The following is a 70,253-nucleotide window of genomic DNA, read 5'->3' on the forward strand; positions in this document are numbered from 1 at the left end:
ACAACTCAATACTATCGAGACACATAATCCAATTCAAAAATGGGCAAAAGACCTAAACAGATGTTTCTCCAAAGATGATGTATAGTATCTAATAACACTCACATGAGGAGACAGTCAACACCATTAGCTCTTTGGGAGATGGCAGCCAAATCCACGTCAACGGGGGTAGCTACAAAGGACAGAGCGCCAGGAGGAGACAGATAGGAGCCTTTGGGCTCCTCTAGTATTTGCATTCACCTCTGAAAATGTAAAGTGGTGCACTTCAGGAAATGTTGTGCCACGTCCTCCAAACATTCAACATGGAGTTATCTTATGCCCCACCAATCTCTCTATGGGTCCATGAAAACTGAAGGCATAATTTTGAATGCACACACACACATACTCAAAATGAATGCATGCAGCATTACTTATAGCATATTTGCAGTGAAACAATCCAACAAGTGAAGTATAGATGGACAAAAACGTGAGGCATCCATAGACAGGAGTGATATTTGGTCACAGAGAGGAACAAAGCACTTAAAGATACATGCTGCAATAAGAACGAACCTTGAGATCTGTATGCTACTGAAAGAAGCTGGGATTACCAAAAAGTCATGTGCAAACACCATTCTGTTGGCAGAAAATGTCCAGAGGGAGATGAAGACAGAAAGTGTCCATCTAGAGCTTTGAAAGTGGGGGGCTTTGAAAGCTTTGAAGTGCTAAGTTATGTGGAATCTAGTTCTCTCCCTTTCTCCCTCCCTCTCCCTCTTGTTCTCTCCAGTACTTCCTTTTCTCTTTCTTTTTGACACAAGTTCTCAGCATGAAGCAGAGGCTAGCCTCAAGTTCATGTGTCTCATGCCTCTGCTTCCTGAGCGTTGGTATTAGAGGCATGTGTTGCCGCACCTGACTTGGGGTATCTTTTGGAGGTGATGGCTGTTCTAAAAACTGTTCTGGTGTTTTTGTTGTTGTTTTTGTTTTTGTTGTTTGTTTTAGGTTTTTTGGGACTGGGTTTCTCTGTGTAGCCTTAGCTATCCTGGACTCGCTTTGTAGACCAGGCTGACCTCGAACTCAAGAGATCTACTTGCCTCTGCTTCCCCAATTGCTGGGACTACAGGCATGTGCCACAGTACCCAGCCTGTTGTGTTGGTTGTATACTGTGAATGTAATCAAATCCACTGAACTGTATAGTCCACATGGGTGTGCTGTATGGTATGCAAATCTTATATTTGCATATATTCTAATTATAACTTAATAAAGCTATTGAAAAACATCTGGTATGATGGCACCCGCCAAAACAAGGTGGATGGCTCTTGACGAATGACAGCAAGGATGGCCTCTAGTACATTCACACACACACACACACACACATACACACACACACACACACACACGATGGAAAGAAATCTAATTCTCCAAACTTATATGTTAATGATATTTGGAGCTGGAGCCCCTTTGGGAGCTAGTTAAGACTAGGTGAGGTCATGAGGGTGGGGCCGCTGTGGTAAGTGTCTTAGTGGCTTTATGAAGAAAGGAAGGGAACTGGAGCTGGCATGCGTGCTGTTTCACCATGTGGTGCCCTCTGTCCTCAAGGCCAGATGCCTAGCAGATGACACACCACCTGCTCTTTTATTTCCCAGCCTCCAGACCCATTAGTCAAATAAACACCTTTTCTTTATAAACTACTCAGTCTCAAGCACTTTGTTATAGCAACAGAAAACAGACTAAGACGAGTCTCTATGGCCCCTGTCCTCAGAAGGTGTTACAAATAAGTGGGGCTGGTAGATTCCCTTTATAGGAATGAACTACCATTGGTCTTGCTAATGTTTAGATAACATCTGAGAGATGGCTTAGAGCTTGCTGCCAAGCCTGACCTCAATTCCCAGAACCCAAATGGTAGCAGAGAACAGATTCTAGCAAGCTGTCCTCTGACCTTCATACACACCATTCGCACACGTGATCCTCCAATAAATGTTTACAAATCGAGTAACAATTCATAAAGTTTATTGGAGTGAGAGCCTCAGACAGGGAGGCAAGAGGGGCCTGGCAGCTGTGGGAAGCTACCCCGCCTCTATTCCACAGGAAGCCCAGGAATGGGATAAGAGGTAGCTGTCCATGTGTCAGCGACTCTTAAGCGCTTGGGCCTTAGCTGGAGTGGCAAGTAGGTTTTAGTTTACACTCTTGGGCCCTACTTTTCTGGGGCCTGAATAGGCAACTTCATTTAAAGCCTGACCAGGGACAGCCCTGTGTCTGGAGGTCTTAGTTATAAAATCAGTGAGTCCGTGCCAGGTCCCTGGTGATTGGAGATTAGAACGCTGAAGACATGAGGGCAGATTGCCGGACTATAGTGGTCTTGAAGGATCTCTAGCCAGCTCGTGCCTCGAAAGCATGGTTCTGGCAGGTGTGGCCCGTCTCCTCCATTTCTTCTGCTAAAAACCATTAGATTACATTCCTAAAGCTAGCCGCCAAAGTCTATTGCCTTATTTGGCCATTTCCTCTTCCTGAGGCTTACTACCAAGATCCAGCTATCAAAGTATTGAAGTCCAGCAGTCAAAAGTCCCCTTTGGCTCAACTAATTAACATGCCCAATTAAAATTGAACACCTCATCTTAACATGGGATTTTTTCTTTACTTTTATAAACCACCATTTTCCTATGGGCCACATCTGTCTCCTCTCTATCCAGAGGCAGTCCTTTGTCCCCCTCTCTGGGACAAGTACCCCTCCCTACTCCCCTTTGTTTCCTTCCCTTTACCCCTCATCCTCTGTCTCCTGTCTTTGTCTCTTATTCCCTGCCCTTTGTCCCTCTGTGGCAAATAAATCTCCTTTGTGCTGAGAACTTGGTCTTGGGGTGTCCTGAGCTGATACTTTAGGGCCCTCTAAGCCACATCTCTGGAGGTCCCAGGGAGCTTTCCTTAACCCCCCTCCAGCTCGCTCAATTATGTTCGTGTTTCCAGGGTGTTCTCCCTCAGAATCCCACTGTTTAACCCCCAAGGAAGATGTTTTCCTTTTCTACACAGAGGCTTCACATATGTTATTAAGACAATGGCATGTTGGGGATCAAACCTAGTTTGCCAAAGCCAGAAGTCTACATGCCCTGCCCCCATCCCTGGACCCCACCTCGTCATTTCTGTACCCCAGTGCTAGCTTCCCTGTAACTCAGGCTCCCTGAATATGACCCCTCTAAATCTGAGGCAGGGAGCTTCCGCTTCGGGAGAAAAGGAGAAAGAAGCATGGCTGTCCCTACTTCCAAGCTCTGAATCCGTCTCTCAGAATGCCTGTTGTTGCCAAGAAAGATGAAGCAGATGTCTTGGCAGTAGCTTCAAACACTTCCTGCCAAACCAGGGGAGAGCTTGTCTTCAGTCTTGCTGCAGCCAAGACAGACAAGCCCCAGCCCACATTAGTCACAGGAAATGCATGCACACACTGGAGAGCATCTCAAACCTGGGAGGCCTGCAGCTCCCGGCAGAAGCCTCTCTTTAGCAGGATTTCTCTGCCTAAGTTGCTTGGCAAAGCTGTGATAGGCTTCAAGTGTCGAGCCTCTATCCCTCTACCCAGCCCTTGGGCTTCCCAAGTCATCCCCTTCTTTCCCATGATGCTTTACTCTATGGTGTCCTGGCTTGGTGGGGAAGGACACCTGCCAGGGAAATGCTATGCTACTCTAACACTCTTGGTTGTTTCTTCTCCTTCTCCTTCTCCTTCTCCTTCTCCTTTTCCTTCTCCTTCTCCTTCTCCTTCTCCTCCTCCTCCTTCTCCTTCTCCTTCTCCTTCCTCTTCCTCTTCTTCCTCTTCCTCCTCCTCCTCCTCTTCTTCTTCTTGCTCCTTTTCCTCCTCCTCTTCTTCTTCAAGGGGATTTAGAAACTGCACATAACACAAAATTTACCATTCTAATTGTTTCCAAGTGTCTAGTTCAGTGGTATTTAGTACACTCACTGTGTGGTGGAACCATCCCACCACCCCTTTTGTAATTCATGTAAACAGTTTTCTATAGCATGTGGCCACTCTGAGTGGCTTCATTCACTCAGCTTAGAGTTCACTCATACCTTAGCTATACTTCATGTACTGTATGGCCGAATTAGTCTCTTGTAAGATATACAATACACATTGTCTTTATTCACCCACCAGTTGATGGACATTTGGGTTGTACTAATGAAGTGTTATGAAAATTTTTGTATATTCCATTTATTCAAACATCCATCTTCAGTTATCTTGCCTGTGTAACCTAGTCATGGGATTGCCTGGTCATATAATTTGTATTTTAAAATCCTGATAAATGTTTTAATAACTACCAAAACAAGCTAGGTTTAATCCCAGCACTCAGGAGGCAGAGACAGGTGGATCCTTGAGTTCAAGGCTAGGCTTGTCTACAGAGTAGGTTCCAGGACAGTCAGTGCTATACAGAGAAACCCTGTCTCAGAAAAAAATAAAAATTATCAGTTTCCTTTCTTTTTTTTTTGGGGGGGGGGGGAGGTTGTTTTCCATGCTCATGTTGATAAACTTTGATGCAAAAAGGTTTTGTGATTTGATCAAGTTATATCCCACCCCCCACCCCTTTGAGCTAATTGTGCCTAGCATGCACGAGGTCCTGGGTTCAATCCCCAGCACTGCATAAACCAGGCATGGTGGCTCACACCTATAACCTTAGCACTTAGAAGCGAGAGGGTCAGAAGTCTGAGGTCATGCTTGGGTACAAAGGAAGTCTGAGGCCAGCTTTTTCTGCCTCAAAAAGCTAGAAAAATAGAATCACGTTGCAGAGATGTACAAGTATCTATCTGAATTCTCAGTTCCATTCCATGCACTGCTTCTTCTCCTTCTTCTTCCTCTTCCTCTTCTTCCTCTTCCTCCTCCTCCTCTTCTTCTTCCTCTTCCTCTTCTTCCTCTTCCTCCTCCTCCTCCTCCTCCTCCTCTTCTTCTTCTTCTTCTTCTTGCTCCTTTTCCTCCTCCTCTTCTTCTTCAAGGGGATTTAGAAACTGCACATAACACAAAATTTACCATTCTAATTGTTTCCAAGTGTCTAGTTCAGTGGTATTTAGTACACTCACTGTGTGGTGGAACCATCCCACCACCCCTTTTGTAATTCATGTAAGCAGTTTTCTATAGCATGTGGCCACTCTAAGTGGCTTCATTCACTCAGCTTAGAGTTCACTCATACCTTAGCTATACTTCATGTACTGTATGGCCGAATTAGTCTATTGTAAGATATACCACATTGTCTTTATTGCCTGTGCCAATACCACACTGTTTTCGTTAGTCTAACTCTTAGTAAGTTTTGAAGTCAGGATCTATGATGTCTTTAATCAACTCTGTTTGTTTGTTTGTTTTTCAAGACTGCTGTGGCTGTTCAGAAATTTTCTATATATTTTATTCCTCTGCGACAAGATGTCACTCTATAGCCCAGAGTGGCCTATAACTCATGGAGTGACTCGTGCTTCAGCCTCCAAAATGCTGGGATTAGGCGTGAGGCATCGTGCCCATCTCCATATGCATTTTAAGGTTAGCTTTTCTGTTTCTGTTTTATTTTCTTTTTAAAGGCCACTGGGATTTAGATATGGATGACACTGTCCTTTATATCAAACTGAAGGTTACTACCTTCTAAGAAAATGAAGCCTTTTCAAATGAGACTTATTTATCTAATTGTTTTATGTGTATAATGTTTAGCCTGAATGTCTGTGTGTGCACCATGTGCAAGCAGTGCCCTCAGAGGCCGGGGAGGGCATCGGAGCACGTGGGTCTAGAGTTATAGATGGTTTGAGTTGCCATGCGGGTGCTGGGTCCTCTGCAAGAACAGTAATGCTCCTAACAGCTGTGCCAACCCTCTAGCCCCAACGTTAGTTAAGACTTTCAGCCCGTAACTATGTGTCTTTTCATTCCTTTGGGTCTCTATTTTCTTTTAACAGTGTTCTTTCTTCTTTTATGTGTATGTATATGTGTATATGCCGCACATGGATGTGTGTCTGTGTACGTGTGTGTGTGTGTGTGTGTGTGTGTGTGTGTGTGTGATGTGATGTGAAAAGTCCAAGGCTTATGCTGGGAATCTTTCTCAATTGTTCCCTATCTTACCCTTTTTGAATCAGAGTCTCACAATAAGATCCAGAACTCACCAATAACACTATTTCCCCCACCCCCATCCCCCTGCCCGCGCCACCAGCTTGACTGGGATCCCTTGGCTTTGCCTCCCAAGGCTGGGATTTCAGGTGGTCACCGCAGCCACAGAGCATTTATGTGGGTGCTTGGGATCTTAGCTCTGGCTTTAGCTACTGACTCATCATGTTCCTAATCCTGTCAGCGATGGTTTACGGTGATCAGTGGATAAGTCTTTAACTTTCTTGGTTATATCCACTTCCAGGTATTTTCTTGGTTAAATACACTTCCGGGTATATGGAATTGCTCTAACAATCTTTCCTCATTGTGTATAGTTATATGACTGATTTGTATGTTCCTGTTATATCCTTTGGCTCTATTGAGTTCATAAACTGTTAGCTATCATAGTTTTCTCTGTCTGAATGAGTACTTTTTATGTGTCTGTCTACAAGTAAAATCATGCCATCTACAAAAAACACTTTTACTGATCCTTTAGCTATGTGGGTGCCTTTGACCTTTTCTTGCCTAATTGCCCTGGCTAGAACATTTGGTCTTATTGCTGACCTGAGTGTGTGCCTGTGTGTGTGTGTGTGTGTGTGTATGTGTGTGTGTTATGGTTTCTATTGCTGCAATGAAACACCATGACCAAAACGCAAGTTGAGGAGAAAAGGGTTTTATTTGGCTTATACTTCCAGTTCATAGTCTATCATTGAAGGAAGTCAGGACAGAAACTCAAACAGGGTAGAAACCTGAAGGCAGGAGCTGATGAGGAGGCCATGGAGGAGTGCTGCTTACTGGCCTGAGCATCATGTTTGGTGAGCCTGCTTTCTTATGGACCACCAACCTGGGATGGCACCATCCACAATGGGTTGGGCCCTCTACAATCAATCACTGATCAACAAAATGCTTTAGAGCTGGATCTTATGGAAGCATTTTCTCAGTTAAGATTCTCTTCTTTCAGATAACTCTAATTTGTGTCATGTTGACACTCAAAAGCAGCTAGTACAGTGTGTGTGATCAGGAATTCACTAAATACTCTCCTGCCTCTCGCTGTCATCCTTCTGTGGTCTTCAGGGTGCTTCCCACTTCTACTCACTTATACTGCTAGTCCCATGTCTGCCCACCATTTTCTCAGAAAATACCCATGTTCACAACTAAGATTGCTTTGAAGGATTTCTGGGCCTTGGTTCCATCTAGTCAGTTGGCATGAGTTCTCCTGGGCCCTTCCCTATCACCCCGGGCATGCAGGAGTTAGGGAACATCAGAAGTGCTGGAGAGCATGCAGGAGCCTTCAGACTTTTCTTTAGAGGCTGGTTTGCTGAGAAGAGCTATGTCTTAATCTTCTTGGTACAGGAAAAAAAAAAATCCCCAAGCCCTCCGGCCTAATTTGGCAGAAGAACTGAGGGCAGTCAGAGTCACAGGTGTTCCTGGGCACCTGACCCATGGCAGGTGGCACCTGCTGACAAGCCATAGACATAAAAACAAAAACTCAAATCGTGTTCCTTTCAGCTGGAGGAGGCCAGAAGTGTCCTACCCCTGAGCCAAGCAATGGCTGAAGACCCATATGGCTAGGTTAGAGAACAAAGCCAGAAATGAGCCTGGGGCTCAGTATCTTCCTGTTTCCTGCTGGAGGCACATCACAGACCAATCCTCACGGAGGTCCCCAGCCCTGCTTTGGGACAAGGACAGAATCTGTCCTGCGGATCCTTAGAACTGGCACCAAATGACACCCAGAAGCACTTGACATAATCACCAGAGTAAGATATATTAACATTCTGTCTCAAAAATAATGAACCAAGGAATCAAGAATAAATAAGGATACAGAACCCTAGGAAATATAACCAATAAATTGGAAGCTATATATTCTCTCCAAACAAGGTATAATTCAATGAAACTTAAAATGAATTACAAAGGCAATGTGAAAGAGAGAACCTGGGAAACAAAAATAAACACTCAAAACGTTACCAGCATTTCAAATAGTACACCTCCAACCCCAGTACTGAGCAGGGTAGAGTAGCAATCAGAGAACCGGTGGAGCTCATTGGCCAGCCAGCCTCACCCAACTGATGAGTTTCAGGTTCTGTGAGAGACCCTGACTCAGATAATAAAGGTGGAGATCAAGGACAGACACTCAGTGTTGACCTCTGACCTCTATAAGCGTGTACACACACATGTGCACACACATATATTGACAAGTCCATATGACGCATGTACATTACTTACACACACACACACACACACACACACACACACACACACACACACACATACACACCTTTACAAACATTTAAAACAGAAAGTGCAATGGCATTTGTTTCTCATAGATACAAGTGCTAAAAGAAATATAAAAAAAACTGTAGATTGAAAACTGGATTGATAGCATGATGACAATTTTAAAGTTATGGGAGAAGAATGTGTAATTTCAAAATCTAAAGAAGAGGATGCTTGTCTAGAAAAATATAAAGAATGAGAGTTAATTGGGGAAGAACTAGAAAAAAACCATGAAGTTAGCATTCACAGAAGAAGCAGGTAAGCATTGAGCTGGCGCCGGTGAAGATGGGCGAACCCGGACAGCTTGGGTAGGGCCCTTGCCATAGGCTTGATATTTCTGCAAAGCTCTCTCTGCTCTCCTGATCCCTACATAAACCCGGGGACCCTGTCCTTGAACCCAGGCTCTCAGACTAGTTAGTTCCTTAAACTTAGGACCCTTGAGCCTTAGGTCTAAGGGGTGTCCTCAAGGCCAGCTCAAATGCCATGGGGGTAGGGGGCGGGGATGATTTCAGGCAGGGGCAACAGCAGGAGATGGCCTCTTATTTATTAGCAATGATAATGTCTCAGGCTGAAAGTAGGGGACAGGAAATGACTTGCTTAGCTTGTTCCTTGTAACCATGAGACGAAACAAAACAAAGTGAAGCACCCATTTCTTTTTGGTCACTGTCAGCATAAGAATGAGTACTGCCCTCGGAAGGGGGGAGGCCCCGGAACTCACCAGGCACCCCTCCCCCGCTGTTCTCATAGCAGTGAGCAGTCTGGAATGATGCAGTTATCATTCTTTGCTTCCTAAGCGGCAAACAGCAGCACTTCCTGGATGCTGACAAGCCCAACACTGTATGAACCAAAAGGCCTTCGTGGAAACCACCAGCAAGACTGGTGCTTTATAGCCTGTTCCAGGGGCCAGGGGGTATGGGTGTGGGAGAGAGGTGGATGAGGGCTTCACTCTCAGGATGGCCTGTCTCTTCAACAGTCATGTAGCCCAGGCTCCTGGGACTTCCTGAGGGCTTCAGGGAGAACCTTGGACATCTCTCTCTCACCTCTCCAACCCTTGCCTGTCCAGGATAACACAGGACAACCTCAGGAAGTGACAGAAAGCTAGAAGTCACACAGAGATAAAACCAGTTAGTGTTCTGGGCTTTCAGGCCTACTGGGGATTTTGTCCCCGTATTTCTCCAGGGGATTCTGGAGAGTTCTATTCTTCTACTGATGCTCCCCAGCTCCTTCCTTCCATGTACTTATCTGCTGGACAAGGATCCTGAGCACCATCAGGAAGATGTTTGCTCAGTCTTACCTAAATCCCAGATAAGGGACACCACAGGGGCGGGGTGTGGGGGAGGTGTAGGGATATAGGGAGACAGGGCTAACATCTAGGAGTGGCAAGTGTCTTCTGAGTCAAGAGACCTTCTGTTGGCAGGTCCTCTCTAGGTTTCTGTTCTCAGAAACCTAGATTGTGTGTATGCTCTATAGGTATATATACATGCAGGGGTGTGTGTGTGTGTGTGCGCGCGCGCGTGCGCACCCATTGTGAGCACAGATGCAGAGGTCAGAAGTGCTGGGTGTCCTCCTCAGTCATCTTCCATCCTACTTTTTGAGGCAGTGTCTCTCACTAAACCTAGGGCTCATGACTTTGGCTAAGAACCCCCCTGCTTCCCCCCCCTCCCCCGCCTGTGACTTCCAGGAACCTGCCTGGGCCTGCCTCTCCAGCGCTTGAGACTATAGGCACATTACAGCCACACCTGCTTCTCATTTGGGCTCAGGTGATCTGAATTTAAGCCTGTTGCCAACTGAACCACTTTTCCGGTCCGTTTTTTAGATAAATTGTATAGTTTAGAGTGGTTTTAGGTTCACAGAAAAATAACAGACAGTACAGAGTCCCCATAGTCCCCCGCCCGCACTCCTCCCCAAGCCCCACATGCACAGCTTCCCCACTGTGGGAACTCTGCTCCAAAGAATGACCAGTGACCCTATACAAAGTCTAGATCTTATTAGGCTCTTTTATTTATTTTTATTTTTTTGGTGAGCATTTTACATGTTTGGACAAATTTATGTGTGCATCCACTGTTGCATCATGCTGCGAAATTCCCCTGCCCTTGGCCCAATCATCCCTCCTTCCCCTTGAACCTTTGGCAAACTGTAATGTTTCACTGGCCCTGAGGTGTTGCCCTCTCTGTGCTACCGAATTGGCATGGCTTGGTTCTCTTTCAGATCGTCTCTCTCCCTTTGCAACATGTATGTAAGGCTCTCCCCTAACCTCTCAAGGCCTCCTTAGTGCATCTCTTTACAGTACTGAATATATTCCAGTGTCTGGGTACCAGACTTCACCCATTCACCCAGGGAAGGACAGTTTGATTGCTTCCATGTTTGAGCAATTAGGAGTAAAGCTGCTATTGTAAACAGTAGGTCAGTATTCGGACCCAAATATTTCAACTCCCCCGGAATGGGGCTGGCTTTGGACCGTGGTTCTCCTTTGAACAGCTCTACAGAAACAGGGCTTAAAAGCAGTAAAAGCTCCCCACTTAAAGTGAGCAGCTTAGAGAATCGGGGTGAATGTTTACAGGCATGCTTCACATTTAGGCCATTTCCCTCCACTGAAATGTAAATGCTTCCTCATGGCCGCTGTTGATTCTCTCCCCCGCTTCTCAGCTCCCCAACCAATACCATCTGTTTTCTGCCCACTCTACAGAGGTTCCCTTTCCAGAAAGCCACAGTGCATCGTGGGTCTGGCTTCTTTGACTTAGCATGTCATTGAGGTCCACTCTGCTATAGTCACTGGAAGCTCTTCCTCTCCATGCTGAATGGTGTTATACCATATATGGATATACCATAGTTTATTCACCCATTAACCTGTGGGTTATTTGGGTTGTCTCCTGTGGACGGGAAACTGCTGGAAATAGTACCGCCATGAACATCCGTGCCTAAGTATTTGTGTGTGGCCTCTGGAAAGAAATGGGATGTTAGCTCTGCTACCCAGTGGGAGCAAGGCTGGAGGAGAATCTTGGGGGAGAAGGGGGAAAACATGGAGGCAGCTGCCTCTGTCCCGAAAGCTTTTTTCCAGTGGCAACCAGCCTGAGGCTCTGAACAAAAGGTCAGGGGCTGGGAGGGAGAGGAAGATGTGTTTATTTCCTCATCTCCATGGTGCTGGGAAAACTCCCTTGTCTACTTTGGAGGGTGAGCTGGGATGAAGTCGCCACTCCCATCGCCCTGCTGTTGTTAGTGAGTCTCATCAGAATGGCTGTTTTCCAGCGTGTTCCATTTACACACGCTTCTTCCAGCATGTTCTTCCCACACGCTCCATGGCCCACACCCAAACAGCATGACCCTGGCCTCAGTGGGTCAGATGGTTCTGTGCTGCCATTTCCCAAGGTTTCTGAGCCACAGTAAGGCAAGGGACACATGCCATTACCCAACCCCGCAGACCAACTCAGGGAAGCCGGGTGACAGGTATAAAATGACACATCAAATGACATGTGACTGCCCTCTCATTCACATCTGTGCTTCACAGCACCCCACAGCTTCCCTTTCCATCCAATGGCTGGTTGTCCTTTTTAGGGATTTCACAGTCCAGGAGGCCTAGGTTCAAATCCTGGGCCAGCCAGACAACCAGAAAGAAGTTCACTGAAGTCGTCTACCAGCCTGAGGCAGGAAGTGAGGAGCTGTTGGGTGTCTGCTCAGCTTCTCTACAGCCTTGGTTGCTGGACAAGGAATCTGTTGTCCTACTTTCTAATCTAAAATCATGGCCCTCTGGGACCTACAGCACTTGTAAGGGGAAGTTATCGAAGTGGCTATTAAACAAAAAACAAAAAGAGACGCAAACATGGGGAGAGGCTAGGAGCCCGCGTGCTCTTCAGAGGCAGGAAACCAGAGTGGTCCTGAGAGAGTAGCACATGGCCCTTATGCTCTGGACGCCTTAGGCTTTAACCTCCATGGTTCCCTTAGAACCCTTTCTGACTTCCTCGGAGGCTGAGTGAAGGGATGAGTCGTGGATGGCTGGAGGGATGCTTGGAGCCAGCTGCCTGGGAAGGCTGAGCCTTGCGGAGCTGCATAAGGACTGAGTTCTTTCTGGACGGCAGGTAAGGCCCCCGAAGAGGTCTTCCCTGGCCTGTGCTGCCCTGTATGAAGGCAGGCAGGCATGCTGCTGTCTCCAGCAACCACAGAGACATCTTTATGAGTCTCTGAAGATCATTCGGGCAGGAGGCACGAAGAACAGATGCCAAGCTAGGGGCTCAGCACAGAACCTGACACAGTACCAGAACCCAGCTTTTCAGGGCAAGAGGGGCGGAGGTCTGCCTGAGGCCACTTGTAGATGCCAAATGCTCAGGGCAGGAGAAGGATATAATGGGTTGAAGAGGGTCACCCCAAGTTTCAAATCTACGAAGAATCTGACTGAGGCTTCTGTGATTAAGAGAGAATGAAGTGTACTATATACTAGATTAGCAACACCAGCCTCATGGCTAGAGGTCTTAGAGAAGGGAATTAGGGCACAGAGATGTGGGAGAGACCACAGACACACACAGGGCACCTGTCCCATGAAGCTGGAGGCAGAGACCAGAGTGATGAAGCTGTAAGCTGGGCCATTCCCAGGGTTGTTCAGCAGTCTGCAGGAGCCAGGGAGAGATAGGGAAGTGATCCTTGGAGACTATGAACACTGGAGCATTATGTATCTGACTTCCAGAACTGTTAAGGGAGATTTTGTTTGATAGGTAGGCTCTCAGACGTCCAGGCAGGGGCCAAATATCGAGGCCAGGTTGCACCTAACAAACTGTATGTGCTGGCAAGTGGCAGAGAGAAAAAAACATTTTAGTGGGGTCTGATGTTTGGGCAGGAGCCTAAAGAGTAGAACTGAAGCTAGACGGCTTCTGGGAGGATCAACTTTAATGACTCATTTTCCATCCACAGGTCCATTTCCATGCCTGGAGCAGGCCCTGCAGATAGTAGGTCAACAGGAATGTTCACTGTCTATACAGCCTCTTCTTTCTTGTGTCCTTTGAGATCCAGAGCTTTACAAGGCATACCGCTGCCTCTGTCTCCTCTGTTCACACTGTGTATGCTCTGTACCACTGTCTTGTTCCCGATGGCTTATGCTCTCTTTCCTAGGCTATTGCCACCGGCACGATGTGGTCCTCTATTCTACTGACTTCTCTTCTGTTTCCCTAGGACACCCAATGTCCTGTGGTTCACAGGACGTAGTTCTGCACACAGTAGGCACTCACTGAACAGTCTGGAGATGGGGAATTGGACATGACTGGCCAGCTTGGCTATAGGAATCTAATTCACTTTACTCAAAGAATTGGAGGCTGTTCTATAATACTGAGCTGGCAGAGAAGCATCAGGCCTCTGGAAGTTATCAACAGAGGGAAAGCCCACCCACTGAGGCATTTGCTGAGCCCTTCATCCCTGGGCTAGAGGCTGCAGCTTTATCTGAAGCATGACCTGAGGAGTGCAATCTCTAGCTCCTCACCAGCGGCCAGAGCCATGGAAACAAGAGCCAGGGGTCAGCAAGCAGGGCAGGGACCGATGTTTGCACACTCACTATGTTTGCTCCCTGCACAATGCCCAGCCTGTATTCAGTAGCCAGTCCTGAGGACAGGCTCACTGAGGTGAATGGCCAGGCCTCCGACCACCCCGCCTGACCACTGCCACTTACTTAGTAGGCAGCTTGCCTTGGGCAACAGTCCCTCTATGACCATCTCCTGAAGCTTCTTCAAGCACAGGTGAGACTCAGACAGTGGATAGCATCCTATTTAAGAATTGTGAGAGTTAATCTTTAAAAAGTATGTTATTGTGAGCACGTCTCTGAGTATGACACATGGCATGGGCGTGCACAGGTACACACAGAGGCAGGAAGAGGGTGACAGGTCCCTTGGATCTGGAGTTACAGGGAACTGGGAGCAACCCAACCATCATGGGTTAGAGGTGCTGGACTTTGATCCTTTAGGTCCATTAGAAAAGCAGCAAATGTCCATGGCCCCAACCTCACCAAGGTCTGTGAGTCACATGAGAATTGCCAGCTGTTCGTGTTGCTTCTCTGCCTGTCCCTGGCCACCTTTCCCCTCAAAGGTCCTTAGGGTACAGTCAAAGGTCCTTAGGGGTAGTGGTGGCTCCGAACAACAGTCTGCAATCCATGGGGCATCTAAGGCTGGCACTGAGAGCTTGGGTGCTCTGAGGTGCTTTGTGTATCATGTCTGCTCTGAGCAGCCCTCAGCCTGTGTGGAGATACAGCCTGGGGCAGTGAATGAGCTAGATTAAGCACAGCCTTCCACATCAGCTTGATACTGGGAATTAAATCCACAGTGGTTTGTGGACACAAAGCCCAGGTGACAGCTGGGGAGGAAGAGCACAGGTCCTGAAGAGCAGTGGGACTTGGCTGAGGTTAACCTCTGCTGCAAGGGCTCTAGCCTCAGGGCAGATCCTTTAGCACACAGGAATGCAGAGATGCAGAAACAGACCCTTTACTCGGTAGGTGGGCACTCTCTGGCAGTGTGCAGGCTGCCAGCCTGGCCAGAATTAGCCCCAGAACTGGGACTTTCCAGAACTGTCCCAAGCTCACGATGTTCTAAGCAGAACAATGATGGGAGGAAGGGAGCAGCGGATGCAGCCACTGGCAACACTTCCTGCCCACGGGGCCCATAATAGCCTTCAAAACAAATACACGCTGCTATCCAACCTTCAGTTTCTCTTGCATGGAGATATTTGAGCTGCAGGCTTGAGGAGTCAGTCCTCAGAACAAAAGAGCTGGATGGTTCCTCCTCAGGGACCTAGATTCCAATTCACTCTTGACCAAGGATTCAGACCAAAGTGCTGAGGGAAGAGATGTTCAGGGGTGGCTCGGACTGCTCCCTGGGAAGCTGCTTGCTCTGCAGTGGACAGCAGTCTCCAGGGCTGTATGCTGCAGATCCTACGACAAAGAGTGCTGGGGTACAAGGTCAGGCCTGTGAATGCTCATCAGGCAGGGCATGCCTGAAATCATGACAATTCCAGCCATGCCTGGTACCCAAGTAGAGGATCTGGAGAAGGGGGTCTTCCTTCCACACGGGGCTTGCCTGAGAGATTGCTGGCCAGGGACTCCCCTGGACTTCAGGGCCCTCTGCCTCATTTTATACAGTGGGAAAGACTAGATTCCTTCCTCTCTCCTGGCCCCAGCTAGGAGACAGCCTGGAGGGCTGGGGCAGAGTCAGACGACATGAGAGCACCTTCCCTGGTTAAAAAGGACCATCCCAGACCCCCACTATAGAGGATGGGGGGAGGGAGCAAGAGGGGAGAGAGACAGACAGAAATAGAAAGGCAGAGAGAGACAGAGGGCCACATACAGAGACAGAGATGGGTAGAGGGAGTCAGAGACACACACAGGACAGATACAGAGAGAGAGGAGAGAGAAGGGGGGCAGAGTGGGCAGACATAGACTACCTTCCCTGGTTACAAAGGACAATCCCCTACACACACCACCACCACCACCACCACTTTTCTCCCATCAGCCCAGGCATGGGAAAGAACAACACTGGAATTCTGGCTTTGTCGTACGCAGACTTTACTGGAGAGCTGGGAGACACAAGACTGGCTCCACAGGTCATAGATCTGTAATCAAAACAAGTCGTGATTGCAAAATCACTACCTGTGGGGCGAACACCCATGCCAGGGTGCCCCAAAGTTCCACACAGACAAGTCCCCACTGTGGGCAGAACCACACTAGAAGGTGCTGGGTCGGGTTTTGCTAGAGACCTCAGCCGGGGATGGGTCCACGGTCATTCAAGCCCTTATACACCCATAGTTCCTATGTCATCTATCACCTGGAACAGATGCAAGGTGTGTGTGTGTGTGTGTGTGTGTGTGTGTGTGTGTGTGTGTGTGTGAAAGAGAGGTAGAGAGCTGGTAGGCAAGGCACAGAGGAATGGATGCAGAGAGAAATGTCCAAAGATGCCCATGAACACATTTGTACAACAAGTCTAGGCCATGTGACCTCTCCCCACCTACTGAACCTTCCTTTGCAGTGAGTGAGGAAGGGGCTTGGGGATGGGGAGAGCTTCTGGGCACTGGGCTAGGTGCTAGGCACCAAGAGATGCAGGGGATGGAGACCTGCTAGTGATAGGGAAAGCGTTGGGGCAGGGGCTATCTAGTTATCTAGGCTCTGAGGAGACCCTCAACCTGGCAAGCGGAGGAGTGCTCTGGCCCTCTGCCTAGAACCACCTATTTACTCTTATTCAGCGTAGGCAGGTGGCCTGCTCTGAACTAGGCCCCTGACAAGGGATGTGGTAAGATGCAAGATGGGTCAGACCTGTTACTCCCAGCCTGATCCTGTAGGTCTTACTCCAAGAAAGAGCTGGGGACCCCACACTCTGACAGCAGCAAACGGTTGAACTGTGCCATTTGGGGAATCTTGGCAGTGGCTCTAGGACCCAACTGGGCCCTTCTAATGCCTCTGTGAAGCACAACTGAGCCAAGGAACAAAATGGGTGCATTTTGTTAAAAAATGGTATTTCATTAAAACAAGAACAAACTAGTTCCTGACACAAAGAATACACTCTAACATCCTTTGTTCCATGAAACACCATCTACTAGAAGGCACAGGATTGCCCTGGTACACAGCTCCTTCTCCCCTGGCAGGTGGCTCCACTGGAGAAAAGCTAATGAGCAAGTTCTGATCCTGAGGGCAGACAAAGACTTGGGAAAGAATCCTCAGAGTCTCATACTCCATGGGCCAAGCTCTGGGGAATACTAAGACCCACTTTGTTGACAGCTGCATGAAAGGGGCCATCGGCTGACCAGTCGCTTCCAGGGAAAAGCTGGGAAGACGTGGGGTCCTGGAAGACCTGCATGCCCTAGAAAGGCAAGGTTGGGTCCAAGTTTTCCTCTGAGCATTGGAAGCCAAAGGAGACTCAGAAGGGACTTGGGTCAGGGATGTCTGGATAACTGGGTTTTCTGCTCAGAACATGCCATGGGGTCCCAGCAGCCAGGCCAAGTAGAGACTCCAGAGCTGCCTGTCACAGGTACCTCTTTAACCCAGCCTAGGCTCAGGGTTAGCACTCCTTCCTTTGCTGAACTGGCAGAGCCAGTGGGTACAAGTATGCAGGTGTCCCTTCCTCTGGGTGACAAAGTCCTCTGATCTCCCCCCTTGAGGTCAGGCCCCTGCAGAGCAAAAGAAGCCCACAGGTACCCTCCTTTTCAGAGCCAGCTGGGTGGGGACCATCTGGCCTGGTTCCTTCCCCCTGGTTCATTCTGCCGAGAGTCCTTGTCTAGCCCATAGCCCAGGAGAAAAGGAAAAGGTATGGCACTGGGACTGGGGTCCAGGCCTCCACTTCCACTGGTGGTCCTTGCCGTGCAGCCAGGACCCACACATTCACAAACAGGCCTCCTCCCCAGGCACAGCATAGGCTGGGGTGGAGGTGGGGTCAGAAGAGGCTGGGGGAGGCTTGGGCAAGTGTGTCATGGTCCCGGATGTACTGCAAGATGTCCATTTCATCCATGGCTTGTATCTGTTGCTGCTTCTGTGGTCCAGCCCCGGTTTCTGACAGGCCCACGGAGGGGGGCACAGTCGGTTTCCTGGGCAATGCTGGCTTAGCTGGGACTAGAGGCTTGGGCTTAGTCTGGGGCTTCGGTTTAGGTTCAGATCCCAGGTTCAGAATCTGGTCCAGGTCCTCTTCAACTCTAGGGAACCAAAGAGAGCAGTCTTGGGGCATAACTATATCCACAAAAAGAGCAAGAGCCTGGAGCATCACCATTCTCCATAGAAGCCTTTGAGTAGCTACCAGGTTGCCTCAAGTCAAGACCTCACTCACTGCACCATCCAACCAACACTGAGAGGAAGCCCAAGGGCAGGTCTTTCTGACTCCCCACCCCCACAGCAACCAGGGTAGAGCCATTCCCCTGGTGGTGATGCCACTTCAAACCTGCTGGTATCTTTAGGGGACTTTGCTCCCAGCCCTTCAGAAATAACTGCCTGCTGCTTGGTGCCAGACAGCCAACCTTTGCTGTAGCACCTTAGAATCATTATCTCTCTTCCAAATCCCTGCTTTAGGGAAGGACATATACGTGTCTTACTTTGCAAGCAGGAAGCTACAGTCCAAGAGGCCGGGTGGCTCAATGAGAGGGCACTAGGTCATAGTCCTACCCGGATCACAACAAGGATATCTGACCTGGGAGGTATAACATGAAGCTAAATCAGCTCCACCCAGAGACACAGTTAAACACAGGATTCTGAGCTGCCATGGGATGGGGTCTGCTGGCCTCAGCATCTCTCTGACTCACTTGGGTTTTCTAGACAGAGTCCCATAAAGGCTGCTGTGGACTCAGCCAGCACTCATCAAGATTGGGTCACATGAGTCTGGAGCAATGACTCAGCAGCTAAGAGCACTGGCTGTTCTTCCAGAGAATGTTTAATCCTTAACATTTTCACAGAGGAGGCTCACCACTACCTGTAACTCCAGTACTAAGGAATCCAATCTCTCGTCTGGCCTCTGAGAGCACAAGACACATGGTGCACAGATACACAAGTAGGCAGAATAGTACTTTCACACTACGAAGTAATAAAATTAAAAAAAAAAAAGACCGGGTGATGATGCACAGTCCTTATTGTGCTGATGAGAGGGACTGAAGCTTTAGCAGTGATTGGCAAGGAGGAGAGCATGTCTGGTACTGCGGCCTGCTGCCCACCTGTTCTTAGCCTGGGGGAGCGTGTGTTGTGAGGACCTATCTCAGAACCAGACGTGTACCCATTCAGCCCTGTAGCAAGTACCACCAGCCAGGTACTTCCGCATTCTTGACTTTGTTTGATGCTCTCTAAATGCTGGGAGTAGATACGAATCCTGTTTGACAGAGGTGAGAACAGAACTATAGGGAAGTGAAGGGCTGTGCCATCTTGGTCTTCACGGTGATGGGGAGGATAAAACGCAGCTCACCCACAGGTGGCTGGCTCCCTAAAGGGTGCTCACCTTTCTGGGTACCCCTACACGGAGGTCCCTTCCCCAGCTTCAGGGAGGGGCTGTCCCTTGTGCTTGACAGCTACCTCCACAGACATCCTTCTGCCATGTCAGCCCAGCCCAGCCATGGAAAGCAGCCGACCTAAGGCCACCTAGCTTCTCCATGCTCCGTTCCTCGTCTTCAGGAAGGGAAGGTGAGCGTTAGTGTTGTACAGCAGCTGTGAGCAGGACTGGCTTCTACTTCTTAGCTCGCAAGCGGCCTCTGGCCACTCCACCTCTCTGGCTCCACTCTCTGTCTCTCTCTTCACCTCTCTGGCTCTCTCAGTCTCTGTTAAAGGATGGGTGGTTCCTGTTCCCCTAACCTCACAGGGATCCTTGTAAGGACTAAATAAAACAGCACACAGGAAGTGGTTCGCAAATCTAAGGGAATACTGCATATACTGACTTTTGACCTACAGCCATGTAATTTTAAGCAGAGCAGGCATTAGCTATAAAAGAGTCGTTGCCTCACTCCTCCCACAGGACACCCCAACCCAGCTGGCCAGAGAGGACTCGATAATGATAGGGGCCAAGAAGCAGTCACTAATGGCTGGGGAAGGGTGTGACTGGAAAGGGTTCCTAAGGAAAGAAATAAGGAAGATGGCCTTGGCATGTACTGGCAGGATCCGAGAGAGGGAAAGGACAGAACAAAGGGCAGTGAGAATGAAAAGCAAAAGGATTCAGGCCAGTGAGATGGAGGCTCTCTTCCCTGGGCAGTGTGTCCTTACAGCAGGAGCAAGAGTACCCTAGCAGGATTGGGATGGGGAGGGGCTAAGGGTCTAAACAATGCTCTCTGGTCCTCCGGGGCATGAAAGAGGCCTGGGTGAGCACAGAGCTTCGCAGTGCAGGCTCCCAGAGAACTGCCCACCAGAAAATGGCTCCTAGGGAGCTCTGGATTGTTCTGCCTGTTTTCTGGGATGACTGGGGCTTTCAGAGCCTGCTTGGGCGGCAAAGAGGTAAGCATAAAGGGGCCAGTTTCTAGAAAGACCAGCCTGTGTAGGGAGGTGCTGGGAGGTGTAATCAGCCATGGGAGAACTGCTCCTGCCCATCTCAGCCCCAGTGTGTCTCAGCTTTCTCCAGGCAGCCTTTGTTTCTTGACGCACTGGGTCCGGGCCTGGCTTTCTTTCCATACTCTGGAGGACCTCAAGGGGGCCCACGACAAGCTCAATGGAACAGAACTGTCATCAGAGTTCTTTAGGAGAGCCAAACAGCAGCTAAAGACCTCTGACCGATTTCAAGCACAGCTGTGACTCCTTGGACGGAGTCCCAGCCTTATCTGCTGAGGTTGGGAGGGATGTCAGCCCCATCATGGCCAGTGTCATCACATGCAGATGGTCACATGGGCTCCTCAGAACAGGCCTAACTAGCTCAAGGTCCAGCTCCTCTTTCTTCCAGGTAGTATGCTGTCAACCAGCAAAGGGTTGAAGTGGATGTCCTGAAGTGTTCTGTGCCCTGAGGAAATAGCTCTCTCCTCCTTCCTAAGCCCCCACAAAGAACAGAACTCCGACAATGCTGCCTCAGAACTGATGCCGAGGTAGAGGTAGGTGACTAACCTCTGATGGAGAGGTGAGGTAAAAGGCTGCTACCGAGAGGAAGTCCAATTACGGCCTGAACAGGAACAAGGTAGGCACAAAGAATAATACTTTCTGGCTCCTGCTCTCAAGAAGGCAGTTCTTCATCGCCAGATGCCTGCTAATGGAGGCAGGGACACAAAGCCCACATTCTTTAAGCCGTGATTCCCAGGGGCTGTGCAAGATAGGGAGGCACAATGAAAAAGGAAGGGTCCCGGGGACCAATAAAGCCATGAAATGCTGCATGGCAGTGTTTGCTTGTGCATGACAAGCCTGCTTAAAGCTGGTGTCAGCTGGCCAGGGAATCCTGTGAAAATTGCCTTGACACACCCACAGAACAGCGTTCCTCGGAATGTGGGATGCAAAGGAAAGGGTTTATAATATGGGATGCAGGAGAGGCCCCATGACATCTGTCCCATGAGCATACACCCTCTGTCAGACTTCGCTGTGCCTCAGTTTCCTCCCTAATGGAACAACAAACATCCTGGCTCCTCTCAGCCAGCAAGATGTCAGGAGCGAGGACACATGAAGAGAAAGTGAACAGATGCCAGGGGCCTCTGGGAGATGTAAATACAAGACACCATCGAGGTGACTCAGGCTTGGCGGGCACTTAGAGGGCTGTGTAATAGCCTGGGGCTGCTAACGAGGGGTGCGGATGACAGCCTGCAGGGACTGTAGGCCTCTGTGCCATATGAAGTATTCCTGGAGTGAGGCAGCTCCGCTTCATGCACACCACCAAACACACTCTGCATCCTGGGGGCTGTGGACAGGGAGGTAGAGACGCTGTAACGGAAGCAACCGGGAAGCAGGCTGCTGCCCAAGAAGTCAGGGAGAACCCGACAGGGTGAGGCAGGAAAGCAGGTAGGCCTCCCAGCCTCTTCTCCAAGGGCTCAGGGCTTCCACTGGAGCAGAGGTGGCAGCAGAGGCTAAAAGGAGCGGTGGCCTTGGGCAAGTGATCTTTCCTATACTATTTCCTGTAATTGCAGAGAATGGCACCCATCTTAGGGGCTGTGTGAAGGGTAAATAGGATTACCTGTGGTGAAACGAATCTCTTACAACACTGGACACACAGCAAGCTCTAGGGAAATAGCCACCCCCCCATACACACACAACATCAACCTTCATGTAACAGATTAGTCATGTCTTTCCCTTCCTCCGAGAGGACCCTCTTGGTGGCCTGGCCATTGTTCTGTAGTACATTTGTGCTTTGTTCTCTCTGAACATGTCATCGTATATGAAGGGTCAGTTTTATTTGTTCCCAAACACCCACTCATGCCAATTATACTTGCTCGTGAATTATATAAGTTAGTTACTCCTTTAAAGACACTATTAAAATAGACGTGTGAAAAGAACACAATTGTAGTACTCTGTGGAACCAGAGGGGCTGCCCTGGTTGCTGACAGCCTTCCCGGAGCAAACTCTCACTCACTTTTAGCCACTCATGGCAGCAGGTCTCAGCCAGGCCTGGGTCCCTCCTCTCTCATGGGCTGAAGCTGGTAAAACAGTCTTGCTCTCGGGCGAGAGCTAATGAAGCCTCCCTGGAGACAACAGTACCTGAACAGCTTCTTGGAAGCATCCCCGTGTTCTGGGCTGGATGCGGGCCCTCCACTTTCATGGGCAGCTGGCAGCAATAAAGGGTCACCCAGGGAGACAGCCCCACCAAGGTCAGGGTCATCAAACAGCTTCAGGGCTGTGGGAAGTAGCAGATGGTAAAGGAAGTGCTGGTTTGCCCTCATGCCAGACAGCAGTCCTGCTAAGCCTCCCATTATACCCCAGTGGGCAGGCAAGGCGAGCAGAGTGGCGGGAGCCCACAGTGCAGAAGGATGGACAAAAGCACAGAAGTTCTGTAAGTCTCTGAGCTGCCTGTTCACCGTGCCCCAGTTCTGTTCCAGTCCCTAGGGCTTCTCACTGCTGGGGGTAGTGGTTTCTCAGGATATTGTACAGGATTGGACCCATGAACTTGCCCACAGGCACTAATGAGCCAGTACTGCAAGGCACCCACCAGCCACAGATCTTGCCAAGGTCATGAATGAGGAGCAGGGGCAACAGACACGAATTGCCCATAGGGGCCCACTTTAGTAAGTCCAAGCCTTCCCAACCTCTCATGAACCTCTCATGGCTGTCCCTTTGGGAGTATCAATCCTAGCTCTACTTGTAGCATCTTTTCCCAGTGGAGCTGGCTAGGACCCTTGGCCTTTGGGGATCTGCAATTGTACTCCCTCCCAGGATGCCCGCTGTCCTAGGGGAACCCACGTTTGGGCTCAGCTCTGAAAGAGACTCGTGCTGTGCCAAAGAGACTCGTGCTAGACTCAGGTGACTCAATCTATCTTTATCTCCCCATGGGCTCTGAGATTCTAAGGCTGGAGATCTGAGCTGGACCTTCCCTTGCTGGATGCTTACCAAGCAGAGGATGAATCAATAAGTTCTCTCCCTGGGTGGAGGACCTGGGCAGGCATAGGAAAGGTCAGAGACCTATGGGGACATCCCAGAGCTGCTGGGCATCCCTCTGAACCCTGCACCATGCCATGCAGTAGAGTCTATGTGAAAAACTATACAGAGCCGCATGCATGCCCAAGGTAGGCCAGCATCCGCTTTCCATTAACAATTCCACGGAGCTCCAGGGCCCATGTGGCCACAGATGTAATTAAGGAACTCGGTCTCTAAGCAACTAAGCAAACGGTCATTCTCTTCCTTTATAGGACATTTAGAGCGTACAATCCCCAAATGTTCTAGCCTGTGGGAACAGCAGGTGTGAGGGACAGCAGCAGGAAATCTCTACATACCTAATCTGTATTCCATCTAAACAGGACAAGGATGAGACCGTCTTGCTCAGGGACACTGACAGCCAGCCACCAAGCTCCGTGCTTACACCAGGGATGACACCAGTACTCACAGTCCTGTGTGGTCTCCAGAGGTCTCTGGGAGGATACCTTCTTGTCTGGGCTGAAGAGCCCTTCGTCAGGGTCTACCTCCTCATCAAAGATGGTGAGCCGAGGTGAAGGCTTGGGCCTCGTGGCCACTTCCGGGAGTTTCTTGGGCTTCTTAGAGCTGGAGATAAAACACAAGGTAGGAACTCTCAAGTGTGTGTACAGGTGTGCACAGGTGGCCTACTGGTCATCCCAGGTCCCCAGCTCAGCTGGGGCCTTCTAGATGCCAACGGCCATAGAAGCAGCTCAGGAGAGGACCACAGAAAGGCCCGGGGACAACTCAACCAGAGCAATCTTGGCAGGTGAAGCAACCTCAGTGGTCCTCAAATCTCCATCTGACAGGTCTCCTGGCCTAAGGGAGTCAAACAGGGGTGAGGAGGGAGATGGGAGGAGGCAGTGCTGAGCTTTGTTACAATCTGACAATAGAGTGGAGAGATGCCTGCAACTGAAGGAGTCACATACCGTGCTCAGGTGTGATGGGCAGCGGGAAGGGCAGGGAGAAGCAGGGAGAAGCCAGAGACTACCTGAACTAGACAGTGACGGCCAGATAGCTCCTAACCCGGGAGGTCCACTCGGGTGCCTCCACATGTCCTGACAAGATGCTCTTCTTCTAAAGGTCAGAGTGCCTAACAGAGATCTCCTGGGTCTCGGGCCCAGAAAGCTGCACTCCACAGCTTGGACATGGGGTAGACGTGACCTGGGGCTCAAACTTCAGTGACAGGGTACAGGAGAGCAGGAAGAAGCCTCTATTAGTGACTTTTCTTTTCTCTGTGACAAAATACTTAACAATAACAACAAAAACAAAAACGACCCGAAGAAGGCAGGGATTATTTGGGTTCATGGTTTGAGGGTAGAGCCCACCATTGGGGGGGGATCATGGCGACAGGGGTACAAGGCAGCTGGTCACACTGCAGCCACTGTCATGAAGCCAAGAGAGAGAAATGTGCTCCACTTGCTTATCTCTTTTATGAAGCCCAGGAAACAGGATCATGCAATGGTGCTACCCGTATTTGGGGGGCGGGGGTAGGGAGGTTCCAACTCAATCCAATCTAGAAAACCCTTCCTGATATGCCCACAGGCTTGTCTTCTGGCTAATTCTAGATTCCATCAAGCTGACAATCTTAACCATCACATAGCCTAAGCCTCTGTTTCACCTCATGTCTTCTGTCAGCAGTGGACATGCACTCTTCTCGACAGCTGTGGGACCCCGGGGCAGCCTACTCCTTTGTGAAGTTCCTCTGGATTCGGCCCAGCTTGGCTCTGCCACACCTGCTCACTGACCGATGAGCTCTTGCCCTGGGATGCTTGCAGAAACAAACTGGGGGGGGGGGGGGGGCTTCTGGGGTGTGCCACAGTTTTACTGTTTGGTACAGGTGGGCAGGCACCCTTATGTAGGCATATCACATGATCTGAGCTCCCTTTGTGACTGGACACTGCCTCCAGATCACAAACCTGGTTTTATTTTAATAAGCTGACCTCACGCCTAGGGGCTGCCACCACATTAGACATTTTAAGATCGCCCCCCCCCTTTTTTTTTTTTTTTTACTGGAAACCAGGATTGCTTTTGCCTGAATGCCTGGCAGCCAGTTCCACTGGATTGAGGTCATCTCTTTGAGTTCATGTTGGCAACACTGTGGCAAAGTGCACAGAGGCTGATGGTTGCCAAAAACTTACACAGACCGTCCAGTGGCAGATAAAAATAGCAGGTCCCTGGGTACAGCAAGGCCAGTGTCTATTCCCACGGTTTGGAGGCAGATGAATGTGCTGGCTAGTTTTTATGTCAACTGGACACAAAGTAGGGTCATTTGGGAAGAAGGAATCTATTTTGTTTTTCGTTTGTTTGTTTGTTTTGCTTTTTCAAGACAGGGTTTATCTGTGTAGCCCTCTCTGTCCTGGAACTCACTCTGTAGACCAGGCTGGCCTTGAACTCAGAGATCCACCTGCTTCTGCTTCCCGAGTGCTAGGATTATAGGTGTGTGCCATATTAATTGAGAAGGCATATTAATTGAGAAAATACCGCCATCTGGTTGGTGAGTAGGCAAATCTGTAGGGCATTTTCTTAATTGAAGGCTGATGTGGGAGAGGGCCCAGCCCTCTGTGGGAGGGTACCACCACAGGGCAGGTGGTCCCAGGTTGTATGAGAAGGCAGGATAAGCAAGCTTCAGAGAGCAAGCCTGTAAGCCTGGCAGGAGGACTCCTCTATGGCCTCCACTTGAGCTCCTGCCTCCAGGTTCCTGTCTTAAGTTCCCCGGATGATGGCTGCACCACAGGTTGTAAGATGAAATAAATCCTTTCCTCCCCACATTTTCATGTTGTTTATGGGGTCTCATCACAGCAAGAGAAACCCTAACTGACGGACCAGCCTAGCTTGTAGCCATAGCTGAGGGCAGAGATTCTGTGGAAGTCAGGAAGGTACCTATGTGGAAGGCCATCCACTAGACATCAGTCAGGGTGGCCTCATGTGCCAGACGGGAAGCAGTGGTTCAGAGGAGTCGAGTGTCTCGTGGAGGCCAAACAGCAGGCTGGACATTTTGGAGCTGGGAGTAGGATAGTTATGACTTCCGATCCTATGCTCTTATTCCTTCCTCCTCATGAACAGGATTGACCTTGCTGTCTGCTGGGGAGGCACATTTCAAGGGCAGTGGTGGCATCTTTGTCCCTACCCCAGTATTTGCACTTCTTCCATCAACATGGGCCACCATGGTGAAGTGCCTGCTTGGCGCCGCTGCAGACTCTGCCCTGCCTGTGCTGATGGGGTGGGTGAAAGGAACCAGGATCTCTAGCCTCATAGTGAGCACCCGTCAGGGGCCTCAGCTCTTGCTCCTCTCAGATCCTGCAGTGCGGCCTCAGCTGCTCCTCGTGGGAGGGCTCCCCTTCATTCTCATCCATCAGGTAGAATCGACAGTCCTGGTGAGCCCTGAAAGGGGATGCTAACAGAGGCCATGGATCCAACAAGGACGCCCACAGTCCAGACTCCCTGGGCCAATATGCCTGGAGGACCCTGGAAGCTCTGCGAGTGTCTCTTTGTGGAATGTAACCATGAGTTGGGTTTGGGAAGCCCTGGACCAGCCCTCGGAGACAGGAAGAGAACTGTGGGCTCTGTTTCACCACCAGTAGATCCCTTGATCATTTATTATAACATCCTTGCTTGGCCTCTGGCCCTGGATCCAGTGGGCTCTGCAGCACTGATTGGTCCAGCAGCTTCAGGAAGGCCTGCTGGGAGCTTTGTCCTCGATGTCCTATACTTCTCTACTCAGAAACCACCTTCAACATACATGCTACCCAGACAAAGGGCCCAGAGGGCAGGGGAGCAAAGTTTCCTATGGCTCAAGAGCAGCAGGAAACAGAGCAGAGAATGCCTAAAGAGCAAGGGAGGCATGAGAGAAAAGGCAGGAAGCCGGGCAACGCTTCCCTGCTTCTGCTCATTCTGGCCTTGACTGCACAAATGAGGTTGGACCATCCTTCTGAGCAAGTTTCCCCCTCAAACTAGACTCACATCTTTGTCCTCCTCAGCGTTATCTGTGATTTTTGCTGAACTGAAATAAAGTAGCTGTTCAGCTCAGGAGTGGCTCAGCCAGGCACTGTCTGTACCCAACCCAACCCACCGAGCCATCCTGTCCTCCAGTTCTCCAGACCTCCCAAGGGAAGACAGAGGACATCAGGGGACATGGAGCTTTGGGACTGGGATGCACCAGGATCTTGTCTGATTGGTCCTAACTCTGCAGCAAGGTGCTCAGCAAATACTAGAAGGAAGAAGGTAGGCAGGCATGCAGGCATGTCTTCTGTATAGCTGGATAGTCATCAGATAGAAGGAAGACAGATTATCTTACTGGAAGGAGGGATAGAAACAGGAAGACAGACAGAGACAGAGTTCTACCACATCTCTAATTCAGACCATTTTGGCTTGTCCAGGGAGGAGACAGGGAGTGAGCGTCACAGCATCAGTCTCAGAGCTCATGTTTACAAAGCCCTTTCTCTATTTCATCACTGCAGCCTGGCCATTCCAGTCCCCCTCCCCCACCCCAGAGCCTCCTATGATCAGCACTCACCAGTCACCTCCCACACAAAGGTGCCTGCGCTAGGTGATGCAGACAGACAGGCGTGAGATGTGCAACTGTTCCCAGAGGCTGTGGGCTGAGCAGTCAGTCACTGACACCAGTCATTTCCATATAGGAAAAACCAGTCTGTCACAGCTGGAGCACAAAGGGTAGAGAGGTCAATGAGGGCTCAGGGAGGAATCCCTGGAGGAGGTAATGGAAACAGGCAGCTGGCCGAGTGGGCTGAGGGTAGAAACGTATCTTTGGCTCTACTATACCAGCTGCCAGTCACCCTGCGCACTCTGCAGGAGTCCAACTGTGACAAAACAGGAACATATATCCCTCTAGATAATGGCAAGCAGAGGGAGGGGGAAGCTGTCCCTCATGAAACTTTGTTCATAGAGCATGGTCTGGCTGAGGAACACAGCAGCATGAGTGGCAGGCGAGGTCGGGGTAAGTACTAGAGGAAACAGTACGACACCATTATAAGAACTGTAAGTGATGGATGGATGGGGTCTGTCACTTCATCTGGGGTTTGAGTCATTGGGGCTCTGAACGTTCTTCCTCCTATGCTATCCTAGGCCAACGCCTCCACCCAGCTGTCCACAGACACACAGTTCACCCTCGGCACTGAGAGGAGACAAAGCCACTTACTGACATAAGATTCATTCTCCTGTCATCACCAGGGACAGGGCTGGGTCTGCAGCCTGACTTCCTGGTGAACCTGCGTGGATCCTGACGGCTATCTAAAGAGGCATCTTGCCCAGCATGGGCTGTGTGAGGTAGGCAGGGTCCCTGGATGGCCACAGGCATGTGTAAGCATGTTCGTGCTGGTGCACAGACTCCAGTTCTCCTGCTGTGTGCCTGACAGGAGACAGATGCACAGCCGGGCCACGTTCTGAGGCAGGCGTGTAGCACACACAGGGAGATGTGCGGCAGCTGCTGCCGACAGCTCCAAGGCTCTGCCTGGCCAAAAAGTGTCTTACTCCCTGTGGCTCAGGCACTTCTGGTGACAGTGATTGACACGTGAGAGCAGCCTCCCCTCTGGCCACCCAGGGGCCTTGTGGAGCCACTCCAGCTTCATCTACCTCCCACAGCAACCAGTGATGGGCACCAGCTGTCCTGGACCTGAGACTAACAGAGAGGGTCTCCAGACACAGGCAGCCTGCATGGATCTGGACAGAAGGTTGGGAGTACACAACCAAGACATAGACCACCTTCAAAGCCACAGTGATGCTTCACCAAATATGGCAGCAATGATGTAACTTTCCTGCTGTTAAAAAGAAAGCATTTTTCCTATCTTCACAAATTAAATTCAGCTGCTTATTTCAACTGCAGAAAATCTTAGGGGGCCACTAAATGATCTTTTTCTGTATGTGCAGGTGCACATATGAGCATGCCTGTGCATGTATGTGGAAGACAATCTCAGCCATCGTTTTCCTGGCACTTTCCACCTTGGTTTTTTGAATCAGGGTCTCTAGCCGGCCCAGAGCTCAGCAAGTAGGGGAGGATAGCTGGCCAGTGCCCTCCGGGGAATCTACCTGTCTCCAGAACTCCAGTCCCAGGATTATAAGCGTATGCCAGCACTTCAGGCTTTTTATATGTAGATTCTGGGTTTACTTGGTCGATCTCCCCAATCCATAAAAGACTTTCTGAACTTTATCCCTGGACAGCTTTAACTGAAGCAGTCCACACATAGCTAGCTTCCCTGGAGCAGCAATTGCTGGCATGAAGAGTCAGGCTCCCTCACAGAACAGACTGAAACTTCAGAGAGAGGCTGGGTGATACCATTTCCTTTTCTCTGTCTCACATCCACCATGTACCACCTGGAAACCAAGGGGTCTCGCCTGCAGGGAGGCAACCCTTTGCTCTAATTGAATGTCCAGCCCTGTCTTGCTGTAATTATTCTAGAGATACAATATGCACAAGGGGACAAGGCGGGTCAGGTTACTCTGCCCAGAGCCTGCAGCAAACAGCTCAGGAAGCCAAACCATAGCCCTTGCAGATGTCAGTCCTCAGGGGCCAAGCATGATCAATACCTGCCAGGTTGCTTAATTGTCACCTTCACTGCCAATTTAGTGGGACCAATCAGAGAAAGCAAGCCAAACACACACCCTTAACGATTCCTTAAGATCCAGGATATCCTGTTTATAGGTATCCATGTTGACAGATCCCCAATGACAGTGCAGCCCTGCCTTCCCTTTTGTCTGTGAGGCTCAAGTCCTGTGTGCCTGCCTGCGTGCCTGCCTGCCTTGGAGTCTCTGGCAAATGCAGGTGCTGGTGGTCAGTTCTACCACACTGGCTACTGCAGAATGAGCCTTTGTTGTCTCTTATTTGAGCAGTCTTTTCTTCTGTCCCCATCAACATCCCACAATATTCCAGTCACTGGCATGACTGAAGAAGCTGGCTGCCACTGCTGAAGAGCCGTCCATCACCACCCATGTCATCCGAGCAGAGAACAAGTGGATAAAAATGGAAAAGTCCGGGGGGCAGGGTGGTAGCACATGCCATTAGTCGTAGCATTCAGGAGACAGAAGCAGAAAGATCTCCAAGTTCCAGTCCAGCCTGGTCTACAGAGTGAGTTCTAGGACAGCCAGCGCTATGCAGAGAAACCCTGTCTCGAAAAAGAAGCAAGCAAGCAAGCAAACAGAAAACTGGAGAAGTCCAGACCTGGCACAGGCAGTGGTCTCAGCTGGGCATGAAGAGTCGTGTCCTGAACCATCCCTCTGGTCACTGAAACATTTACTCTCTGGATGCTCCTGCTATCTTACAAATGCTCCGCAAGTCTGTCACCCAGAGCCCTGAGTCCAACCTCCCAATGAACATAGACTGTCATGCTGTGAATGTCTGATGTTGGGAACAGCCTCAAGCAGGAAGACATGTGCTCCCGTGACTATCCCTGAGGAATCAGGTAAGCATTAGTTCCACCAAGAGCTCAGCCAACCCTTTTCCCAGGGGTAGAGCTGAGCTGTTCAGGTGTAGGAAGGGCAATCCTCATATGCACATAAGCTATTTCCTAGAGCTGAGATCTGCATGACAGTAGGAAGTAGGCACACCACCTTCTATGGTTCATCTGATCTGAAAGACACACGAAGGCCTCAGGAGGAATATGAACTAGTTACAATATTTTACAGAGAGCTTTCCTTTCTTCCTTTATGACTCTTGGGCCTATAACCTTTGGGGCTTTGATGGGAATGGTAAAAGTTCGTGGAAGGCTAGACAGCCCTCACTCCACCACAGCGGAGGTCCCTTTGCTTTTGAAACTCTAACCGTTTTACAACTGAAGAAGCCACAGCTCTTCAGCAAATTGCCTGTGGCCTGCTTCAAAGCTGGGATCATAATGCTGAGCCTTACTTTGGGGATGGTCAGACATCTTAGAGTTCCAGCTTTCTCACTGCCTTTCAGACTATGTTACAAGAGGTCCCGGTTTCTTTCAAAGCAATCTAGGGCCACTTTGGAAGCCAATGATCGAGTTCCCATGCCTGTTCGAATGAAGGCAATTCTACTTGGGTTTGCTTTTTACATTAGGGGGCCTGTGTGAAGCTTTTCTCTGGAAAAGAACCCTTTGCTACTAAAATAAAAAGGGCAGGAACCACTGTGCTAGCCATAGTCCCTAGAGTCTCTTCACTGAGGCTGGGCCAGGAGCAATAGAAACCCGGATGGAAAACACAGTAGCAGGGGATAACTATGCTCATTGGTAAGGGTGGCTGAATGGTTTGACTCTGCCTCCCTTACTACTTTGGGGGCCGGTCAGGACCTGGGACCGTGGAGGTACTCCTGGTGTCTGCCCTGTGGTATCTGGTCTTGAGAGACCCTCTTCAGTGGGGGACAGACAGCAGAGAGTGAATTGCAGGAGGGATTAGGAGGAGAGGGGATGTCCTGCTCATCTCTCTCCTCTCTCAGGCTTCTGCATACTTTGGTGCCTGGGCTCCTGAAATATAAGCGTGAATATGAATATAAGTTCCACCAAGAGCTCAGCCAACCCTTTTTTCCCAGGGGTAGAGCTGAGCTGTTCAGGTGTAGGAAGAGCAATCCTCATATGCACATAAGCTATTTCCTGGAGCTGAGATCTGCATGACAGTAGGAAGTAGGGCTCATTGACAGAGATTGGGGCTCCACACAGGGCTGAGGGGGCCTGGCAGTCTGTATCACCACCTGGTTCCAGGCCCTCTGTTATACTCTCTGTTATAAAGAGGTAGCCAGCAAAGGCCTCTTCTCTGACTCCAAGTCCCCAAGACAGGAGTAATGACAATGTCATTTATTTAGGAAGAGGCACCAAAGAAGGCTATTCAAGGGTTGCTAGAGGCAGGAAGGGGGCAAGGCTGAAGGCCACCCCATCCCCAGAGCTCCTGCCATGGATTCTGGATGCTGGGTGTACAAATCTAGGCGGACCAGCAGGGGTTCTGCGGACAGTCAAAAACTGAAGGATCATCCCAGAGCAGAAATTTCATCCAAATACGAAATGTCAAGTATTATTTTTGTACTCAACGCAAGCAGTTATTTCACAGAAAAGTGAAGCAAAATCTATATAAAAACAATGACAAAACAGTATCCAAGGCAATGTCTTCTTCGCTTGAGTCCTGGGCCCTCCCCATGAGAGTCTGAGAGGCCATCATCACAGACAGGCAGGGACAGGAGCCAGCTGTGTCCTCTGTCACTAGCAAGCAGGCTGGAGAAGAAGTGGCAGACAGTGGTGTTTGGGGCTGTTACTTAGATAAAAAGTTCCAGAGAATGAAAACTCTGTACCCATGAGTTCTCTGAGTTCCTGCCTGTGACAGCAAAAGCCTGTGAAAGGTACCTCAATGTCTGCAGGCTGCCCCCCCCCCCCCCCCGACAGTGCCACTTACCGTGCTTGGGCCTGTGGGACTGGCTCAGAGTCTGGGGAGACATAGCATTGATGTGGGGAGAAAACTAACAAAGACGTGGAAAATACCAGTGTATGGAATCACAGATCTGAAATAATTCCATGGTTAAAGGAGATGTGAATGCAAAAAAGTGGCTGTGTTCCTGGGAAAAAGGATTTTTCCTGTGCTTCCAATTGCTCCCAGTGACCAGTTTTTTGTTTTTTGTTTTTCTGTCACAATGAAAACTGTTCTTAGCACAAGACAGTTTTCTCAGAGCCACCAAGATGCTAAGACAGAGTTGAAGACGGAAAGTATATATTACAGAGAAAGGCGCCCGAGACAGGACATTAATTGGAAAAGCAGAGCGTGAAACAGTATGTACGATATGTCTGGAGTCCACAGGGCACCCAGACAGGGTCAGAGAAAAACCCCAGAAAATAAGAAGCGATGCCGTTTGAATGCACTAGGGTGTAGGCTTTTCCCTGTTCCCTAACAGTGTATAACAAGGCTGACTTCTCCCTAGTCAGAGGCAGACTGAAAAGACAAAGAAAAGCCACCAGGCCAGCCAGCCTCCATCTTTGTGCCAACTGCTCCCACCCTTGCAGACAGTCCTGACATGGAGCCCGAGCTCCTCCCTGTGGCCACAGTGGGGAATGCCTGAGACTGATCACAAGGAAAGCTGCTCCAGAAAGGTCCAGGGTGGAGTGTGTGTGTGTGTGTATTGGGTAGGGGGATGGGAAGTGGGGGTGCTGTGTGTGTAGAGAAGCAGAGGGATGCAGATTATAAACCTCTCCTCTATCAAAGGGTGAGGTGGGCAGCCCTTGTGTCCATGAGTGGAAAACCTGACCTCAAGTCTCTGCTCTGGCACATGCCAGGCTCCCTGGTTAATTTTTGTTGTAGTTGGTTTGTTTTGTGAACTTGACCCAAGTTAACCCTTTCTTCCCCGAGTTGCTCTTGGCCATGGTCTTCATCACAGCAGTAGAACCCGAACTAGAGCCAGGCTTTGACCAAGCCCCTGGCCGATGAGCCTTTCGATTTCCCCACGTGTAAAAGCCTCCCTCAGCTCTTGCCACGTTGCCAAAAGATGACTGCAGGTGGCTTCAAGCCCTGGTTCTGTCACTCGGGGCTGTATGAATGAGCTCAAGCCACCTGACTCTGGACCCCAGTGTCCTACCACGGAAAACAAAAACAATGCCAGTATCAGCCTCCCAGGGCTGTTTGCCATGCAGCGTCGGCAATGGGCCCAGAAAGCAGTTTGGCATGTCATGAATCTTTTCACAAACAAAGCGGTGTCGGAGCCATCAACACCGAGCACACTCAACAAGGCTTCCCATGTTCTTGAACCTCGCTCGGTCTCATATAAAGCATATACATGCGTGTCCTGACGTACGACACATTTAACTGCGGGTCACGGTCGATTTCCGAAGTGCTGTCTCAGAGGTAACACGAGCTCCCACAAGCAAATGCCAATTAGCTCAGTTCCTGGCACTGAAAAAAGCTCTCGAAAAAACATCTCTTATTATTCCTGACAGGGCCGATAATACCAAATGGTGTCATGTGGGTCCTTAAAAGAAAATCTGGCAGGAACGGGAGTCCTCTTGGTGCTGTTTTCCCAGAATGCAGGAGCCAGGGTCCCCCAAGAGCACAGCCCTTGCTGCAGGTGGTCCTAGGCTGGCTGTCACGCAGCCTAACACTGCCTCCACCCCAGCTCTGCTACTAGAGTAAGAAATTCAAGGCAGCACATGCCAACCCCAGGAGCATTTTCCTACCCAAAAAAGGAGCCACTGTGCTAACTATGCTCTTCAGCCAAAGGCTGGTGAGGCCTCAAAAGTCCATTTCAGTTTGGCACTGTTCAAGGTTACTTAGAACGACAGATGGCGGGAGTTCAAACAATGCCTTATCCTTAACAAAATAAGGGCCAAGCTGGGCCCTAGGGCTGGGAGAGGCTGATGAGGAGGTATTATAGGCTTCTCCCCATTCACCCTGGTATCCTTACTGCTTGACCCTGGGGGAACAGACCTCCACCCCGACCAGCTCTTGGAGGCTATTGGGAGGAAACTGATTCCGAGCCTGCTGCTGTCTCTGAGCCTGGACACCTTTGCCCATTGTGAGGCCTCGTCTCCTCTGTGGTGGTCTCACAGCCCTGCAGCCCAGGGCTCACGTATCACACTTGGAAGGAAAGGCCTGTGCTGGGTGGGCAGCATTTTGGGGACCTCATTTTGAATGTCATCACACTGAACACGCCTCTGGCTAATCTTCCGGTGCCTTTAGTTTCAGGCAGGCCTCCTTTGTCTGTATAGTGAGGATGGCAGTAAATTCCCAAGACCTAGTTGTCGCACTGTTGAGAAGCGTGCCCTGGCCCCTCGTCTGCTTCTGCTGAAAGCGCAGTTTACGATGACAGCTAATGTTAACATCTACGCATCCTAGATAATCGTCCCCAGAGCCACAGGCAGTGGGTACCATCAAGAGCCCATTTACTGGGGAAAACTGAAGAAAGAAGAGAGCCAGGGAGCTGTGGCTACTGAGAGATGGAGCTGGGAGTCAGGCCCCAGCAGTAAGCCCTTAAACTCAGTGCCAATCCGGCACCATTCTTCACCTACAGCTGCTGCTTGCAAAGCAAGAGGCAGATGAGACACGATATGTGAAGTACAGAGTATGATGCCCAGTACAGAAAATATTAGCTGCTCTTTGCTCAGGCCAAGAAGGGAAAAAAAAAATATTCTTGGATGGCTGAGTAGCAGGTTTCCATTAGGGAAGCCCTTGCGTTCTCAGCCCACGTCCACTGGAGGCTCTGCGTCTCCTCTTCCAGCCTGTGCCCTGACCCCGTGACCAGCACAGGGTGGTCCATGCTGTCAGGGCTCAGGAGCAGCTCACTGACTGGCTGAATGTATCCGAGAGGAGTGAACCTAGCTGGACGGCCTCTTCCTCTTCTATTGGAGTGTGTGTGAGCCTGTGAAGGAGACTGTCCTGTCACTGCAGTCAGTGCCTGCTGGCACTGATACCCACCTATTCATGGAGGTCTCCAACAGTCCTGGGGGAGCTAACGGAGACCCTGCCTTACACGAGGTGAGGCATGTTCCAGGGCAAACAGTCACATTACCACTCGCTCTGCAAGAAGGAGAACCCAGTCCCAATGCCAGTAGACCGAGTCCAGGAGCCTGTACTATTGAGCTATCCTGGGATTAACTCTGTTGGAGTTTAGCCTCAGATGGAGGATGTGACGAGGGAGGGGTGGGTGACTCTGAGCCTAACCACAAGAGAGGGTGATACAGAGGTGAAAGCAGAGCAAATTCTGCTAAGCACACCAGGTTAAAGCGCCATGGCCCAGACACCACTGAGCAAATGACATGAAAACAAGTGGAGTCTCACCGAATGATACCCAGGGGATCCAGCACTTCCTCCTCCTCCTCTGCTTCCTCCAAGGATTTCTCCACATCCTTGTTGCTCAGGCCCAGTGTGGGTGGTGGCACTTCATCTTGCTGTTCAAAGAAGTCAAACGCCTCCTCGTCGATGTCCCCTGGCTGGCTGGCTGTGTCATCCAAGACAGAGGGATCTCTGGTGGCAAGGCCTGTAGCTCCCGGGGATCTGGTACCTGTGGAAGAAAAAGAAGAGTTTGATGTCGACTTTCAAAGAGGCAGCACCACACCCACCCTCCGAAGCCAGGTTCTGAGGCTGAGGGCTTCCTTGTGACCGCCTGGGACCAAATTCTGCTTCAGCCTGAGTAGAGAGTCTGAGCTATTCCTCTAAGTGATGCTGCCGCCATGGGGAATGTCAGAACAAGCCTAAGGCAGGGGTTCCAGGATTTCTGTGGTGCAGTGTTGCATGAACTTTTCTCAGGTGGACTTGGACAAATCTCTGTTCATCCCGGATAGAGGACCACCTGAGAACAAAGGGAGGAGTCCACCCATGTCTAACAGTATGAGGTTAACTTCGGTTACCTACAGGAGCATGAGGGGCTTAAAAACAGAGCACATAAGAAAAGCCTCCCTCCTAACAACTGTTAACTGCTTATCCATTTGTCTGTTCGGTAATCCATCCATCTGTCCAACCATCCACCCATCATCTGTCTGTCCAACCATTAATCTATCATCTCTATGTCTGTCCATCCATCCATCCATCTGTCTATCTACCTATCTATCCATCCGTCTGTCTGGCCCTCTATCTGGCCTACCTGTCCCCTGGGGAGGGGTGGAGCCTTGTGAGTCCCTCCCACCCCAATGAGAGAAGGTTAACGGATCCACTTACCTGTAGCTCATATACAGGTAAGTGGTCACAGCTGCTAAGAAATCAAGAGGGCAACAGCTGTGTCATGCCAGAGGTCAGCATGCCACCAACACCCAGTATCACAGAAACGACCAAACCCATGCCCAGCAGCCCACTGTACACCAGCCAGTGTACAAATGAGGCTTGGACTGGACTATCTCTTTCACAATGTTTTACCATAGTAGGTCCTGGCAAGGGACTCCGCTGGCCTAACCATAAACAGACAGCTCCAAGAGCCTGTATTATCAGACTCCCACATGCATGAGTGCAGTGAGTCCGTGGACGATTCCGGAACAACCCGGGATCACCCCAGGACAACTGGCTTACACCAGTGCTTCTCAAAGCATAGTTCAGAGACAGGTGCTTATGATAAGTTCGGAAAGGGGAAGCAAGCCCCCAGAAATGTCCCTAGAGGCCTGGCATCATTGCAGCCTCCAAGCACACGGTATCTGTGAACGTATGTCTGTGAGAGGCTGGCAATAAATAGCTAGTTCTCCCCCACAGACAGTTTAAGAAGCGTAGGTTTGGACTGTTTGTTCGTCTCTGTGTAAGCAGTGACTGGGTGGTTTTCTTTTAAAACCGTCACTTAAAAAATAAAAATCACTCAGCCAGCCGTGGTGGCATACACCTTTAATCCCAGTACCCCGGACGAAGAGGCAGACAGATCTCAGTGAGTTTGAGACCAGCCCAGCCTATGTAGTGAGTTCCAATCCATCCAGGGCTACGGCAGAGAGATCTTGTCTCAAATGAATGAGACAATGAATGAATGGATAAATAAATATTACTCAGTAGTTTAAAGCTTAGAAAGCATTCTTCACCCTTCACCTTTGGTTTATGGGACTTATGCCTCATCCTGCAAAACTGGAGACCCACAGGATTAGAAAAGACCAAAGTTAAATGACTGACTGGAAGAAGGAGGTCAGGGGAGAGAGAGATAAGCGCCATCCACAGGTGCAGCCTGGCCCCATCATTCAGGACACAAAGGGCATATACTTCCCCAGTGGGATTTAGGCAGGCAGGAGTGCCGGAAGGGGGTGGTCTTTTGATCACCTGGTGCTAGGCTCTGTTTAAGCATTTCAGGGGTTGTGTGTCAGTTCATACAACCCCCGACATCTCCATCAGGAAACCCCTTCTCTGATAGAGAACGCCGGCCAAGGAGAGGGCAGGGGTGGGGGGCTCCCTGAGGCTACACAGAAGAACCTGAGGTCTCCAGTGTTGGGTATAGGGTGCCAGATCACACTCATATTCTCTGTGTGGGACATGGGCTGAGTATGACGCCCACAAGGGACTGGGCCAGCAGGCTGGGTGTGGAAGTAAGTACAACGTTCCCTGGATGGCACAGACTGCCAGGTCTGGTTAGCAGGAGGGATATGTGTACACACAAGTGAGTAAGTGAAGGGAGGTATATAACGAGGATGGCAGGAAGGCCATGGGGAGGTCACTCTGTGACTACTCAGCTGGCACCCAGAATGTTAGTCCCTTGAGGGCTGGGTCTCCTGCTCACCATCGAGCCTAGGAGGTCACTGAGGCCCAACTGCCTTAACAGCCTTGCTCAAGTGGGTGGCAATGGGCCTGCCATTGAGTCACAGTGCTGAGGTGGGTTCTGGGCTGCAGAGATCTCAGGGCCGTGAGACAAAGCCTTGGGTACCTAAGAATTCTAGCAGCTCTGGGCTGCCTGCCAACTGGGCATCCTTGGAGACACAGCGTAGGATCTCATCAAACATGGCTCTCCTTTCCCGGATGTCAGACTCCCCGACAAACAGGACCTTCCTAGGCAGCGGGGGCAAGCTGGCTGCTGGGAAATGACTGCACAGCTTCTGGTAAAACTCCTCAATCTCGCTGTATTTTTTGGAGACCTGGAATGAGAGGAGCATGTGGTTTCCTGAGAGAAGAGCCGAGGGTGAGAAGCTGCTTCAGCCTAACCAGATATGTGAGGGGTGAGCGACCTCTACTGGCCAAACTCCTCCATGCAGGCTCAGGCCACAGACCAAAAGACTAGGCAGGCTGAGGGGCAGGGAGGGAGCTTCAAGCCCAGGTTCCTTCCTGCACCATCCAGGGCTCTCAGCCATTTGCGTTCTAGCCAGAATATCAGGCAGCTGCCAGCAAACATGACAAGAGCAACAGGGAGCTGAAGTTCGAACGCAAAAATACCTGGTGCCTCTGCGTGGCAGGTATCGCCAAGCGCTGGCCAACAGTACTGCTGCCTGTCCTCTGATAATGTACAGGTCTGTGCAATGAGGATGCTGCTAGGGAGTGGGGGTGGGGAGAGGGGAGGTGTCTGCCAGACCTCAGATACAGTGCTCCTCCCTGGGAACTGGCTTCACCTCATGGCTAAGCAACTCAATGCTTGCTTTTATTAAAAAGTATATATCCTTTCAAGGAATAGACAGAAAATGCTCACTAATCCTTCTAGATAACTCATAAAATTCCAGGGGGATTTTGGACTTGGGAGCATAACTGTGGACTGCACCCCTAGATATCACGGTGTGTTTCATATCACTGGCATGCTCTCCACAGGGCCTGGGCATTACTGTAGGACAGAGCAGCACTATCGTGGCACGTGGAAGTGTCACAGGTGATGGTTCATTCACCCTACTCTGACATCCAGACCTTTGTAGGGGATGGAGCAAACTGCCCTGGACCCTAAAGGCTTCCAGGATGCTGCCCCTCCCTCAGGTCCCAGCATCAAGCATATTTTTTTTTTTCTTCCCTACTCCTATCTCTGAAGACATGGATGTACTGAGCTCAGGTCATCTGAGGTCACGTCAGACTACCAGAAAGTGCCCCTCAGAGCAGATCCACTCACAGAACACGGAGGAGGCAGAACCGTCAGCTGACGTACCACCTGGGTTCGGCCAAGAGTTGCTCTAGGGAGCGACCAGATGAAAAATAGCACTGTCCTGGAATGTCCCTTAAAGCAAGATTTGTGATACACCTTCTTCTTAGAATTTGGTCCCTTACTGTCACAGAGCTGTGCACTCATCATTTTCCTTTGGTTTTGGCTGCCTGCAGTCACCAGACCAAGGATCTGGTTCATTTTACCTTATCCTAAGATCCCAAGGTCTGTCTTTCCTGCTCACCAGTCTGAACTCCTTCCATAAATGACCAAAGGGTAATTTAATACGTGAACACACCACTCCTGTTTTGAAATTCTGTGTTCCCTTAGCTTCTGCAACTTCAATCACCCAGCTTTGCCCTTCTGCCTTGATGACAGACTCAGCTGTCCCTGGCCAGCTCATGCCTCTGGGATTTTCTTCCTTAGCTCTTCTCCCTGCTCTCTGGGGAGCTTCATCCACATCCAGCTCTTAACACAACCTCCAGGCTGATGTCTAAATACCCAAGACTCAGGCCTGGTCCACTCATATGCTGGGTTTCCTGTGGCCACCCAGTGGGTGGATACTGCATGCTCACCACAGCTTCTAACCTGCTCCTCGCCAGCATTGCTGAAGGTGGCCAATGCCTACCTACTGTTTCTGCTGGTTCCCATCTTGATGGCCTACTGGGTTGCCCTCAGAACCAGGCTCCCTGTCTCCTGGTACCGATGCTTTGCTGCCACTAAACTCTGCGGTTAAACGCAGACGGGACAGTCACTTCCCTGCTTAACAGTACCTGGCTGCAACATAAGTCCAGGAACAACTTGTGTCCTGCATGTCATCTACCCTTGCCTACTCCCATGTCATCCCAAGACCATACTCAACTGCACAGTAGCTCCCAATTCCCAGCCTTTTCCCAGCCCCTGTGTCCTCTTCCAGGAGTACTCTTCTCCCCTGTTGCTCAACACCATCTTTTTTTTTTTTTTTTTTTTTTTTTTTTGGTCAGTTCTCTGTGTAGCCCTAGCTGTCCTGAACTCACTGTGTAGATCAGGCTGGCCTCCAACTCAGAGATCCACCTGTCTTTGATTCTTGGCCTCCTGGTGCTGGGATTAAAGGTGTGCACCACTACCATCCACCAGCACCATCTAGTATTTAAACCGCTGTCCTGCCTTCACCTCTTCCAAGAGGTTTCCAGAGTCTTTCCTCCAAGAGGTATTAGGTTGTTCCTTCTACACATTTCCAGTCTTCCATGGACTCCTGTCTCCACCTAGGCCTCTTTATAAGTCTGCCTTCCTGTGGACTCTAAGCACATCTACTTTGGTGTTCCTATCATTCCATACAGTGTAGCGCTCCAGACCCTGGAATGTGTCAGCCCTCTGATGCTACCACATCTTGAGGGGCAGACATATCTGCCTGGGCACCCTTAGAGTATCATGACTAGGGTCCCCTGCTCACCAAGAACTGGATGACATCTTCGGGCCGGTGCTTGGCTGACTTGAACACAGCCAACCGGGTCACTACCAGGATCTGGTATTCCACATGGCCGGACATCATCTTACCCCGTACCTCCTGGTGCTGTGGCACAGTCAGGTCGAGGCCTGTGTGGACATTCTGAACTTGCCTGGAAAGTGAAGGAAGCAGGTCAAAATCAGGTTCAAGTAAGCAGGCTTCACCAATGAGAAGATGTAAGCAGGAGGTCAGGGGGACCCAGGCACTGGGTGCTGGGCCATTCAGTTATGTGTCCTTCTCAGTCTGTCCTTAAACATTTTTGGAGGTGGGGGTATGGAGACTAAAAGAGGAGCCTGAGTTTGTGAAGGCAGAGCAGAACTGAGGCCCTCCAGGGAATCTGGACAGACATATTTCCTCAGTTCCAGAGAGGGGAAGGGAACAGCCAATAGAGCTCACCCAGCTGGAGAACTAGGATGACATCCAAGGCCATGGGGAAAGTGTCTTCCTCCTGTGGATACCCTAGGGTACAGAAACCCCTGCTTATGTAAAGTCTGAACATTCTCTCTGGGCTGCAAGGACGTGCTGGCTAACCTATTGCTCTCAGAGAGCTACGAATGCTTGCCAGAGCCCATGGAGTGTTTTTAATGCAACACACACACACACACGAGGCCTGGGAACAAGGTTGTCATGCTGGGACAGCCTACTAAAAGCATGCCATATGCAATGTGTGTGTCCACTGACAGTACACGTGGACAATACTCTCATCCCACGTGAGGCCCATCAGCAAGCACGAATCCCCCTGCAGGCTCGAGCTGACTGCCTCTGGGAAAGCGTCCCAAGGCATCCAGGGCAGACACAAACTGCAGGATGAGCTACACCAAGCCGGGCCACTTCTTTACTTATGGCCAAGACCGGGTGCCACTGTCACAAGGATGGGGGAGGGGAGTGAGACGAGAGACTAAGGTATGGGTGAAGCATCCAGCTTTCCCAGCAGGTGATGGGGAGAGACAAGATGGGGGTGGGGGTGAGGGTGGAGGGAGCTGCTTGCTCACCCTGAAAGGCAGGAGATGGGAGAGGACCATCAGGCCTCAGCTGGAATCTTCCACGGGCTGTGTTCCCTGGAGGTGTCCCCAGAGTTAACCATACCAGGAACTGAACTCATAGCCTATCCCTGTTCCCCAGAGTCTCAATCCTACCAGCTGAGTGTACTGTACAAGAAACGCTACATCTCAGGCTTGGCTCCCCTCTCTTCATGCCTAGGGCTGAGCTGGCTTAGAAAAGCCCTGTTTGTCGCTTTCTTTGCTCCTGAGTCCAAGTACAATTATACTACTGCGTCCCTCCTGGATTTGCACAATTAGGTTTTCTCGTCCCTCCTTGAAACTCCTGATTACTAACTTTAGGCAAGAGCAGTAAGCCTGGGAACACTATTTCATCCGGCCATAGAATTCTCAAGATGTGGTCCCTAGGACTGCATAAGCATCTTGCAAGGAAGACACACTTGGGACACTGAATCAGTAGCCTGAGACCACAAATATCTCAGGCCTTGCATGCTATCTTGTTTCGGTGCAACTGTTCAACTCTGCCTTCAGACACAACAGGAAAGCAGCTACAGACAACACCTGCAGTTCTGGGTGTGTTCTTGTATGACTGGAATCACTAAATTGAGTAGTTGGCAGGATATAGCTCTCAGGCGCATCCTAAACCAAGCTGCTCAATTATGATGTGGCTACCGGCTCACCCTGATCTGGCTCACACCATCCTGCACAGGCTTCACACAGACTCAAGGTCCTCCATAGCATCCTGGGCCAATTCCTGCCTGTGGTCCAGACTCTTCCCTCCAAACCATCCCACGTCATACTTAACGTAGCATCTCCATGTGACCGTCAATCATGTTTTAAAATGAACCCACTTGAACAAATGCTGATTCTCCTGTTCCACCTGCTCCCCAGCCCAGCAGTAAGCTCAGGACAGTGTAGCCCTGCAGCTGATCGACGTACTCTTCCCTTCCCCCACGACCTCACCATTTACAGACCTCAAAGCTCAACATTCAGAACACACAGAGAACCTACATAGGCCTTAGCCCCTCCTCCTGTCAGTGGCCACTCAGCTCCAACCACACATGGAGTCCAGCCAGTGCCTGCAGAACGTGGGCACAGCAGCCATGGGGTCTCTGTATGCCTACTCATACAGCCATCCCACCTACACTTTCTTTCCATCACACTCAAACTGAAACCTCATAACCTACCTCAATTGCACGCCTCCTCTCCAGGCCACCTCACACTCACCATGCTCCCTCTACTTCGGCACACTGGCCTTTGGACTGTGGCTCTGTCTTCTCTGCTGAGCACACATTTCAAGATTTCCTTTCTATAGTTCTCTCCCTTGGCGGACGTCTCAAGAGCCTGTTCACCTGACATCTCTCGGAAAGATGCCCCTCAAAAACATCATAAAAACTCACATCTGTCACCTGACCCCTCCTCCCCATCATTTCACCTTCCTTCTCAGCACTTGCTGTCCTCGACACAGCTCGAATTTTCCTACTGCCCAACATGTTTCCAGCAAAACCTCATTATTGCATCCTAGAACCTGGACCAGTATCTGAAGCTCACAGAAGAGGTTCTCCCCAGCCCCACCCCTGGAAAACACCTGCTGGCTGTATGCATGCATGGACCCTGGGAGTTGCCTCACAGGGAGGCCGGAAACAGTTGATCCTGGGTGCTGGGATTGCAGTGGAGGCTGCTAAGGCGACAAGCTCCCTGGGTCTGCTGGGACTATCAGAATGGTGGACATGGCATGCCTCCTCTGCACACTGTGCCTGCTACCACCCATGGGCATGCCAGCACTGAGGAAAGCCACTACTCCCCCTCCTAGACACCAGGACCAAACTCACAGTCTCGGTTGTGGTTGGTGTGACCTACAGGTGCATTTACTGTTAGTGTGCTCAAACCTGCCTATATGAAACCGCCATCTACAGAAAAGGAAACTGAGGCTCAGTGAAAGGAAAGAACTCACAGAGCGGTAGAAACAGCTCTTCTACTGCAGTTGTGGCCAGCAGCCTCACCATACTAAGGAGAGAGCAAGCAGCTTCCAACATCGGGGTTTATGAACAGAATCATATTTTTCTAGAAAGGAAGCTGAGAGTACAACTGAACTTGTGTGGGGGAAATACATCTATTTACACAATCAGTTCGAATCTGGGCTAGAGTTTCTCTTGGGGGAACAAAGGCAGAACACAGACTATCCTTGAAGCTCACCACTTTGAAGTTACTTAAAAATCCGGGAAAAGTGTAAGACCACACCCCTCCCAGCCTTTCCAGGCTCCATTCCAGCTGGGCTTCTCCGATGACCCTACTGCTTAAGCTCCGAGCTTTCTTCAGGAAAAACTGCCGCGCTCTCAGCTCTACTTGGTTGGAGTCAACAGCGGCGGTGTGCGCCCCTGGAACCTGGAACTTACTGGCCCCTCCCCTCCCGCAGCACCAGTCACTCTGGTGTGGGTATCCCCTGCAGGGCCAGCTTGCTTGATTCACCTCGTCCCTGGTGCTTAGCATCGGGCTGGTACACACAGAGCTAGCGCTGAAAGGTTTTGGGGGCCTAAAGAAATGACCCCCAAGTACGGACAGGCCGGGGCCAGCGCTATCGCGCCAGTCCCGGGCCTTCCTGGAGTCTCGGTTGAGTGTTTGATCCTCTAAGGGGACTCTTGATGGCGCGCCACCCCACCGCAGGTGGTGGGGTGTCGCGGGATAAACCACCAGGCTGCTGGGAAATCTGGGACACGCAGGTCGGGGGTCTGGCTCACCTGGAGGTGACGAGCACCGCCGGGGACTGCATGTCGGCTGCGGGTGGAAGGACGGTCACGCGACCCGGCGTCTTGGGCGTTGCTGCGTCCGCGCCCCGCCCCTCTCGGGTGCTGCTCCACCTCTCCGGCCCTGGCCCGCCCCCTTGTGGCAGCGGCCGTGCAAGTCGCAGCTTCTGTGGCCTGGGGGAGTGAAGGACTTGGGCTGCCCCCCATAGCCATCTTGTAAGCCTGACACCTCTCTCCAACCATTAGCTGCAGAAACCCTCCTTCCCTTAGAAGGAACTTAACTTAATCTTAACTTAATGCAGCCAATCAGTCAACAAGGTTCTTCCCCTCTGGGGCTCTGAGCCTTCAGATTTTGGGGCTATGCAGTGAACACAGCGGTCCCCAGTACCAGATGCTCAGACCTACAGACTCTTTTTGGCTCTCTCCCTAAGGCTTCCTGCATGCACTCCGGAGGAAGACAGAACCTTGGCCTGGCTTGCTTTTGATAGCACTGAGGAGGAGGGCTTGGGCGGTTTTCCTCTGTATGTCGTTGGCTGCATAGACCCACTGGGAATAGAATCACATCCCTACCCCATGAGAATCAGAGAGGCGGTGTTACCTGCCATTGTCTGTCTCCTGCCAGTGGTTCAGACTGCAACCAGGGCTGGGGGATAGGTACAAACTGCTGTCCTGAGTTTCTTGCTCTTCCCAGTGACAGCTAGCTACAGATGCTGGGCCACATCCGAAGTAGGTAAAGGGACAAATTGTGCTCCCTTCCTTTATTATTGTTGTTGTTATTATATGTGTGGGTGTGTGCAATTAACATTGCACTTGTGAGATCAAGGACAACTTTCAGGAATTGGTTTTTCTCCTCCTCCATAGATTCTGGGCTGGGGATAGAATTTCAGTGATCAGGCTTGCATGGAAAGTACTCAGTGAGCCATCTCACAGTCATTAATGCAGAGATTTTAATGCGGCCTCTCCTCCTATCCCATTGTAAGCCACCCCCTCCTTTTTCTAACCTTCCCTCCCATCCCCTTTTGTCCTTTCCCTGTCCATAGCAGAAAGAAATGGAGTCAGAGAGGGCTTTGTAAAGGAGCCTGGTCCTAGAACTAGAATAGGAGCGATATTGTGTGGAAGCTCTAGAGACAAGGAAAGACTCAGTAGTGCCTGAGCAGAGGAGGCAAGCAGGAGTCGGGGCATGAAGCACTCCATGTTTTGAGCTCAGGACTTTGCACTGACCTGGAGATAGAGAACTGTACACAAAGGAACATCCTGGAAAGCTAAGCTATGAAGATGCACAGAATCGCAGCGGACTCCAGAATGGGGAAGGGGGGGTGTCAAAGGCGGCTGAGGTGTAGAGGAGGGGGCAGGTGTGAGAGCCCTGCCAGAAGATCGGGGCTTTGCACAAGCAGAGGCGTTGAGATGCCGCTGCGTGGCTGTAGCTCTCTGTGCTTAGACAGCTTGCCTGCCGTACAGGAGGGCCTGAGTCTCATGCTCAAGCCCCACGGAAATCCATGGCCAGAGGCTCAACACTCAGGAGGTCTGAAGAAAAGGAAGCCAGAAGTTCAAGTTCATCTACTCCACAGCAAGTTTGAGGCCCAGTCAGGCTGGGGTACATGAGACCTTGTCCCCTCAAAAAAAAAAAAAAAGAATTAAAGGTAAACTATTGTATTGAAAAGATGCTGCTATAGTTTGGCTCAGTTGAGTGGCTAGATAGTAGTCTCCTTTGTGGATGCACATTTGGCAGAGCCCTGAAGTTGTAAAATGATGAGTCTGTTTTGGACAAGAGAGGTTTCAGGAGCTGGAGTGTGGAGGCCATTGAATCTATCGTCAGGCCCCAGGGACCTAAGACTTGGATGTGGGGTTCTGAGTGAGAAGGAGACACTTCTTTTCCAGATGACACCTCCCCTACGAGAGTCCAGGAGAGAATCTTGAGAGACTCTTGAGAGAGTCTAGGAAAGCAGAGACCATAGTGACTCCCCGTGAGGTCCCAGGCTGCTGGTATGCCTGTCACCAATACCTGGACTTCCTGGTGACTGGGGCTTGTTCTGTGCACTACAGGAAGCCCAGCACACCTGGTACCTGTCAAGAATACCACAGGATTCCTTTGAAAGGGACCCACTTCCTTGCTTGTGACTCTGTTTTCTGCTTCCATGGGTCCCACAGGCTCCAGTGCCTAATTGTGTACAATGTCTGGAATGTGGGATCTAAATCTGATATTGTATGCTTCCTGCTCACCTCTGTGGCTGAGGTAATGGTAACTGAGACCCTGCTGCACAAGACCCTCCCCCCATCCAGTCTCACCCTGGGAGAACCACTCCTCCGTGACACTCGGGGTCTGCAGGGGATGTCTGAACTCTGCCCAACCACATCCTAGCATCCCCTTTGTTTCTGTTGGGTTGGGTTGTCTGAAGACTTGCTCATTATCTCTGACCCTTAATCGATGCTCCAGGGATCTGCTCACCTCCTGAGTGGTGAACTGGGAGGGACCACCGTCTTGTTCGAAATCCAGCCAATGCTCATCAGCACAGCTCAGGAGATTCAGTTTTGCCCAGTGGTATTCACTGACCACTTCACTGAAGATCTTCACTGAAGATCTCAATGAGGATGCAGGCCTGGGGACACGAGGCCACCTTGGAGATGGAGAGCAAGTTAGGAATGAAGACAACCATCTTATGAGCATGAGACACAAACATGGAGGCAACGTGTTCAGGAGGGAAGAACCTGAGATCTGAAGGAACTTTATTCCTGAGGCTGGATTTAAAATCAGAGGTGCTAGATCAGGTGTGTTATATAGAAAGAATTCATGCTCCTGGCAGGGCAGATTGAGATTTAAAAAACAAACAGAAAAAAAAATCACCTCTCATTTAATGGTAGAGATAACAGCTAATCCCCGGAACTATGTTGTTGGAGTGCATGAGTTTGGGGAATAGCCCCTTGGGGAGCACCATATTGGAGAGCCCATCACTGGTGTGGGAGAGGAACCAAGGTATGGGTGTTCCCCAAGATTGGTGATGTTGAGTGTGACCATTCTGATTAAAGTAAGCTCTGCGTTTAGGATATTTTCTATGCACAGCTCGAGATATTAAACCCAGTTGTGAATATGACCCTTGATGGCTCCATCAATGTAACTGTACCTAGAAAAGAATTCCCTATCCAAGCTCTGTCAATGCGCATGCGTTCCCATCATATGTTTATTGTGTTCATGTTTTCTGCAGTCATTTGATTCACCAGAAATTAATGTGGGCTTATATCATGAGCAATGTAGTTGCATCATTCTCTGCAGCAGCCATAGGAGTTTCCTTCTGCAGACAGATTTCCCAGAGGTCTTAGCCACATGGTCCCAAGACCTGAATCAGCTTGCCTATCCAAAAGATCTATTGCAGGACTCAAGAGACTATTGGGTCCTGGTTGGCTGAAAGTTTCATCTGAGACCGGAAACCCACCTTCTGGTGTCTCCATTTCTGATCTGTAGGCTCTGGCTCTTCCAGCCCCATCTTCCCAGATCACAGTTGACTTTGTCTCTGCATCGGTGAGCTTCTCCGCTGCTATGATAAATGTCATGACTGAAAGCAACTTGGGGAGGGGGGAAGGATTTGTTTTTATGTACAGGTCACAGTCCATCATCAAGGGAAAGCCTGGGCAGGAGCCTGGAGGCAGGAACTGACGTAGATCATGGAGGAACCCTGTCTACAGCCTTGCTCCCTATGGTTTGCTCACCCTGCTTTCTCATACAATCCAGCACCACCTGTCCGGGGTGGCACTGCCCACAGTGCTCAGGGCCCTCCCATATCAATCATTAATCAAGAAAACGTCCCTCAGACACACTTGCCAACCATTTTTATGGAGGCAATTCCTCATTTGAGGGCCCCCCCTCCCAGGCGACTATTGTTTGTGTCAAGTTGACAAACACAAACCAGCACTATCCCCTTAATCTTTGCGTATCTAGAACCGAAGCCCTGACTTCTTTGACCACAATTCAAGGAATGCACATTCCAAAATTATTGCACAATGGCATCTTGGATTCCAAAAGCCCTTGTTGGTTTTTAATTTTGGATGCTGTGTTAGTTATTATTCTGTTGTTGTGAAGAGACCTCATGACTGAGACAACTATTAAAAGGAAGGGCTGAGTTGGGAAGCTTCTTTACAATTTTTGAGGATTAATCCATTGTCATTATGGCAGAAAGCAGACACAGCGCTGGAGCAGCAGCTGAGTGCTTTACATCCTGATCAACAAGCAACAAACAGGCAGAGGGAGAGACTGTGCCAGGCATGGGCTTTTGAAACCTCAAAGCCCACCCTGAGTGACACACCTTCTCCAACAAGGCCACGCTTCCTCCAGCACGGTCTCACCTGTTTCCGAGGCAGGGAATGATAGGCTGGTGTTGGTTTGGACAGGCGGTGTCTTATCATGCAACCCAGGCTAGCTGCAAGGTCAAAAATTGCTTTGCCTCCTGAATGCCGGGATTATGGATAGAGGTCAAGTCTGTCAAACCTACAAATAAAGTTCATAGTAATGGTGGTTTGAAGGCAAGGTCCTCTCCCATACTGCAAGATTTTTATTTTTATTTTATTATTATTTTTTTTTACTTTGTTTTAATTTCACTGGATGTGATCATCCTGGGCCTAACCAGCCAGGTGCTGTTACACACTATGGCCAGCAGATGGCACGATCCACCAGTCCTCTGCAGTTTGCTCCAAATCGGAGGCACAGAAATGTACCCTGAGGAAGGCCTCTGGGAAAGAAGCTACCCTCTATCTTCTCCCATTACCTCTCCTCCCCCTCCCTCACCGGGTGGTCTGGACCACAGAGCAGGCCACGCCCAGAGGCCTAGGGCCAGGGCTTTAAGGACCCCAGTGTGAATGCCAGAGCTGTTGCTGGGGGCAACCTGGGCAGCCTAGTTATAGGTTAAGCATGGGAAATTCCTGGAGCTTGAGGGAGCCTGGCCCTGGGCATATACTAGTGGTATGCCAGAACCTGTCAGAGTCCTTACTTCTGCTGTCCCAGGTCTTTCTGGGAGAGACTCGTGAAGCTTTCCTAGGGGCTGTGTAGAGGAGCCAGTGTCATCAGGAGAGAAGGAAGGGGCAAGCAGATGCCTTTAGAGGCTGCTGTCACTTCTCTCCTTCCATCTCCTATCAGGGAGGCCTCAGCCAGGAAGCCCTCCCCCGCCCCCCTTGTCCAGACAGAGGACAAACTCCTGGTCCCGCTGTCACGGTTCCTCCACCTTTCACAGTCCCTCAGCTGACATTTGGTTGTCATTCTCAATGTGGAGGGAAGGAGGCAAAGCCAGGAAGGGTGCGGGACTTGCAGCCAGAGACTAAAGGGGTGGGTGGCTTGAGTTCAGGTCTCTTGGCTTTCTGGAGCACACATTGAGTGCTTTAGGTCTGTGTGGCTCCAGGGACGTAGAGTCCCCGACAGTGGCCAGGACAGAGACCTTCATCTCACTTCTCACTTCTTCCACTTGTGCCCTGGGCAGAACAGAGCCAGGACTCTCTGGGCTGCAGTGGATAGCAAAGGGTCAGCCAGACTCAGAGAGGTCTTGAGGGTTCAGATGGCTGTGATGCCAAGTGACAGGCTAAAAGTCACCTCTCTTTGCCTCTCTCCGAGGGACTTGGCTTTCTCTCATGGCTAGTGTGGGCTGCACAGCGGGTCACTGCTAAGGGATCTCCACTTCCCTTGTAAGCACATAGGAGGGCTAGATAGCTGCTGTGGCTGGAGGACCATTAAGGCCAAGCCAGCTGTAGGCAGCTGGGGTCTCATCAAGTTCCAGTACCCAGAAGCCAGCTCAGCACTGCTTGTGAGAGGCTCTAAGACCAGGCTTTAAAGTAGCATAATCTCAGGTCATAGCAAACTCTCTACAGCCAAGTTGACTTTGACAGCCATTTTGAAAGTTCTCACAGGTGCAACGTCTAGAACTGCTTTCCATCCTGCTATGAAAAGGCTGCCTGGGATATGCAAAGCAGGCTTGGGCAGCAGTTTGTTCCTACTGAAGCCTGGCATGGAAAGGCGGTCTAAATAACTGAGAAGGTCCTGTGACTTTGTGCTCAGTTAGCTAATAGTTTCTGCAGGGGTGACAGACAGGGAACTCACCCTCAGGGAGAGGACTTGGGCATGAAAATGTGGAACCCACCTTTCCTGACTGTGCTGGGGGTTGATCATCACAGAGATGGAAATAAAGGTGAAGACTTCCTGTCTTGTTTGCTCTCCACCATCCCTGAACTCTGCCTTCTGCTACTGGGATGCTGCAGCAGCTTTCCAGTGAGTGCTGGGGCAAAGCAGAGGCTGGCATTTCCTTCCACGGTGTGCTTAGTCAGTGGCAGAGCACAGCTCCAAAGTCTCCTGGCTGGGGTCTCAGTTGCCAAATGCCCCCTGCACCCAAGGTGAACATCCCCAAGTGTGCCTGGGCTAGGTTTGAGATTGTAGGTCCATCTACTCAATAGAAAGATTTGAGATATACACCGCAAAGGGTGAATGGCTGAGCAATTTCCTGACCTTCTTTTTCTCTGTCTTCTGCATTTTTACCTCAGATTGGTGCTCATTCATAAGCCTTGAAAGCCCTGGGCAAGGGAGCCAGAGGCCTGGAGGACAGGTGAGCTTTGCTGCTGCTGATCCTACAGGCTGTTCCCCAAGCACAGTGAGCTCCCAGCTCCCAGCAGCAGGAAAGAAGGTCCAGTGGGAAGTTCTCTCATAGTCCTCACCTGGCCTTAGATTTCAGAGAGCCAGAGAGGGTAATGGAGGGGTTAGCTGACCAAAGCCCCTTACAGTCTCGCCTCCTTAGGGTAGTGGAATCTAAAAGCTGAGCCTAGACAGCTCAATACTCCAAGGTCTGCTGCTTACCATTGACCCTGGGCAAAGCGTTAACATCTTTGTGACTCAACTTTCTAGAAAATGATATGCTAATCCCTATCCCAGGGTAGAGCAGCTGTGAGGAGGAAATGGCAAGGGGCTAGTATCACTTAAGCAGAAGGAGGAGGGAAGGAGCCAGGCAGGCCCCTGACATCCCCATGCCTTCCTCTTTTGGGGCTCTGCTTAGTGTGGCCCCTGTTGATGAAAAAGACCTCTCCCATCATGGTACTCAGAACATCCTTGATGGTACGTTAGGCATCTGTGTGTTCCTGGTCATTGTTTCTTCTGCCCACCCTGACTCTCCATGAGTTTGTCTTGTGTACTGATGAATTCATAACACATAGAAGAGTGCGTCAGAATAAGAAGTTGCTATAAGAAGGAACAGGCAGAGATGGATAGATGGATGGATGACTGGGTCTGGACCAGGAAGTACAAATGAAGAGGTAGTAGACTGCTTTACATATAGCCAGGAGGTTGTGCTGAGCCTCCTACACCTTCTATTCTTCTCCAGCTCTTTCCAGTGAGCTCACAAGACCTACTTCTCTTCTACGCTCACTGCTAGCGGTCAGAACGTCCTGGGGACGGGAGACAAAGTGACTGAGCCACCTCTGTTCCAGGCTGTATCTTAGCCACACACTGAATCACAGACCAGGACACTGAGTCTCAAACAAGCTATGCGGCTTACTCAGACCACTGCAGGAAGGATCGCCAATCTAGCCCAACTTCCTGAGCTCCAGGAAGTGTCCTAGTGGCAAGGAGGTCATGTAGTCAAGAACCATCACCGACTATGCCAAGACAGCCCAGTCTCTTCTGCTCTCCCCTTTATACAGTTAGAGAAACCGAAACCAAGACAAGTAAAGAGGACTGGCCAAGACTGTTAGTGGGCAAAGTCAGATCTGGAACCAGGACAATCACAGCTCAGGGCTCTCAGTGTTTCCTAAACATAGAATTGACTTGTGTAGCTAAGGAAGTCTGGGTGCGAGTGGCTGCTGTGGACAGAAGGCCAGTGAGGTACCAGGACCCAGTGTCCCTCTGAGCAAACAGACTCCTGGCTGGGGTGAATAGGTGGGCAGGAAATCACACCAGGAAGGACCTGTCCTAGCTGAGTTATTTCCCTCTGGGCTTCCAAAGAAGGGAACCCATAATTATGGCTTTGTCATCTGACCCCCAACTTGGGCACCAAAGGTAGGTCGTCATCCCAGCTGCCCACCATCCGGGCAACAGCAGGAAGGCCTTGAGTGGGCAGGCAGCACAGACCCTGGCCCAGGTGCACACACGCCTGCTGTAGGCTAAGCTAACCTCAGGTCTTTCAACTCCTCTAATTCTAACTCTCCAGGCTTCCCTTCCTGCTCCTAGTCATCCCCAGACTGAGCCCTGGCCCTGCCTCCTGAGTGGCCTGGAGAGAGGAGGCATTGCTTGGGAAGAATCAGCTGTGTGTGTGTGTGTGTGTGTGGTGTGTGTGTGTGTGTGTGTGTGTGTGTGTGTGTGTCCTGGTCCATCCTCACAGGAGCCTGGGCCAAAGCTGCTCTGGAAGAGGCTTTTAGACAGCACCCCTTTGGCCTGTAGACTCACAGGCCTGGCTTCGATTTTTGAGTTTGATATCCAATGCAATTTTAAAATAAAGGGGTAGGGGTCCAGGCTCTCAAAATTGCCTGACAGTTGGTTGTCTATTTTCTGGACATTCTTGCTCCAGCGTTTGTCTGAATTAATTTGACACACGCTGGCAACCTCTCTTCTCAGCTCAGTCCACTCCTTAGAACCACTGCTAGCCAGATAAGAGTCAGGTGTCCTCCAGGCACAGGCCGGAGGTGGAAGCCCTTTCTGTTCCTGCGGTGCTGTAATCACGTTGGCATCAGCGCGCTACCCCGGGGCTCTGCTGCCCACCCTCTGGGCTTGTGGCCGCACAGGCTGCGAACATATCGGTACCGTAGCCCTGTTGCCTTTTGCCCTCCCAACCTTGAAGAAATGTGGTCGCCCCCCAGGACGGCAGACAGAAGGTCACCAGGTCACCACTTTTGTTGGACATTAGAATCCTGAGACATACTTTGCATGGGAGAAGGCTAGTCCCCTGCCCAGCTTCCTTCCTAATTCATTAAGTTCTTTAAGAGTTTGTCTCCTGCTTCCACGCAAGATGCCTGCCCAGCCCAAATCTTTTCCTTTCCGGCAGTCTGTCCCTTTCCGCCCTGTCGCTCCAGGCACTCTCTTCCTTCGTCAGAGATCCTCTCCCTTGCTCTGGCGTCCATCCCACTGCGATCCTCAGAAGGCTGCGGCCCAGAGAGGGTACCATGCAAACGTGCACCTTAAACATTTCCCTCTAGCTGCTCTCCGTAGCTTCCTCGTGAGCATCCACTAAGAGGGCGCGTGGCGAAGAAGCTGGGTGGGAGGGGCCCCGTCTTGCCTTGGCCCGGGTCTGGCATCCCTAGCCCTTGCAAAATAGCGGGGAGGGCGGTGTTCTCCGTAGAGGAGTGGGGAGGACACTGGGCGGGTACGCGCGACGCCCCATCCTCCAGCCAAGGAGAGCGCTCAGGTCTTGGGGCGGGGTGGGGTGGGGGTCCGCATCGCCTTAGGGAGAGGAGGCGGGGCACGTCGTTGTGGCGGGAGCCTCGGGGCGGATGGCCCTCACTTGGCAAGGACTGGGACACGGCGCCGCAGCGAGGGGAGGCTGCTCCTGCCATGAGTTGCTGCCTAGGCCTGAGTTGGGGGGCTCAGCGCCGCGGGTCAAGCGTTCAGCAGGGGGCGCTGCTCCGAGCGCTGGGCGGGGGTGGGGTGGGAGAGGAGGGGGGCAGCGGCTTGCTGCGCACACTTCCCCCATTATTAAACACTATGTTCAAAAGGCGTCGGGGGACTTCCCGAAGCCACGGAGCCCGCGTCGCGCGGCCGGCCGGCCTGCGGAGCCCATGGACCTGAGCGCGGCCGCCGCGCTGTGTCTCTGGCTGCTGAGCGCTTGCCGTCCCCGCGACGGGCTGGAAGCTGCCGCGGTGCTCCGAGCGGCGGGGGCAGGACCAGCCTGGAGCCCCGGGGGCGGCGGCGGCGGCGAGCGGACCCTCGCCCCAGCTCCGGGCCCCTCGGCGCTTCAGGCCGACGCGGTTCCCGGGCCCCGCGCCGCGCGCCGCGCTGCGGGCTCTGGTTTCAGGAACGGCTCGGTGGTGCCGCACCGCTTCATGGTGTCGCTGTACCGGAGCCTGGCTGGGCGGGCTCCCGCCGCGGCAGCCCCGGGGCACGGCCGCGCCGACACCATCACCGGCTTCACAGATCAGGCGACTCAAGGTACTTTACGATGTCTCCCGCGCTAGCCCATCCCGTCTGCTCCCGGCCCGAGACGAGCCGGGGGAGGCAAGCTTCGGCTCCATTCGGTTCTGAGCCATGGCCCCACGAACTCTAGCTTCAGGTGTTGCAGAGAACCTTCGAAGTCAATGTACCCGAACCCCTAAGCCTGGACTGTGGCGCCAGTCAAGGCTTGAACTCCAAGGGCTGACGGGGTCGGGGTGGTAGCTCTTTGGATTTGTACACTGGCAGGTCCACCTCAAGCAGGCGAGCAGAGTTCAAGGTCCCGCTTCTTCGGGGAAGGGTCTAGAGTGGCTTCGGGCCTGGAGCCCTTGGAGGAGAAAGAAGGACAAGAGTGGGGACCTTTGAGTTCCCGCCAAGAGGGATTAGCAGCAGCGGTAGCTCCCTGTCTCCAGCGGGGGACAAGAAGGGGTATGGCACAAACTGAAGCTCGGGGGAGTTTAGGTAGAGAAGCAGGTATCCGAGTAAAGTAAACGGCCTCTCCGTATCAGGAGGGGCCCACTCAGCAGGCCGCTTCGGGTGTGGGGAGCGAGGATGGGCGCCTGTCTTCTGCGGCAGCTAGGCCCCAGCGGCCGGAGTCCAGGACTTCGGCTGTGTGGGGAGGAAAGCGATGCTTGGAGCTCAGGCATCGCATCTTACCCTAAGCTGGGCCCTCCAAAGGTAGGGTGTGGGTGGGGCCGTGGGGTAGTTGCTGTGTGTCATCTGGCTTTTATTAATCTCCATTGAAGTCATTAAAGCAGACAGATAGGGAAAATTTAACTAATTTCAGGCGGAAATGCAAGTAATTCTGGCCTTAATTCTGCCCAGCCAAAGATCTAGCTTGGAAATCAGGAGGGAAAGGAAGGCAGATAGGACTGGACAGTTGGGCTGGAGCAGCCGCTGACAGTCTGCAGGCTTTTGATACCAGCGTGGGAAAGCAGGCCCAGGCCACCGCGCACCACCCCTCTCAGAAACACACACACTGTGCATGCACAGACAGCTTTGTTTCCATACATTGGAAGCCCAGGCCCAGAGGGTCCTCTGGGGGCTCTTAGGACCAACACGCATTTTCTCAGGGTCTGTCATGGCACTCTGCACTGAGTGTCGGGATAGTTACAGGAGACTCCAATCCCAGCACACAGAATCGGGGAAAACTCCAGACCTGACCCTGGCTAGGACGCTCCCAAACTGCAGGTGAGAACATGTGAAAGGGCCCTAAAGTAGCAGAAGCATCAGACTTTGTCCGGGCTGGCTGAATGCACGCGGTTCTAAAACCAGCTAAATCCTTTCAAGACCCAGAGGTCCGCCACCTTTCCTCCCTCCCTCCCCAGGGAAGCAGCGGGGCTGATGAAGCAGGGCGAGGCAGAGCTGCGGAGAGAGCTCTTTAGGGGAAGGCAGGGGCTGGGAATGCAGCCCAGTACCCCTGTCTAGCTTGCTACCACCGGCTTCAGTTCAGAACAGGGCTGCTTGAGGCCGCACACGCACCCTAAACGCAGGGCCTGAGGCCTGAGGGCCTGGAGTCCATGCTTGGCGAACAAACCCCCGAAGGTGGGGGGAGTTTGCATGGTCTCTCTCCGATGGGGCAAAACGAAACCATATGACCCCCTTCAAAGCAATGCCTTATCTGCTCTTCGGTGGAATTTAATTTTTTATTTTTTTTTGCCTGAGTCCACCCAAAAGAAAAAGGGCCCATGACCAGAAATAAACCCCAAGCCCGAAATAAATCACAACAGAGCAAAAGAGTAAGCGGGCTCTCCCTGCAGCAGCCGTCGCCGCCTGTAATTCCCCTCGGTGGCTGCCGGAGCACCAGGAGGAGACGAGATAGGGTTGAGACCTCAAAGTCGCTAGCTAACCTGGGCTTTCGTTTCAGTTCGGCCGAACCGGCAGGGCGGCCTGGAGGGGAGAGGGGTCTCTGTCATGGTGCTTCTGTGTTCGTTTGTGGACTGTTCTCAGGGCCCCATTTGCATGGAAAACCGTGGTCTGTGCCGGTGTCGAGGTCGAAGGGAAGGCACCAAAGGGGAAAGTGTTTTTAGGGAATGAGGATTGTTCGTTTTCGCACAGCCGAGGAGGTTTGCCGCTTCCTGGGGCGCTCAGCCCAGCAGTTAAGTGGCAATTGCCTTCCGTGGGGAAAGTGCCCACCTGTCCTTCAGGCCACCCTTACCCTGAAGTAGGACCGAACGGTTCCAAGCGCAAGACGCTGGCAGCAGAACTGACAGACCTTACGGTTTGGTCCTGAGTTGCGGTGGAGCTTGGGGCCTCAGCTGTTAGGTGTGTGTATGCGCGGCTGTCGCCAGGGTGCAGGAACCGAAGCTTCAGGGATAGGCGACAAGAGGGAATCGCTTTGCCCGGGGCCAGAGTGTCAGCATTCCTGCCGGCACCCAGATGCGGGGCTCCCACGGTCCTGTCGGGGTCGCTTCCTGTATCAAGGACAGCGGGGCCAAACCAAGCCACGACGCCCGCCACGGCAGCCCGTACCGGCCTCACTCTCACTGCCCTCTCTGTTTCTGTCCTTCCCCGTAGACGAATCGGCGGCGGCCGAGCCGGCCCAGAGCTTCCTCTTCGACGTCTCCAGCCTCCCCGACGTGGACGAGGTGGTGAACGCCGAGCTGCGCGTGCTGCGCTGGGGGTCCCCAGAGCCAGACGGGGCCAGCGCAGGCCTCCTCCCCCCGCGGCTGCTGCTGTCCACCTGCCCGGACGCGGCGGGCGCGGCCCACCTGCTGCAGTCGCGGGCCGCCGAGCCCCTGGAAGGGGCGCGCTGGGAGGCCTTCGACGTGACGGACGCGGTGCGGAGCCACCGCCGCGGGCCACGCGCCTCGCGCAGGGTCTGCCTGGCGCTGCGCGCGGTGGCCGGCCCCGGGGGCAGCCCGCTGGCCCTGCGACGGCTGGGCTTCGGCTGGCCGGGGGGAGGCGGCGGGGCGGCCGCGGAGGAGCGCGCGCTGCTGCTCGTCTCCTCCCGCACGCTGAGGAAGGAGAGCCTGTTCCGGGAGATCCGGGCCCGGACGGCCGCCGCCGCCGAGCCGCCCCCCGATCCGGGCCCGGGAACGGGCTCTCGGAGAGCAAGGCCCGGAGGACGCCGGCGGCGGCGGACCGCGCTGGCGGGGACGCGGGGAGCGCAGGGCGGCGGCGGGGGCGGCGCGGGCGCGGGCGCGGGCAGGGGCCACGGGCGCCGAGGCCGGAGCCGCTGCAGCCGCAAGCCCCTGCACGTGGACTTCAAGGAGCTGGGCTGGGACGACTGGATCATCGCGCCCCTAGACTACGAGGCCTACCACTGCGAGGGCGTGTGCGACTTCCCGCTGCGCTCGCACCTGGAGCCCACGAACCACGCCATCATCCAGACGCTGCTCAACTCCATGGCGCCCGACGCGGCGCCGGCCTCCTGCTGCGTGCCCGCGCGCCTCAGCCCCATCAGCATCCTCTACATCGACGCCGCCAACAACGTCGTCTACAAGCAGTACGAGGACATGGTGGTGGAGGCCTGCGGCTGCAGGTAGCGTGCGGTCCGGGGGAGGGTCCTGCCGCCCGGGACCCTGACTGACCCTGAGCACCCGTCACCAGCCCCGAGGGACGGCGGACCACCCCCTCCGCCAGCACAGGGGAGCGCACGCGGGTCACACTCACAGCCACACACTCCTTCGCGCGCGCGCGCGCGCGCGCGCACCTTTACGGTGGAGAGCAGCCGCTGAGAACCTGGGGAGCGGCTGGGTGTCATAGCCATGCTTATCTGCTAACACCGGGACAAACCCGCTGTTCCTTTTTAAGAGAGGGGAGGTGTCTCTGTGTTTATGCTGCGGCAGTCGACACTAAATCCAAGTAGAAACGGGTGGGTTAGCATTGGGAAATGTCAATGGCGACTTAAAACAAATCAAATCCAATTAGGGAAGATCTGGAAGGTAGAAAGAACATTCTTTTCTTGGGGGTGGGTGTGAACTGGAGGAAAGGAGCAAGGACTAGCATGGGATCTGCCAGGTTTAGAAGCATCTAGGAGGCGGTAGCAGGAGGAAGTTGGAGCCATGGCCGTAAGTGGGGCTGCGGTGGATTTTCCTAGATGTGTGCCAAGAGGGTTTCCTAAGAGGCTAGATTGAGTGTCCTGGGGCGGGCTCCAGGGGAGGATCCAAGCCCATCTGCCAGATAGGCAGAAGGCCCCCCAAAAGGCAATGTGTGTTTATGCTTTGCTATCAAATCCAGGGTGGCTCATGTTTGTTGCTACACTTCTTTTTGGCAGTATGAGGGGAGGTGAAGCCACACACAAATGCTTTTGTCAGACCTAAACGAGCAGCCTGGACCTGCAGTGCAGGAGGAAGTCGCAGTGCAGGAGGAAGTCGGTCCTTGCCCCGCGACGAGTGTGGGATGAGCAGGGTGCAAGCCTGTCTCCTATCTCCAGAATTCTTCCTCTGCGGAGGTGCTTGCTTGGATTTCTTGCTGCTTGTTCATCCTTTGGGGCCTCTTGTCAACGGCTGCAGAAAGGGAAGCAAGCGGGGCCGCACCTGTTGGAAGGCTTCGCCGGCTGCTTTAGCGTTATGCTGGGGTTTCTCCTTTAGGCTCTGGGAGAAGTTTCAATTCTGTTCTTGTCTTGAATGCCAAGGTCCAGGGCACTTTACAGGGATTTTAGGTCTTAGTGGATACACCACGCTCCCGAGAGACAGGAAAGACAAAACATGTAGATCCACCTAATTTATTTAAGAGCCCCACCTGGGTCCTTTTCATTTTGTAAAATTTCTCCCCAAGGCGGGCGGGGAAGGGGGTGGAATCCATGAATAATTTATTCTTAAAATGAAGAGTTCTCTCCTTTCAGAATGTGAACTTGTATGGCTGGGAATAGCTGGAACCAGAAAATGCAACAATTTCTTTTTTTTTTTTTTTTTTTTTTTTGTGCCTGGGCTGAGATGTCCATCCAGATTTTTGGATTCTGTTAGGGAAACCCACTCTTCTGTTTTAGATGATTTAATAGTGGCTGCCCTGACATCACAATGGAGAATAAAAAGCTAAAAGTTATATTAGAAAGTTTAAAAAAGTTAATGAAAATTACAGTTGACTATAATTTTTTTTGAGAAAAATTTAGATGTTTATGACTTTTGTATGGAAGCAAACTTTGTTTTGTGTGTGTGTGTGTGTGTGTGTGTGTGTGTGTGTGTGTGACTAGGCCAAACAACTCTTGGGTAAAAATAACTTGATTTAGCCTGGGCATTGTACAGTAGAGAAATGTCCATTGCCCCCTCCCCCCTTTTAAGTGGATGACCTCTTTCAAACAAGATGTGTTGCAGGTGATGTTTGAAAGTGGGTGTTTTCCTGCCTTGAGGCTGCACCGCAAAAAGGTGCTGTCCCCACAATCCACTGCTTCTGAGCCCCCCTCCCCCGGGCATTCTTAATTTCTTGGGTGAAAAGAACACCTTCCAGGTTTTCCTTGACCCTCTACCAACAGTTAGAAGCATCCCTAGCAGCCGTGCCCTTCTTCTGATTCTGCTTCCTATGGCCATTTTCAAGAGGATGTGTTTTATGACCACAAAAGGGCCACCGCATGTGGGGCAGATGGGATGTGGTTAAACTAGCTTTGCCAAGAGGCGGAGAAAGGCTGCTGTCTGCACAGTTGGGAACACTCTTCTGCCTGTCATCTAGGATCTAGGATCTAGGAGGGCTGGGTGACCAGGACAAATTCAGCTGCTCCCTGAAATCCCTGGCTGGCCGCTGTAGTCAACACTGACCATGCCTGGCAGGATATCTACACCCCCCCCCCCCCCCCGCCAGCCTGAGATCACCAAAGTCTCCCTGCTGAAGTAAACAGAATTCTCCACGTTGTTGGGGAAACAGTGCACTACTACTTGAGATAATCTGAACCACTACTTCAATTGAGTGAAGTCTGAAGTCCCTGCTCAGGAAGCAGGGGCAGGCCAGCTGGGCCTGCCAGATACTGAGCTGGTCTGCTCTGCTGCTTGAAGCCGTAATTTATGGATTAAGGTAAACCCCTCCATTGGCAGGAAGGCATTTTCAGGATTCCTAGACTCTGGCCTCGTGGGATTTGGGGTTACCAAGCAGCTGGACTTGGGCCTTGCAGAGAGGGTGGTCGGCTTCTTAATCTTATTGTGAGGAAAACTGGCTGGAGCTGGGCTGGGCTGCAGTGTTCCTGCTTGGGCTTTGCCTACTTTCCTGGCATGTTTATGTTCAAGTGGCACAGGGGTAATACACTTGTGCATTGTGTGGTTCTGCTGCCAAAGGCCAGGGGGTCTCTCTGTCCCTTGACAACCATCATATCAGCAGGGACAGAAATTGGGTGTGAGTCCTGAAGAGAGCCTGGGGCACACTCTGGATGGATCAGGAGACAGCTAGTTCCACAGTTCCTCACCCACCAGCGACTCCCAGTCATGGACAACACAAATGGGGATGTAGACTGCAATCCTTCTCAAGGTACATTCTTTCCAGGAGAGCATCTTGTGCCACAAAGAGGCTAGCTCCTTCCTTGTTCAAGTCTGTCCTGAAAAGGTGGTGAAAAGTAGAGAATACACTGTCATGGGCCTTGATAGTTCTCCAGAGAATGTCTTTGTGTGTGTGTGTGTGTGTGTGTGTGTGTGTGTGTGTGTGCGTGCGTGAAGCAGAGCACTTCTCAATGGACTCAGCGTCAGGGTCCTCAGCAGGTGGGTTGGGAGGACAGAGGGTCTGAAAGCAGCTTTGTCAGGGAGCAATGGGCTTCTAGTTCCCTTTCAGAAGTGTCTGGGATAAGAAGGGAAGAGAGGATGTGCAGGAGACAGCCACGTAGTTATAAAATTTGGGGAGTGGGTGAGACATCACTAGATCTCATAGGGTGGGCAGTGGATATGTCTGAGCAGTCTTAGAATAAGGGCGTCTGTGCACTAAGGAGTCAGCTCTCTTTATAGTGGCACCTTGTAGGCCACTCAGGTATCAGGGCATCTCTTGAGACACCTGAGGCAAGTCAGTTATGGGCAGTCATCGCCCTACCTAGATCTTCAGCATTAAATGACAACTGCTCCAGTCTCAAGGTTCCAAGGCTCTTCCTAGAAAACTTTGCAGATATTCCAAGGCAAAGTGACCGATCCTAGACACAGCCACATCACCAGAGTTCTGTGGTTCTTCCAATGAGTGAGTAGGTGTGGGCTTGTGTGTATATCATCTTATCTAAATGAAGCTTCATGAATGTTCCTTAAGTTTCTACCCAGGCGAGGCAGGCACAGGAGAGGCCAGGACCTGGAGTCTGGTTCTCTACTAGCTAGGAGCTGTCCTGTGCCCTCTGGTTGGAGAGCGTGGCTATCCTGGCTCAAGATGTCTTTGTGTTCATATTCAGCCACATCCAGGCTGAGTCTGTCTGTTGACTAAATGTTGGAAAAAGCCCCTAACTGTTGTGACTCTGGTGACAACAGAGGGAAGTGAAAGTTGTGCTCTGGTGGCAGCCTGGAGGCTCCAGGTGAAGTAAGAGAGCCTGGCTGCAGCTAGACTGCCATCCCAGGATTTCCTCTCTATGCCATGGTTCTAAGGTCTGGCTGAAGTTTACCAGCAGGGTGATCTGGTGGCAGGGACCAGATGACCTCCTTGTTTTCTTTTATGTGACCCAGGAATGGTGGCAGAGTTAAGCATTAGATCACTAGAAGAGAGAAGTCTGAAAGAGGTTTATTTAGACCACCCCCCCAGCTCTTTTTTTCCCCCCATGTAGCTTTAGGCTGAAGCCAAGTTGCTTTCTTCCTTCTTTTGTGCCAGAGCTGAGAATGACACAAAGGGGCACCCTGAGTGGAGCAGTGGTGAGGGAACCCTGTTCTTAAGAGGACCACATCCCAGGTTTCTGTGAGACTGGCAGTTGCTCTCTGGAGTCTGTAGGTGCAACCCAGGGCTGTGAGCTCCAAGAATTATTCAGGGACTGGGGGTGCTGAGCTTCTGACGTGCACACGTCCATCTTAACTGAGCCCCACCTGTGCTGTGCTTGTAGACAGCTCACAACTTGACAATAGACCTTCTGGCAGACACAGCTTGGGATGGTGCTTCCTGGCAGCCTCGGCAGCCACTACAGCAAAGTGGAAGTCAGCGTGTGCAGGGAAGGGTGTGAGGTCACTGGAAAACCAGCCTGAATTTCAAGGCTCTCTTGCTAATGTTGCTCATTCAATGCACCCTCATAGCAGCAGGCCTGGCTGTAGGTGATGGTCCATCTCTCCGGCTCAGTGTTGAGTGTGCAGGCCTGCCCCAGCACCTGGGAGGCAAACACAGGACTGGTTTCTCTCACATGCATCCCTTCCAATGGCGAGAAAGCTGTGGCAACTGAAGAAACTTCCTGCGACTCGTTTCTGTGTTTGGTGTAAAAAGCACATTTTGCTCATCAGGCAAACTTCCTTCTAGACTAGAAACTCTGCTTTCAGAGGGAGCTGCAAGAGAGAATGTGCAGTCCAGAAACTTGTCCCTTTCAGTGGATGCTGGAATAAACCGTCTAAGGAAACCAGAAAAGGCTGAGGGGCAAACACAGCCACCGCAGGCCCTGTTCTACAGGCCTCCAGGATGAGGCCAGATGCTTTTGCTATTTTGCTATCGTTTGAATGGTGGTGGCTGGAGATGTGGCCGGGCAGGAGGCGGGCATGCAATCGTCTTTTGGGAATCCACCACACCCAGTTCCAATGTCTAGAGATGGGGTGAGCTGCCATGTTCTGCATCTGGGACCCCCAAACTCTTGGAGGTCAGCATCTAGAACTAAGTCTGGCCCTTCAGATTATGTGCGCATGGTGGGGCAAAACAAGAGTTCTGGGAAAGTCATCGCAGGAGTCCTGCTGAATTAGAAACCAATGTGATCCGATCCATCCAGAGCACACAGTCTCAACTCCCTGGAGGGCCGGCGTGTGGCTCTATGCCTCAGGCTACTTGTTCACAGCAATTGCATATGGCCTGTCCCTGCTTTGACACTCAGTACTTCCAGTCACTCCTGACAAGCCTGGCTCCTTTCAGATAACCCCTGTGAGCTATAAGCATCCTTTGTCTGGGTTCTCAGTGGGTCAAGCCTGCAAGACAAGATGTTCTGGGGGACCTTGCCCTGAGGCAGGAGTGAGGTCTTCACTCCTTCCAGGGTGCAGCAGCAATCTTCTTTAAGGATTGTGGGATGGCTTGAGGAATGGGCCCCACTTCTGGAGCCAGCCTGTCAAGAGTCATACACAGCCAACCAATCTGCACCCTGTTTAGAAATTCGGATCCAAAGCCGGGCGCAGTGGCACACGCCTGTGATCCCAGCACTCAGGGAGGCAGAGGCAGGTGGATCCTGGTGAGTTCAGGGCCATCCTGGTCTACAAAGTGAGTCCAGGACAGCCAAGGCTTCACACAGAGAAATCCTGTATTGAAACAAAACGAAACACTGAATTGATGATCCAGTTTGGTTAGATCCAGCATGCAACATGCTTCCTGGCTGGGAAACAGACTAACCCTGAGTACCCTTAGTGTAATTTTGCATTTCACTTTATATGGTAGTTCAGCTTTTATGTTTTTGGTTCTTTGATAAAGAATCCTAACTAGGTCTTTTAGCTGGAAGTTGTTTTTTTTATTCCCCCACTCCAAATGAATAATTTGTGTACTCAAAACAAAACAAAATAAGGCTTCACATGCTGTCTGTGACTTGCCCTTTTAGTGGGTGACATAAGCAGCTCTGAAAAGTTGGGGATTGTTCTGTTTTATGTATAAATTAAGAAGCGGATCCTTCTAGTCCTCTCCCGGTGAAGGTTGTTGCTGACTTTTGAACCTGCTTAGGGCACGATGCTGTGTAAGTAGGTCCTGGGTGGGCAGCAGAATTCAGCACACAGTGAGAGGCCCACAGCTTAAAAAGTAAACTTAATCTGACTCCAATACTGTTATTTTAAGGAAATGGCAGAACTCGAAGCAATGATAATGCCACCAAGGCTCAATTCCACGCTGTTCCCTCAGCAGCTAAAGGCAGAATTAATTAGTTTCAGGGGAAGTCGCTTTCATTTTGCAATGACACCTACTGTTCCTCCTTTCGGGCTTTCTAAGAAGGCAGTGGCGGGCGCTGGGCAGGAGAGGTTTTTAAAACCAAAATCTCCTTGTTGGCAATCTTCCAGCTCAGATTTGACCAGAGCAGAGGTCTGGGGCTTGCAGGCTGCAGTTGGGGATCTGTCTGCTGCCCAGCCTGGTCACTTGGGCAGTCCTTGATAACATTGTACAATGCTGCTGTGACCAGACCAGCTAGCAGAGAACCCTTGGAGGGCAGGCACGAATCCATGTGTATATGTATTCTCAGATTTAAGTAGGTTGTACATATTGAAATGTAAATGACCTGTAAAACAGCAAACTATTTTTCTCGGCCTTTGCATAGCAGTATATATTTGTTAAACAGCTCTGTATGCTCATCATTCACCACTTTAATATTAATTTTGTACAGATTATGTCGATTAAATATTTTATTCATAAAACTGCTCCTGACTGGTGTTTTTGCAGATGGAGATCTGGACCTCTGCTGATTAAGCTTCTCCACGTTAGTCTAGTTCTGCCCTCCTTTGGAGAACGGAATTATCAGAATAAAAATAGGTAGCCACATGGTAGGCCTGGCCCTGCCAGTGCTGACCATGGTCTCCTGAAGCAACAGGGTCTCAACATGACCCGCCGATGGTCTGGAGCCCCAAGTGATCCTTGTGACCACTGTGTAGCTACAGAGGTCCCTATCATAGCTCCACACGGTATAATGTGGAGTAGGCCTGGGTTCAGGGGAGGCTAAAATGCTAGGGAGGTTTCTTTCTCCAGGAAATGAGCACTACAGCTTATATGGAACGAATGGGCATTCAAAGCATAGTTGGAAGGGGTAACCTTTTGGCTGCTGAGGAGGACCTATCTCACTGCAGAAAGCATGGGTCCTCCCACTATGAAGGCCTCATGGCTGAGCCACTGAAGTCTCAAGGCCTAAAGGCCAACTGAGCAGCTTCCTCTTTGACTAAAGGCATTATTTCAGAGGATCCTGTCTTTAGAGAAACTGACAGGTCAGTCTGGCTTTGTCCTCCCTCCAGATGGCTCCTTCCTCCTTGGCAGTTTCAGCTCCTCTCCCCACAGCCCTGTCATGTGTTCTCTAGGCTCCTCCGCCTGACTTCTTCCTACATTTGAAGGAGGCTACTGCATTTGCTGTTTCTGATCACTGAGAGATGCAGTTGGGAGTGATGACAGGACCTGGCCCTTGTGAAGGACTTGTGACCAATATGACTCCGGGGGATAAGGAGCCCCAACAGTGTGACCCACCTTTTTATCAGCGATGGCAACCCCTGCCTAGCTTGGATCCAATGTTCCTGTAGTATGTCAATCAAAGTCTCTGTGGCCAGGTTCCCTTCCTGGCAAGGACACATCTCTAGCTTCTCTTTGTGCTCCTGATTTCATTATTAAATGAAATTTTCTTTTTGTGACAGAAAAAAAAAAAAAAAAACCCCACAACAACCCATCTTCTTAACTAAATGCCCTGGCAGGAACAGTAACTGTGCCCTATGACCCTCCCATGGAATGGTGTAAAGTCATGCCATGCACTGCTAATTACACTCCTAGGTTAAAATTTCACTGTTTTTCACTGTGCACACGGTCTATTCCAGTGTGCTGTGCAGCAGCTTACACATTCACAAGAGAAGGGGGCATTTTCAGGGAGAGAGTCAGGGGGTTTGAAATTGTATCCCACTCCCCCCTGTTGTGAACGGGTCTAAAAGGCTCTTCAGTGGCCAATACCGAGGAGGCCAGCTCGACTTCTGCTCCCTCTCCAGCTCTGCTGCGTGCAGTCTGACCCTGGTGCCGTTCATTTCCGAGCAGGCTGGGGTGAAGATGTCCCAGCTCCACTGGGGCTGGGACTGCTGTGGACACAGACGCTTGGAGCTCACGTATCCTCGGAACCCGCACTCGTGTGGTCACAAGGATCAACGGTCTGGGGAGAGACGTGTCCACTGGGATGTGTCACCAGTGCTGACTTGGTGGGGCTGTGGGTGTCTGCCGAGTCCTAATCACATGCAGGTGTACAGTGACGGCCCGTAGGAGGAAGCCCAGATGTTCTGCAGAGCCTGAGCCGGGTGGATTTGCAGAGGTGGGATTCTAGTTCCTCTGTGAGGGAGGGAGACTGTGCAGGTGCACCCACACCTTATGGCTCCAATGGACGCCCAGTCAGGGGTCACATTCCCATCCCCGAGAAGAGGAATTTTCCCAGAGATGTGCCCAGGGAGGAAATCCACCCCACTGTGTGGGGAGGTCAGCAAAAACCCCTTCACCAGAATGTTTGAGGAATTCAATACAAAATGAGAATGCTCTCCTCGGCCTGGCCATTGTCTTGAGTATTGTTGCTGTAATTCCCATTTGGGGTACTCGGCAGGCTTATGCTCAGTAACTAATAAGCCACATATTTGGTAGCTGCCAATACCTAATCCTCAAAGGTTTTCTAATTATAGAAGAAGAGGAAATAGCCAGATGAGATGGGCCCCAAGGGCGAGTGGCCTTCTTCTGCAGTTCCTTGGTGCCAGGAAGCGAACTGTTGTCTATTCTGCTTGGGAAATGCATATATGACTCTGTCTAACACTTTCACTGACATATCTGAGTTTGAGGATGCAGAGGTCCTCAGATGTGACTTCCTGATGGTCTGAGCCACTGAGAACCTGCATTCCAAGAGAGCTTGCCTGCTAGGTATGGAAAAAACTTTTACTAATCTAGCTAGTCAAATTTATACTGAGTTCTAGTCGCAGGCCCCATTCTCTGGCGAGCATAGAAATGATTACAACTCAAGTCCACCTTCGAGAACTCTCTTTTGAAGGACAAGAAGAAAGGATGATAGTAGGGGCTGGAAGGAGCTGGCCAGCAAAGCTGCTGTTCCTGCAGCAGTGATGCTAAGATGGTCAAGAGTTAGGACCAGCCCTCCCGGGTGGGCTGGCAAGAGAGTTAAATGGAGAATTAAAGAGGGAGAAACAGTTGGTATTTTGCGTCAAGTCTCAGGTTTAACAGGATTGAAACTGTTGAAACTGGAAGCAGTGAGTCTCAAGGCTTAACAGCAAGCATTCAGGCAGAAGAGTTACAGTGTTAGGCACAGAACGCCAGAGTGCATCTGGGACAGACACCAGCATGTGGGTTTTTCTCCTTCTAAGATAGTGCACGATGCAGTTTTTGCCCATCTGGACGGTTACAGCTTTCAGTCTTTTATATGCCTCACATTCGGCCAACCACCTCCTTTTACTTCTGCCTATGGAGGGTGGGGCTCACTTGCCCTTTATGTGAATCCTTTCCCCATCCTTCTACTCTTGCTAGGTTTGTCTATTGTGGCCTCCGGGAGGCAGCATGGTGTAGTAGAAAGGAGACAAGAATATGTCCCCCTAGTTCAGGCACTGACCTGAACTAGGATCTCAGCTCCTTTTACCTGCTAGCTATAAAAATATTTTTTAAAGCTTAATTATGTGTGTGTGTGTGTAAGCCCATGTGCATGTGAGTGCAGGTTTCTATGGATACCTGAGGCATCAGATTTCCGTGGAGCTGGAGTTACATCATCGTGAACAGCCCTACAAGTGTGCTGGGAACTGAACTCAGGTCCTCTGTAAGAGTGGGTGAGTGCTTATGCACTGAGCCATCTTTCTGGCCCCAGCAGCTATGAGGTAGGGTACTTTGCCCCTCAGGTTATTTGAACACTGGACAAGTCAGAGCTTCCAAGGACCAGAAAGTCTGCATGCTACAGTCACAGTGTAGGGGATACTATACCTGAACCTGCTCTCTCTGTGCCAAACTGATCCAAGTCTGCCCCCCCCCCCCCCAGGAACCCTCTCTTCACAGACCTACAGCAACATTGTGTTCTCTATGGCCCTTGTTCACTATGGCTGCCAGGGTGTCACCCCAAGCTGGCAGAGAACCTACTGAAGGTTCAGAGCCTGGCCCAGTGTGATCACTTACCTCCATCTATATGGGGCACAGATAGGTGTCACAGCTTGCGAGAAAGCAACAAGGACACACATAAGAGTTTTCTGTCCTCTCACAAGAACTTTGCTCACATCCTTGGAGATGTATTTGTTCACAGAGCATGCTTGGCTTTAGCCTTTGAACTTTACTTATGCTCCACCCCCAAGCATGTCCCCTCTCCTGTGCCCACTAGGAGACGAGGAACAGAGATGTCTTCTGAGAAATGCTGTGTTTCCTGCATCTGTCCTAAGCCCACCGTGAGAACATCCTAGGCTGTGTGTGTGTGGATGCCGCACAGCCCAAGGCCTGAAGGCTGATCTAGGTCAGCTTGTCACTCCTGCCTAGGAGCAAGATTCAGGCATTTGGAGATGACAAATATCGTTACAAGCTAGGTGGCAACCAGCCCCAGGCAACTCCATTGCATCGATGAGACTGAAGGAGTTTGTCAGTTTCTCCTTGTGTCTGTTACAGCAGGCTGGCCATAAGCCAGACAAGATGCTGACTGCTACATGCATGACCTCATTGTTTTATAACAAAATATCTGTGATCCCCTCAAATAAACAACAACAAAACAACCCAACCAGGCAAATGCTAGTGTCATCTCAGCTTCATAGGTGAGCAGTTAGGAGATTCAGAGAAGGATGGAGTCTTTTTTTAATTTTTTAGAGACAAGCTTTCTCTAGATCAGGCTAGTCTTGAACTCAGAGATCTAGTCTTTGGCCTCTGTGCTGGGATTAAAGGCATATGCACATGACCATTGTGAAGCTATAAACAAAAGATCTGGGATTTAAACTCAGTTTGCTTTTTACTGATTAGAAGAAATCAACTGTCTAGAGAAGAAACAATGAGAGAAAGATGCTAGAGAGAGCTTTGTTTTTAAAAATATTTTATATATCCCTGAAGAATCACAAAGCTCCAAAATGTTGGTAGATACAGAGGAAAGTATTTTCTCATGCACCATTTGTGAGTAAACCGGTTAGATGCACCAGAGTCCCTAGATATGTCACTGTATTCTCGGTATAACACAGGCATTCTCTCGGGTTTCCCCAGTGCTCTCACCGAAGTCAGAGAATTAACTCCACCATCTTCAGACTCCATCCAAATTGTCCCCTGATTTATTTCACAATAAAAACATTCGATCTAAAGTCAGGGGCTGTGTTAGTTTGTCATGCCCCTTTGGTCTCATACGAGGGAAAATTCGGGCACTGGAGGGTGGAGTGAGGCGAATGGCGAAAGGACCCCAGACACGAGTCCACGTGAGTTGTCTCCGGAGCTTCTTTCATGCTTCAGGGCAGACTAGG

The 70,253-nt window shown here is 51.1% G+C and overlaps 2 protein-coding genes across 2 annotated transcripts; one reads left to right on the top strand and one right to left on the bottom strand.

Annotated features, from left to right (window-relative positions):
• Positions 1–15,830: 15,830 nt before the first annotated feature.
• Hs1bp3 (HCLS1 binding protein 3) lies at positions 15,831–45,042 on the bottom strand. Its single transcript, XM_055625920.1, has 7 exons — positions 44,979–45,042; positions 41,189–41,354; positions 38,569–38,776; positions 36,027–36,249; positions 23,743–23,897; positions 22,404–22,539; positions 15,831–17,968 (listed from the first exon to the last, which is right to left on the bottom strand). The coding sequence occupies exons 1-7, from the start codon at positions 45,008–45,010 to the stop codon at positions 17,713–17,715; spliced, it is 1,176 nt and encodes a 391-aa protein (XP_055481895.1). The 5' UTR covers positions 45,011–45,042; the 3' UTR covers positions 15,831–17,712.
• Positions 45,043–54,710: 9,668 nt separating this feature from the next.
• Positions 54,711–58,568, top strand: Gdf7 (growth differentiation factor 7). The gene is made up of 2 exons (XM_055618128.1): positions 54,711–55,080; positions 57,598–58,568. The coding sequence occupies exons 1-2, from the start codon at positions 54,711–54,713 to the stop codon at positions 58,566–58,568; spliced, it is 1,341 nt and encodes a 446-aa protein (XP_055474103.1).
• Positions 58,569–70,253: the final 11,685 nt, after the last annotated feature.

The sequence above is a fragment of the Psammomys obesus genome, unplaced genomic scaffold (genome assembly GCF_907164565.1).
Source record: "Psammomys obesus unplaced genomic scaffold, mPsaObe1.curated_primary_1811, whole genome shotgun sequence".
NCBI lineage: Eukaryota > Metazoa > Chordata > Mammalia > Rodentia > Muridae > Psammomys > Psammomys obesus.

Coding starts and splice junctions, on each gene's coding strand:
- Gdf7 (XM_055618128.1), top strand. CDS start 54,711: ATGGACCTGAGCGCGGCCGCCGCGCTGTGTCTCTGGCTGCTGAGCGCT. Junction 55,081..57,597: donor CACAGATCAGGCGACTCAAG/GTACTTTACGAT, acceptor CCTTCCCCGTAG/ACGAATCGGCGGCGGCCGAG.
- Hs1bp3 (XM_055625920.1), bottom strand. CDS start 45,010: ATGCAGTCCCCGGCGGTGCTCGTCACCTCCAG. Junction 38,777..41,188: donor AAGATGTCATCCAGTTCTTG/GTGAGCAGGGGA, acceptor CTCTCATTCCAG/GTCTCCAAAAAATACAGCGA. Junction 17,969..22,403: donor GCTTCCAAGAAGCTGTTCAG/GTACTGTTGTCT, acceptor TTGGTTCCCTAG/AGTTGAAGAGGACCTGGACC.